General features: G+C 38.0%; 1 protein-coding gene across 2 annotated transcripts; it reads right to left on the reverse strand.

The window, feature by feature from the left end:
• Window positions 1-17,402: 17,402 nt before the first annotated feature.
• MYL1 (myosin light chain 1) lies at window positions 17,403-41,710 on the reverse strand. Of its 2 annotated transcripts, none has more exons than XM_066346705.1 (7): window positions 41,446-41,710; window positions 28,581-28,608; window positions 24,252-24,395; window positions 21,503-21,676; window positions 20,958-21,035; window positions 18,298-18,339; window positions 17,403-17,710 (listed from the first exon to the last, which is right to left on the reverse strand). In XM_066346705.1, the coding sequence occupies exons 1-6, from the start codon at window positions 41,557-41,559 to the stop codon at window positions 18,311-18,313; spliced, it is 567 nt and encodes a 188-aa protein (XP_066202802.1). In that variant the 5' UTR covers window positions 41,560-41,710; the 3' UTR covers window positions 17,403-17,710; window positions 18,298-18,310. The 2 variants fall into 2 exon arrangements, with proteins under 2 accessions (XP_066202802.1, XP_066202803.1); XM_066346706.1 differs by lacking the exons at window positions 28,581-28,608; window positions 41,446-41,710 and adding exons at window positions 28,862-28,886; window positions 29,647-29,780.
• Between the last annotated feature and the right edge of the window lie 30,379 nt (window positions 41,711-72,089).

The raw sequence follows: 72,089 nt of genomic DNA on the forward strand, positions 1-72,089 counted from the left end.
ATGCACAAATGACCGAGATGGCCATAGCCAGCTTTTCTAGAGTAATTGGAGGGAAGGCGGAGTGTGTGGGTACAGATGCATGTAGGCTCGTAGAGAGACCAGGGGAGCTTATGGAAGCTCTCTTCTGTTTTTTTCTACTGTCTAAGTGAAATAGGAAGCAAGGTCATTCTCTGAGAGTGAGGTGAGGCAGGAAGTGTTAAAGATTGGAGTGGAGAGGAGAAAATGTGAAATAATTATCCAGGAGCATGAGAAAGAACATGTCTGAAGGAAATCTGATAACAGTATGACTAGACTAAGGGTATGTAAGGTCATGACTTGAGACTGGTCACCAAGATTTTTTTTTCCCCCAGACACTGTCAACTGTGAAGGTGTCACGAAGTAGGCTGAAAGATGGATTTCATCAAAGTTGAGGTTTGGCCACGTTAGTGCTACACATGACAAAAGGGGCAAGGATAGATTGGAGAGGCATGCAGAGGTGTGGCTACACTTATGGACCACTGAAGCTAGATAAAGTGTGAGCTGAGGACATGAAATGGTGAGAGACAGTGGAGAATCAAATGGAAATAGGATTGGTGCTTTACAAAGTTGATGGATGAAGCTACTAAAGAGGGTGAGGTAGAAAGTTAGGAATGCTATGGTGTTGAATTTGAGATTTTAGAGACTGAGCAGCTAATGGAGATGGAATGTCTAAGGGCGTCACCATGAGATTAGGTGGCTGAGGTCAGGTTAGAGGACAAGATCATTGGAATGGAAAGGGCCGTGGTACTGTGAGGTCAGAATGTTGGAAGGATGATTTGCATAGATATAGGACTTCTCAATACTTTTGTGGGTGAGTGACTTGGGGGTCTGTAGATGACTACAACAAGGTGAGGCAGCAGTTGACATGATTTGACAACAGGAAGTTCAAAGCTGGAGAGTTCTAGGGTGGAGGAAGAAGAATATTCTGGAAAAGACTCACCTAATCTCTCGGCTTTGTATATATGAGGTGTGGAGAGCCAATAGATACCAATTGCCCAGAAAAAGAGTTCTTAGAAAAGGCCCTTTCAGTTAGAATAAGAAGATGAAAGGAACTTTAAGAGATTGAGGATACATATTTTTTCTCTCTCTTTTTCAAACTGTTCAATGCATTTTCTTTTAAGAGATTAATAATTGTTTTACCACAAACTGTATTAAGAATATTGCTGCCTATCATTGCTTCATTAACTGGAGATGAAATGTTTAAGAAGTAATCTCTATTTTCCTTATGAAGAATAGATTTTTTTGGTAATGGAAAATTTAGTTGAATGCTCTAATGAAGTGTAATGTAAGGCATATTGAACCAATTAATCTAGAAGGCTGATGTAAGAACAAGAATTTTTTGTACTAGTTAGATGTTCTGAGCATAATTATCTCAGAGCATAATGAATAATAATAGTATTACTTAAGATAAAACAGGAATAGTAGGTTCACTTTTGATAAATAGTTGCCCTACCTAAAAGTAAATTTTTTCCCCCCCACAAATGAGGATAAACATTTATAATTATATAGATTGACTTTCAAATGACACTTCTAAAGAACGATGACTTCATTTGAATTTTAAAAACCAATTTGAGGCCCTGGCCAGTTGGCTCAGTGGTAGAGCGTCGGCCTGGCGTGCAGGAGTCCCAGGTTCGATTCCCGTCAGGGCACGCAGGAGAGGCACCCATCTCCTTCCTCTCTGTCTCTCTCTTCCCCTCCTGCAGCCAAGGCTCCATTGGAGCAAAGTTGGCCCGGGCACTGAGGATGGCTCTATGGCCTCTGCCTCAGGTGCTAGAATAGCTCTGGTTGCAACAAAGCAATGCCCCAGATGGGCGGAGCATCACCTCCTGGTGGGCATGCCAGGTGGATCCTGGTTGGGCGCATGCGGGAGTCTGTCTGACTGACTCCCCGTTTCCAACTTCAGAAAAATACAAAAAAAAATCAATTTGATACACACAACAACTTAATAGAGTGCAAAGGAATTATTTTGAGTGAAAAACAGTCAATCCTATAAGATTACATTTCTGTGGCATTCTTGAAATAATAGTTATAGAGATGGAGGATAATTTAAAGGTTGGGGATGGGGGAAGGGTGAGTGTGGCTATAAAGGGGTAGCAAGAGAGAAATTTGTGGTTATGAAATAGTTCTATATTTTGATTCATGTGGTAATTACATGAAGTTACACAGATGATAAGTTGTATAGAACCACAGACACACAACTGAGTGCTTGTAAAACTGGTGCTATTTGAATGAACTCTGGATTTTTCTAATGTCAACTTGTTGGTTTTGTAATTGTACGATAGTTATGCAAGATGTCGTACTGAGGGTGGAAGAATGGAAGGTTCATGGTACTTCCCTGTATGTTTATGTGCAACTTCATGTAAAATCCAAATATAAAAAGTTTACAGAAGTCCTCTTAGATCTCCCAAGAAACACACACACACACACACACACATCAAGCAAAAATATCAAAGGAATCAATGGGTGCATAATTAGAAATGAAATATAAAAGGTAGGGGAAGGATAGAATAAAATTTAAAAGTACCATATAAAGAAGTCTTTTTAAAAAATATTTTCATGCCTTGTATAACAAACAATTGACTAGTATTTCTATTGACTTTCTGACATTTAACAGACCAGAAACTACTTATACTTTTTACGCATTTGCCTTATCAGCCCGTTATTATCTAGCCTTTTTTTTTACTAGACATAATTTTCCTTGGAAATGTGTTGCAGAAAGTCTACCTATCCATGCAGAATTGTGAATGCTTCCTCGTAGAAAATAATAATAGTGAGGTTGTTCAGTGTTTCCATTTTTACCTTGACTCTGGATTTCAGATACAAAAGGTATACAAAATATTTATACAAAAAAGATTTACATATAAGAGAAAAAAGAATTATTTTCATACATAAGTTTATAAAGATATTTATGTCTTAGAAGTAAATGAGTTCTTTGTCAATGACTCTGACTTGGTTCTTTTGTAGCACTCTCTGTTTCATAGTTTCTTTGTGATTAAATCAACTTTGTCACTGCTCCTAATGCACATTTGACTTCAGCCAGCTTATTTCTTGTTTCACAGTGCAGCCTGCTTCTGCTCAGCTCTCTTCCAACTATCAGGGTAGTTGGAACTCTCTTACAGAATAATTTCCCTCTTGAGTTTCACTAACCACGTACAGGAGAAATGTGAAAAGATATCTACAGCAGGCCCTAGGCAAGAACCGAAGTTTTCTTAAAGTGTTGCTCTCCCTGTGGGCAAGACTATATTCCAGAGTTGACTGATTATGTTTATTTAAATCCTCACAATCGTAGGATTGAGAAGGGAACATTTGAAGAGACAGACCCTGCTTAAATTTATACAGCCGGGGAGAAATGAAGTCAGCTCTCGACACACACTCTTCAAGTCTCTCTTCATACGTATCATGACTTTGGGAGATGAATTGTTTCTCTACGTGCACCTTGCTGACGTTAGCAAGTTGTGTCATAATTTTTAAATTGAAGGAATTATTATACTTGGAAATCTAATTGCAGTGAAAGTACTCCTTGAAAACATGCTTCAGTAATAGATATATATGTATATTCTATTTGTATGTTTAAACAATATTCCATTTCAGTAAGATCACTATATGAAGAGTCATTCATTATAAATGTTTTCTAGGTCCTTGTGGATACCAGATCATAACAATGATTTATATTTATCCAGTACTTTTCTATTTTCTGAAATATTCTTGTTGGATATTTGTAATAATCAAGTGAAATAAGCAGAATTGGTTTTGCCATCATTTTGTGGCTTTGAAAATTAGCCATGGCCAAAACCAGAGTGGCATGCCAGATATTAGAACCCAAGTTTTCTGATGTTGAATTTTGTGTTCTTCTGAGTTTCTCAAGTCAGCAGATGCTGCTTAACGACCCTTAGAGGAACACACTGTATCTCCATGCTCGCTGCTACCCCGGCGCCAAGGCCTGGAACGTCTTAAGGGCAAGGTAATGCAACCCAAGGTGATGGTGGACCCTGTAAATATAGTTAATATCTGAAATATTTATTACTCGCTCTTCAATTTATGGAAGAAGGTGCTATTCAAAACATAAAATAAAGTTTTAGAAAGGATTTTGTGAAAAATTACATCAAGCATTCAGGCACTGTACAGGGCTACTTAATGATAGTAGGATTCTAGCTCCCATCTAAGGGGTCCTACCTAGTCTATGTGTAATCATATCTGGTAGATTAGTTAAGAGAGCTTGTCAGAAGCTTCTTTGCGTGAAGACAACGGAACCTTCTCATTGAAAAAATGGGATTATGCACAATGCATTTGATTTAGTAAGAAAGTTTTGGTGCTTGATTCTGGGGGTGGGGTGGGAGGAACAGCAGGGTGGCTCTGAACACTGCCCGGTGCCCTCAATTGGTTTGACTCCTCTCCTCAGTCCCAGTAACCAAATGTGTGTGTCCAAGGTTGCTGCCTCCCTTGTAGGTCAGTTTTGCAAACTAGGAAAAGGCACCTCCTTTGGGCAGTACTTCATTTGGACACAAATTGTACACTCTTCCACAGTAACCCATGCATGTCCTCTTCTGCAGTAACCCATGCATGTCCTCTTCTGCAGTAACCCATGATGTCCTCTTCTGCAGTAACCCATGCATGTTCTCTTCTGCAGTAACCCATGATGTCCTCTTCTGCAGTAACCTATGCATGTCTTCTGCAGTAACCCATGATGTCCAACATCGTAACAAAAATTAATTTTATTTAAACTATAAAATATTGACCCTGTCAGCAGCAGAGTGAGGGCCCTTGAATGGAATTGAGCATAAGGGGAGAGTGGCATTGTTGCCTCCTTTTAAACAGAAAGCTGTGTTGCTTTCAAAACTTAAGAAGCTGCAATGACTCAATAGGGGTAGAGACAGTGGTGCCCAGTAGATAAGGCCAAATGCAACAGACGCACAGTGGAAAATTGTGGGTGACCAGCAGACACACTGGTGCCAATGGGCCTGTGGAAAATGGCAAGAACACAGAAGAACTGGTAATGTCCCATAGCTGCCACCATGCTAAGGTGCACGGTGGTTGTACTGGTTGCTGAGTAAGGCAGCGGTGCTGGAGGTCTTGTCTTAACAAGGTGGTGAGGGTGGGGAGGACACATTAGTGAAATCTGGCATTTTACTATTATTGTCTTCCCATCTTTCCCCCCAATCTGTTAGGAAGCCTGAAGTAACTCAGTTTACACAAATAAAATATGAGATACACTACTTAATGCAGCTCCTATTTAATATTTTGTTTGAGGTGATACATTAAGATTTTAGGGGTAAAATGTGACGTGGTGTGATTCCTGGAAGGAATATAATGTATTTTTATTTTCTGGAAAAGAAAATGATAGGCTTTTATACTTTTGTACAGCCACACCCACAGAGTCCTACATTTAATTGACAAGGTAAGAAAGAATGATCTTCCACAAACCCAGGAATAACGTCAATAACAGTGAGCCGCCTGAAGAGGTGCAAATAGACAAGGAGGTGACTGGGGAGAGTCATTGCATAAGTGATGTACTAATAATGGATTTTAATATTTAACTGGATGATCAAATTCAATAAATAGGAAAATGACTTTTTTGGGAGATGAGAAAATCACTTGGAAAAGTCCTTTTGTTATTTGATTGAGTAATTAATTTTGAGAGAGTAGAATGCCTCAGTACAAAGGCATCATCGGCTTTTTGTGTGGAAGAGTCAGGATAACAAGAAATTATAGTCCAGATGCAGCTGTGTTTGCGCGTGGGCTGGCTTGGTGAGGTACACGCAGGAAACAGCTGTATTCAGCCTCACCACTCATTGAGTATCTTCCCTCCCAGCTCAAATCCTCCATCATTTTTTTCAGTACTCTTATACAATAAAAATATTTCTGTTGCTTTCCGTCAGCAAATTCAAGCATTTCTTACCTTTCATTAAGTTTATATATTGATTGTTTATTTGATTGATTGATTTTAAGAGAGACATAGAGGAAGGGGAAGAAAGAGAGAGGGAGGAGGGAGAGAGAGAACAACATTCATTAGTTGTGCACTCATTGGTCACTTCCTGCATGTGCCCTGACCAGGGATGGAACCCACAACCTTGGTGTTTCAGGACAAAGCTCCAACCAACTGAGCTAACCGGCCAGGGCCTAAAGCATTTCTTAAAAGCATATACAACACTCTTCTCAAGAAAAGCTTTGCTATGTTTATTACATAAAACACGAGTGGTACGTTAAATGGGCAGGATTGGAAGTTGTGAGAAATGATCCCTTCATTTGCTGACTTTGACCCCCGTCTGAAGGCATATGCATCGAATTAGGGGAGGCTTTCTGATGATGACCGTCTCCGGTTCTTAATTATTAATGGCCATCCTGTTCCAAAATTTGCACTATTAATAGAGAAAGCCACCAATACATTTGCTTTACATAATTAGAGCTTGCAAAGCGAGATAATAAGGGTCAGTAATTAAGAAAATTGGGACTTGTTCCTTGGAGAAGAGCTTTTATCCTACTTTTTGAAACATGTTAATCCCACTCCCACTCTCCTCCACTTCAAAGGCTTGAGTCATTGCAATGATATTCTCAGATTTGCCTGCTGCTCTCTCTGTAAGCTCAGCCCTGCTCTACTGCTGTACCACAGGGAGTCACTAGAGACCAGCTCGAATTCCTCCCGCCTTGAGGCAGGTCATATTAAAGGCTTTCTAGGTATTTGTTAAGAGGCCAGTTCTTAGCTTCCTTTCCAAAATTATTTTATCCCTGTCAGTATAGTAACATGCATCTTCAGGATGGCAGACAATCAGGTGACTCCCTAAGGGTGGGTAACTAATTAGGGTAAAAGCCACACTCCTTCACTTCCTAACACTTTATATGTTCAATTCAGGAGGGACCTTTTAGAGATAATTCTCCACAAACATCTAAAGAAATCAGAGATGTTTGTGGTGATGTATATATGATATATATATGACGCAGAATGTGTTTATCAGAATAGAAGCTTACACTTAAAGACTGACTACTATATATGCCAAGTGTACAAAAAGTCACCTAACATGTGTGGCTGTCCAGCCTTCATCGTTCCTGAGAAAGTGCTTCTTTTTGTTTTTTAATCTCTGATTTTGTAGAAAAGAAAACAGAAATTTAGCAAGATTAAGTGGATTGCCTATAATCTCATTTCTAAAACCTTCTGGCTTTTTAATAACCCATAACTTTCTATTACAATAGCTACCCAAAGAGCACAATACATGCAAATTACTTTCCTCAGTACTTGACAGAATGGTAAGCAAGTCATCATTTATTTAACAAATATTTAATTTATAATCGAATATTCCACTTCATTTCAAAAAGGATGAAGAAGCTAGAAAGCAGATAGAGTCAACTCAATGGACTATTAAAGAGAAGAGAAAACTAAGCACAAGGAAAGTGAAAGCGAACGAGGTGAATCAGCAGAGAAAGTTACTATAGACTAGAGTGTGTACGAAAGCGATATTGCAAGCGTGGACCCAAAGGCTTACATAATAAGGGGAAGTCCTCCTTGCTGTAGTCAAGAGCACAGAAATGCACATTTGCTGCATTTCACCCATGTTCTTTAATTTGTTCTTTTACTTCATCATCAGCTAGCTGGTAAACAACACACGTGTATAAAATTGAGGCTGATACTTAATTGGGTGTACTTAATAATCTCCATCTTTGTTAGTTAGTTTTAAATTCATGGAACCTATCTTCTTATCAATATCATAAACACTTTCAAATTTCAACATTGAACTCATTTTTTTATAGACTATGTAGAAATATCCAAATAATTCCAGAAAGACAGAGGTACACAAATTCACCCAGTTAGTGTTGCTGGCCGAAGGCAAATTGTTGGTTGATAGGAAATGACATAAAAAGACAGGTGGGAGCAGCCACTTGACTGAAGGCCAAAATAAAAGAAAGGATTAATTTAGCATATGAGAAGTACTTAAAGAATGTCACTGACTAGTGCTAAATAGTGTTCAAAAGAATAAGTTGCATAAAAGTTGAATCAAAGATTCCTACACAGAGATTCATGTCATAGAATCCTCCCCGCACAGATACTGGAGGTGGGTTACAGATATTTCGAACAGATCAGAGCAAAGAGAGAAAAAAAGTATTTATAGGTTTTATGATGTTATGAAATTGGGGAAAAAATACATTTTCCAGGACATTTCCTGATTCTGAGGGTGATTCTTTTCTTAGTTTTATTGTGAAATAATGAACATACACCGCTATATAAATTTAAGGTATAGAGCAGGAATGTTTGATTTGCAGATATTGTGAACTGATTGCTACAGTAGATTTGGTTAACAGCTATCAACTCATATAGATGCAATGCAAAGAAAAAAGAAACATTTCTCCTTGTGATGAGAACTCTTAGGATCTACTCTCTTAACAACTTCCTATATATCATACAGCAGTGTTCTATATCATCATGTTGTAGACTACATCTCTAGTACTTATTATTCATTATTCTGGTACATCATATCCTCATACCTTTTTTATTTTGTCACTGGGATTTTGTACCTTTCAACCCCATTCTCCCATTTCAATTATCATCTACCTTCCTCTCCTCTGGCAGCCACCAATCTGAGATTTTTTTTTTTTCTAAGAGAAAATTCTATGTGATATCAATAGTTAAATTCTCTCCCTTTAAGGATCAAGAAGTTGTCATTTGGGAAAAAAAAAAATCTTCAATGGGTGTAATTACTTCTTGGTTCTCCACAATCTCTTGTATGAAGCACAGAAATTCATCAGATGACAAGATTGACCTCTAAGTCCATCCAGGATTCTGGAAACAAGTTTGTATTAGATACAGATTCTTTGTAGTCAAGCATGGTTCAAGAGAAAAATCACACACAAGAGGACGGGATGGTGCCAGTCAAGGAAAGAAGGGAATGGGACTTTAGTTTCAATTATGGTTACATCCAGGTTACTGTGAAGGGACTTTCAATGTCACTTTGTTTCTGAAGTAAGGAAACCCACAATAAGAGAGTCCATTTTATCATTATTACTCCCTTGAGGGCCTTCATATTTTCTATTATAGTATAATGACACGTTTCAATTTTTTTTTTTTTTGGAACAGAAAAAAGAAGAATTTTGGTTGTTTAGAAAACTTTAATTCTCTTTTTATCCAGGTTTAGCAAACTCAGCAAATAATTTATGCTAAGTCTTAGTCTAAAGCCATGTGAACTTCAAGGGATATTAAATCTGTTTCTGATTTAGTTGTACATTACTCATTGAAATATTATTTGCTAGATAAATGCTGGATGTCCAGAAACCTTATGAACCATTTTATAATCTTTTTTTATTTGATCCAGGAAGTTGATTTTCATGGGTAGTAAATAGTTTATATCTAGAATGATGAAACCATGAAGTCTATCAATATGGTTATTATAGTTTATACCACCAATCTTTCCAAACAGCTTTGGTGTGGCTAACAGTAAAAGCATTTAAATAAAGGTAGAAATTGAGGTAAAAAAAAGATGTAAAGGAAAGAACAAAATAATTATATGGGGAGAATTGTGAAAGACATTAAATTTGTTCTGAGCTTCCTGACCACCATTGCAGGAGACAAATCCCATGGTTTTGCCTGGAAGCTAGTCTGACACTTCGCTCTACCTTCATCTGGACACTGCACTTAATTGCCAAAATAAATAAAAGCTTGAGCTTTCTTGCAAAGTACTACCTAACAAAAATAGCTTTATCCTTGTCTTTTAAAATCATGGGATACAATACAATTATTGGTTGTTTTCTTTCTTTCTTTCTTTTTTAAAGATTTTATTTATTTATTTATTTATTTATTTATTTATTTATTTATCTTTTACAGAGTCAGAGAGAGGGATAGATAGGGACAGACAGGAACACAGAGAGATGAGAAGCATCAATCATCAGTTTTTCGTTCTGACATCTTAGTTGTTCATTGATTGCTTTCTCATATGTGCCTTGACCGTGGGCTTTCAGCAGACCGAGTAACCCCTTGCTCAAGCCAGCGACTTGGGTCCAAGCTGGTGAGCTTTTGCTCAAACCAGATGAGCCCACACTCAAGCTGGCAAGCTCGGGGTCTCGAACCTGGGTCCTCCACATCTCAGTCCAACGCTCTATTCACTGAGCCACCACCTGGTCAGGCATTGGTTGTTTTCTTTCTACCATAAACAATAAAATGTGAACTAAGTAATTTTTTAATTGTATGGACATTTCATTGAATATCTACTTTATTTTATTTGGATACCTATTTCTTTTAAAATGTGCTATAATGTAATTTAAAAATTAAAAGAAATTTTTATGTTTTTTTTTTTTTTTTTAGATTTTATTTATTCAATTTTCAGAGAGGAGAGGGGGGAGAAAGGGGAGGAGCAAGAAGCATCAACTCCCATATGTGCCTTGATCAGGCAAGCCCAGGGTATCGAATAGGTGACCTCAATGTTCCAGGTCGATGCTTTATCTCACTGTGCCACCACAGGTCAGGCGAAACTTTTATGTTTTAATGTTGCTAATTACAACTTTTAAGTTACTAATTAAAATGGAATAAACCCCTATTATTAAAAGTCAAAAATAGTCACCCCAATTAATTCAATTAATAAATAACAGTCCTTTGTCTATTGGCCATCTGTATGTCCTTTTTGGAGAAGCATCTATTCAGTTCCTTTGCGGGGTTTATTTTGTTGTTGTTTGTTTGTTTTTTGTGACAGAGACAGAGAGAGGGACAGACGAACTGGAAAGGAGAGAAATGAAAAGCATCAATTCTTTGTTGCAGCATCTTAGTTTCCCATTGATTGCTTTCTCATATGTGCCTTGATGTGGGGAGGAGGGGCTACAGCAGACCGAGTGACCCCTTGCTCAAGCCGGTGACCTTGGGCTCAAGCTGGAGAGCCTTGCTCAAACTAGATCAGCCTGTGCTCAAGTTGGCAACCTCGGGGTTTCAAACCTGGGTCCTTTGCATCCCAGTCCAATGTTCTATCCATTGTAACACCACCTGGTCAGGCTCTTTGCTCATTTTTTAATTGGATTGTTTGTCTTACTGGTGTTGAGTTTTATAAGTTCTTTATAAAGTTTGGTTATTAAGCCCTTTTTGGATTTATGAGCAAATATGTTCTCCCATTCAGTGAGTTGTCTTTTCATTTTGTTGATGGTGTCTTTTGCTATGCAAATGCTTTTTTGTTTGATGTAGTCTATTTTTTGCTTTGCTTGCCTGAGGAACTATAGTGGCAAAAATATTGAAACAAAAGATAGACATATGAACAAATGCTCATCACTAATCATCAGAGAGATGAAAATTAAAAACCACAATGAGATATCATCTCACACCTGCCAGAATGGCTATGATCAACAAATCAGCAAACAACAGATGCTGGCAAAGGTGTGGAGAAAAAGAAATATTTGTGCACCGCTGGTGGAAATGTAGACTTGTATACCCACTGTAGAAAACAATATAGAGTTTCTTCAGAAGATTAAAAATAGGTCTACTGTTTGACCCAGATATCCCACTCCTGAGAATATATCCCTAGAACATCTAAACACTAATTCAAAGGAATATATGCACCTCCATGTTCGCTGCAATGTTATTTACAATAGCCAAGATCTGGAAACAGCCCAGGTGTCCATCAGTGGATGAGTGAATAAAAAAAAAAGCTATGGTACATTAACACAATGAAATACTATGTGGCCATAAAAAAAGAAGGAAATCTTACCATTTGCAGCAACATGGAAAGACCTGGAGATTATTATGCTATAAATTCATGAGGACTGCCTATTTTTATTTTTAATGTTTTGTTCACTGATACGTCAGAAGGGCCCAAATGAATAATTTAAAAATGTTATCAGTTCAATATTGTCCTCATAGTATACATATTTGACATTATTGAAATAGACGATTTGATGAATAAAAATCCCTAGACTTTCAGGAGCAGTGAATTTCTGGCACATATGACACTACTTCCCCTTCCACATGGCAGACTTCACAAAAAGTCTTTCAGTGCTAATCAGTCACAACTTTCTTTCCTGTTGACCTTAGGCACAGCTACATAGTCTTGGTTAAAACAGTGTTCCAGACAAACACTACCAATTACCAATTAAAAAGAGTTTGTACTCATTTGTCATTTGGTTCTAGAAGGTAGATACACACTACAGGGTCATCTTACCACTAATTGTGGAACTTTACACTTATCAACATATTCTTGTGATCCTTAATTCATAAATACATTCACTAAATTTTTATTGAGTACATATTTGATTTTATTACTCACCTAATCATTCAGGATACAAATGTCAATAGGACATGTGTATTACTTTCAAAGTTAAGGGGATAGAAGACATAGAAATATTTTTATTTATACATTTATTTATGCTTTGAAAAATATTAATTTAGTACCAACCCTAAGTCAAGTACTGTTCTATGTTCAGGGATACTGCCATGTTGTAATGCAAATTAATAATTATACTATTTTATAAATACAGTAGTAGGTACAAGGTATCATAGGCACACATGGTCTTGGGTACTCTCGTCTGTGCCTTGAACAGAGGGCTCAAGCCAAGCCAGTGACCCCTTGCTCAAGCCAGCAACCTTGGGCTTCAAGGCTGCGACCATGTGCTCAAGCCGACGAGCCTATGCTCAAGCCGATGACCCTGAACTTTCAACATGGGGACCTCAGAGTTCTGGGTTGATGCTCTATAAACTGCATCATCACTAGTTATTACTTACTTATTATTTTCAATTTTACATTTTTATTTCACCACCAGGCATTATTACCTATTACTATGCTAATAGCTGTACTTATTTTCACCCTATGCAGTGAATATTATGAGATGAGTTGATTTTCTTCTTTGCAGGCTGGAGGAAGACAATAAGAAAGGATAATCTTATTTGTCTTTTCAAGGATAGAGAGAAGAGCCTATTTGCTACTATAATTATTCTCTGCCACCTGCATGATTGCTGCCAAAGAAATTTTCGGTAACTGACACTATTTTGTTTTAAAGTTCAAGCAAACCAGGAGCATTTCTAGTATTTCTTGGAATATTTCTGGGCAAATGGAATATCTGTTCCTGAAAAGTCTGAACTTTATCCCTTCTCAGCTAGTCCACCCCTATGTTTGCAGGCCTGGGGCAAAGCTTCAAATAGACGTTCACTTACCATAAATTTAAATATTTAAAAGTTATTATGTATATACTCCAGTACTTCTTTGACAAATAGAGCTTCATAACTTGAAAGACCAGGTTAGAATTCTTGGATTCCTTGGTGTTGTGGTGGCCAGCTCTCCGGTCCCAACCCCCAGCTCTAACTGGTGCTGCAGGGCCTTGTGATACAATCTATCCTTACTTTATTTTATTTATTTATTTATTTTTACAGAGACAGAGAGTCAGAGAGAGGGATAGATAGGGACAGACAGACAGGAATGAAGAGAGATGAGAAGCATCAATCATTAGTTTTTCTTTGCGACACCTTAGTTGTTCATTGATTGCCCCCTGCCTTGACAGGGGGGCTACAGCTGACCAAGTAACCCCTTGCTCAAGCCAGCGACCTTGGGTGCAAGCTGGTGAGCTTTTGCTCAAACCAGATGAGTCTGCGCTCAAGCTGGCCACCTCGGGGTCTCAAACCTGAGTCCTCGGCATCCCAGTCCTACACTCTATCCACTACACCACCACTTGGTTAGGCTATTCTTACTTTAAACTAAACAGGACATAAACTGGTTTTGGCCACCCCTTGGTCTTTGGTTATAACATCTGTGACAGTCTTCCTTTAGGAGGATGACCTAGGAAGAATCCCACCCAGGTCCTAGAAGAGAGTTGGGTTCATTTGGCTAGGGAATTCTGGGTTTCTGGGTAACTAGGATGTGGCCAAGGAATAAGAACAAGGGCTCTGAAAGTGGTATGCTCTATTTCTGGGTAGAATCCTTGGCTTGGGGGGCGAGGGTGGCTGGAGAAGAATGAGTGGAGCCCTTTCAGGTGTGGGGTCCAGGGCATGGGCCAAATTATCACTGGCCAATATTAATTCTGCTTCTCAGTTTTGCACGGCCATGATGGAAGCAAGGTAGCTCCAGCCAATCTCACTGTAGGAACTGGCAGGTGAAGGCCAAGGAAAGTATAGCTCAGGGGTCCCCAAACTTTTTATACAGGGGGCCAGTTCTCTGTCCCTCAGACCGTTGGAGGGCCAGAATATAAAAAAACAACAACTATGAACAAATCCCTATGCACACTGCACATATCTATTTTACTTTATTATTATTATTATTATTATTATTATTATTATTTTTGTGTGTGTGTATTTTTCTGAAGCTGGAAACGGGGAGAGACAGTCAGACAGACTCCCGCATGCGCCCGACCGGGATCCACCCGGCACGCCCACCAGGGGCGACGCTCTGCCCACCAGGGGGCGATGCTCTGCCCCTCCGGGGCGTCGCTCTGCCACGATCAGAGCCACTCTAGCGCCTGGGGCAGAGGCCAAGGAGCCATCCCCAGCTCCCGGGCCATCTTTGCTCCAATGGAGCCTTGGCTGCGGGAGGGGAAGAGAGAGACAGAGAGGAAGGAAGGGGAGGTGGAGAAGCAAATGGGCGCTTCTCCTATGTGCCCTTGCCGGGAATCAAACCCGGGTCCCCCGCACGCCAGGGCGATGCTCTACCGCTGAGCCAACCGGCCAGGGCCGTTTTCTTTTTTTTTTAAGACTTTATTTATTCATTTTAGAGGGGAGAGAAGGAGGAGAGAGAGAGAGAGAGAGAGAGAGAGAGAGAAGAGGGGAGGAGCAGGAAGCATCAACTCCCATATGTGCCTTGACCAGGTAATCCCAGGGTTTTGAACCAGCAACCTCAGCATTCTAGGTTGACGCTTTATCCACTGCGCTACCACAGGTCAGGCACCACATAGCTTATTTTAAAGTAATAAAACAAAACAGGAACAAATACAATATTTAAAATAAAGAACAAGTAAATTTAAATCAACAAACTGACCAGTATTTCAATGGGAACTATGAGCCTGCTTTAGGCTAATGAGATGGTCACTGCTAGCCGTACCGAAGTGATACCGGAAGTGATAGTGATATGACGCACTTCCGGAGCCGTGACGCATGCGTCCTGTGTCACCGGAGGTAGTACTGTACATAAGCGACGCTGCGCTTTGCTGACCACCAATGAAAGAGGTGCCCCTTCTGGAAGTGCGGTGGGGACCGGATAAATGGACTCAGGGGGCTGTATGCAGCCCACAGGCCATAGTTTGGAGATCCCTGGTATAGCTAATAATTTTCTTACAAATATTAATGATTAACAAAATTTATCTTGCTATAAGATTATCACTCATCAAACTGTAAAATTGAGATTATTGCTTGAATTATTCTGTCATTTGCTCTTTCTTAGCTTCCCAATAATTGTTGTTTAATATTCTCTATTCTTTTGGAATATAAACTTGTTTTGCTGAATAAGTCTATAGATTTCATGATATACAAGAAGACAATCTTTTTCCATTTTATTAAGTTTCAAGTTATATTTTTCACTATGGAAAAAGACATGTAAGTATAATTAGAGAAAGATATATTAGGGGTTCTTTTTGATATAGTGTTTCTTGAGAATTATTACCATGATGTCTAAAAATAAAAGTTTATTTCCCCAATTTAATAATCATTTATCTTATTACTAGAGGAGAATAAAATTAAGTTCCTGTGAGCTAAATTTCAAATATACTTTGAGGCAAAAATAACATTATTATTATTATTATTATTATTTTTGGTCAAGAAGTGACTTGAAGATAGTTTAAAAAAACAAATTTAAAAATATTTGCTTATGCAGTGAAGGCTTTTTGAGAGTTATTTTTAAAGACTGGAGAATTAAGCACCTGTCATTTTCGCCAGCTGGTGTAGATGTTAAAAATTACTGTCACTCTTTTCCCTGCTCCTCTATTTTGCACCTGCTGCTACTTGAGTTATGGGCATTTCACACATGGTAATTTAATAAGGTTAGGTCCCATGACAGTGCACTAGGTGTTTTCCCACTGGGAGTTTAAGCAGTTTTATAAGGTCTTGAGGGAAAAGTGTTAAATATGAAGCTTGTTAAAAATTTAGTACCTTGCAGATATCACATTTTCCTAAATGAAAATGTTAAAGGAGTGAAAAAAAAAAGTAAAATTTAACCATATATCCCCCCCTCCCCAATGAGACTTCTGTGATGGGACTATTTATATCAGTCAACTTCTCTACATGGTGACATTTGTACTTAAAAATATTTTATTGCTTTATGTAACAGCCAAATATAAATATGTATTGAACCTGCCCTGGTTAGCATGGCTGTCATGAACTGCATGTGGCTATTTAAATTAATTAAAATGAGATACAATTAAAAATCCAGTTGCACAGTCACACTAGCCACATTTCAGGTGCTCAGTGGCCACATGTGGATACTGGTTCCCAAATAGGACAATGTAGATGCAGATTTACATTTTTACTGCAAGCTCTGTTGGACAGAGCTGTGTGAAATTTCCAGTTCCTGGTCTTAGGCAGACTTCGTCTTAAAGACCTGGAGGCATGGTGAAGTTTCCTTCCGAGAGATTGCAGTGTCCCAACATCATCTTGGCTATAAAAGCATAAGTCAAAGTTCAAGCTATTGGCTACTGGAATCTGAGTGATGTTTGCTAAAGATAGAAGGAGCATGTTGACACGAAGTGCCTAACATCAAGAAAAAGTTGTTTAAGTTTCCAAAAATGTCTAGGCAGGCAGGTGCTTTTCAGAGATTTTAGAATCCCATATAATACAGATATATTTTTAGAGAGTGGGAGAATTATTCATCTCTTGTAATACCTAACTATTAACTTGCAAATTCTGCCTTTGTTCTAAAGAAAAGCTGTGAATGATAGCAGTAGGATATGATAAAGTAAGTGTACATTATGGACCTTTCTGTCAATTAGTCTTACCATTTAGGACATGTATTAAAACACTGAACTAAGATTTCTGAGACATGAACATGCATCATAGCAGGAAAGAGGATATTAATAGACACGTTCTTGAATAGCAGTCTCCTTCCAGAGAGTTTTTCTTAAGTAACAACTGAAAGGTCACTTTAAATTTTATCCTTGAAGACATTCAGTGAGAAGGATCAGAGCTTATTAGAATTTCCTCATAAGCCAGATTATCACTGGAAGTAAAACAGATCAAACCATGAATACAATTAGTTACATAAAACTGAAGAAAGCTGCTTTCATCTTAAATTGCCTGGATAGTTTAATGTTATAACATCTCTGATCCTCTGAATTCCCTCAGTTCTCCACTTCACTTTTCCAATAATATATGATTACCATCACTATTCATTTTGCTATTGCTTTGTAGACTATAATGATTCATTCTAATTTATCAATATTCTATAGAGTAGAAAAGAATTGAGGTTTATAAAGTTATTTTCTCTAAGCAAGAAGATAAAAACTCAGAGCAACTTGAATATTCCCGACTGACCAAAATTATTTATTGATTTATTAATTTGAGGATGTTAATCGACCCATGGTGGAAAATAAAGAATTGTGCTTGGGTTTGAGATTGTCAGTATTTTATCCTTGTCTAGAGTAGAAGATGCTTGGTTTGTGTGGTATGAATACAATTCAGAGAGAAACATAAGGTATAAAAAATTCAGGGAGTTCTTCAGTCTAGAGCAATCCTCATTATTTTGTTTTTTCTGAATGATGGTAAATAGATCTGGACATGGGTGTTATAAAATAAGTTTCCAGCCAGTCTTCCTGAAGAATGCTTGATCTGCAAAAAAAAAAAAAAAGAAAAAAAAAAGAAAAGAAAACAAGTTAGATTTGGATTGCATGTTTGCAGACAGAGTACTGGATAGGAAAAAATGTGGAATATAAAAGAAGAAAAAGCACAAATGAACTGGTACTTCCAAAGTAAACCATTTCCTTATTGGAAGAATCTGGTTGCAAGTACTTAATTTTGACTGTGAGAACATGGTTTTCCAGGGCAGCAATTGTAAAAAATTACATGTGTTATATAAAAAAAAATTAGGGCCATGCTTTTATTAGTATTATTATGTTTCAACTAATTCAGCTAGTCTCCAGCTTTTTGAATCTCCACTGTGTACTTATATATTATAGGACCGTCAAAGTTGGGGTTTGTAGATGGGAGCAAAAACCTCAGAAGTTATTGCTTATAATCTTATACGAAATGTTCTATTTCTAAATAACTTACTTCAAGGAGTTGAAGTTTTCTGGTTAATATAAAAACCTTTTAAGAAATAATACTAATTATGTCACAGAATATAAAGTGACGCTGTTAAATTAAAACACACACACAATATAAAGAAAATCTTACTAGCAGAGGAAACGGACACATACCTGAGAGCTCCATTTAGACAGACATGATATGCTTGACAAACGCTGTGGGCACAAGACAGATAATTCAGCGTTAGAAACAGTCAAGTGTAAGACAACAGAGGTTTTGCAAGTTACTTAAATCCTAATTATTCTCAGCTATAACACTGGGGTTTAATTTTTATGCTCTGTACAGTCCACTATACTTATTACTGGATTTATGACTTTTCCCCTGATTTTGTAAATTTAAATTTTGAATAAGTGATACATTCACATGGTTAAATTTTTCTTCTTTAAAGTGTGAAAGAGTTTATGATAAAAAGAGTTCCTCACCACTGTCTGCCAGCTATCTCATTTTTCTCTTTATAGCTAAGCTGGTGGAGCTATTATGTATATATAAGAGAATACAAATATATGTTCCTAAATTTTTTTTTGCACAAATAGTGACATACTCTACAGACTCTTTTGCACTCATTTTTCTCAGTTAATAATATATACTGGAGATATGACCGTTACCGTAAACAGAAGTGCTGGGGTTTTTTAGGGCTGCCGGGTATTTCATCGTGTAAATGTATTGGGTCTGTGATGCATCCTTCACTGATGGACATTAAGTTGTTCAGATACTGGCCATCACTAACAACTCAACTAATGAATAACGATGGAGTACTTGTTTCACTTGAGTGCAAGTATATCTAAAGACTACATCCCTTTAAGTCGATTTGTTAGGATTAATAGTGCCACATTATCACACAGGGAATTAGATGATTTACATTTCCAACAGGAATGCATGAAACCAGCTTTTTCGCACACTCTCCTTAACCAAGAGTGTGGTCAAACTTTTAAACTTTGGCAATCAGCTTATTTAAAAATGATATCTTAGTATAGTATTAATCTGTATTTCTTTTATTACTAATAAAGTTTAACATATTACATACTATGCTCAGATATATTTTTATTTTATTTTCTATGAATTGTCTGTTCATGTATTTAATTATTTATCATTTATTTATTTATTTTTATTTTATTTTATTTATTTTTTTGCGACAGAGGCAGAGTCAGATAGGGACAGACAAACAGGAAGAGAGAGAGAGATGAGAAGTATCAATTTTTCTTTACGGCTCCTTAGTCTCCTTAGTTGTTCATTGATTGCTTTCTCATACGTGCCTTGACCAGGGGGCTACAGCAGACTGAGTGACCCCTCGTTTGAGCCAGTGACCATAGGCTCAAGCTGGTGAGCCTTGCTCAAACCAGATGAGCCCGTGCTCAAGCTGGCAACCTCGGGGGTCTCGAACCTGGGTCCTCCACATCCCAGTCTGACGCTCTATCCACTGCTCCACCGCCTGGTCAGGCTGTTCATGTATTTATTAATATTTATATTGTGTTGCAGTCTTTTTATTAATTTGTAACTGTTTTCCTATTATTAAAATGAGCTCTACTATTAATTGCAAACCACATTTTTTCGGTCTGGGGGTTATCTATTGACTTTGCTTCCGGTGACTTTTGCCATAGAGAATTTAAAACATTATGCAGCTGAATTTATCAAAATTTGAAATGCCTTGTGGGTTTTATATAATTCTTAGAAAGGCCTTCTCACTCCAGAAGTTATAAAATAATTCTTCCATGGCTTTAATGCTTTTTGCTTTTACAATTAATTTTTGACCCATTTGGAATTTATGATATAAGGTCCAGATCTGTTTTAATTTTCTATCTACTTGTCCAAACAGTATTTATTTAATGAGTCCTCTTTTCTGTAATGTATTTATGGCAATAATCATATGTAAAACATTGTTTATGGGGAAAAAAGTGAAGGTTAACCAAGATTGACAGCGAAGGCGTGCTTGGCTCAGTCCTTTCCTTTTCTCCTGTCCTCTGCGCTCTTTCTTCCCCCTTTCCTTTCTTCCCTTCCTCTCTGCTTGGCTTTTCTTACCTTTCCCCAGTCATTAGACTTCATGAGTCTACAATTACATTGAGTCTGCCAACATCCCCTTATTGAAATGTGGCTAGATTAGTCTTTTAGGGGAATAAATAGGTTTCTCAATTTTATTGGAAATCTTTTAATTTATAAATTATGTCGCACAACTTTATTTTGCATCTTTATTATGTGTAGTGGGCTGCGTTTCACATCCTCTGAGCGAAGCTGCTGTAAATTGAAAGCAGAAAATAGATGATTGGTCGCTATGAGATGACTATCATTTAAGCAAGGACACTCGCCAAGGAGAACTAAATTTTAACACCATCCTTGTCATTAATGATGTGACCTTCACGAATAACTAAACCTCTGTGGTCCTCAACTTCCTCATTTTCATAATTGCTTGATGTAAAGAATTTTGAGATCTCTCCAACTTTAATATTCTAATAAATTTATTCTAACACAACTCTGTCCACATTACAGAGATTTTATGAAGGTTTAACAGGAAAAAGTACATACAAAAAACACATTTGAAGCTCTATAAACATACACAGGAGTGCTAAAGCCCACTGGACTAAATCTTATATATAATCAAGTCTTCACAAGGTATCTTTTTAGTATTCGAGTTATTGTATAATTGATTGATAAATAAGTAGCATGTGTATGTTCAATAAGGGAGGCAAAGAAAAAGAAATTATTTTAAATTTAAAAGGAGCCCAAAATCAATCCAATCATTTAAGAGTTGCTCTAACTAGCAGAACACATGAGATTGTACCTTCATAGTTGATGCAGCCATTGGAGTCTTCTTGACCTGCCAACAGCGTTTCCACTTCTTCCTCTCTCATCTTTTCACCTGATGAAGCAAAAGTCTTTGTTCAAAAGAAAGGCCAGAGAATATTTTCACAATTTTACCTTAAGCGATCAGTTTGGGGCTCCTAAAGACTGTGACCAAGCTTTTGGAGGATAGGAAGCAAGCCTTTCCTATTCCACCGGCACTTAGTAGGTTGTCAACAAAGGTTTTTGAATGAATGAATTAAATGTGCATTATATAAATACCTAAATATCCAAACTATATCCTATGAGGACTACAATGCTTTACTTGACTTATTCATTACCAGTAATTTAGGTTATCATTTTCCCCAAACAAACTCATAGACACTGAAGACAATTGAAATGGTCATTAACTTTTTACTATTTTTTTTCCATTTATTCTTTGTAGTCTTTCTCCTCACCTATCTTGGTTATAACATGATTCCCATAAGTCATGCTCCTTCTTATATATTCTGCCCTATTAATTGCACCAAAATAAGTTTTCTTTACCCAGTGTGGCTAGAACATGACGGAGTTCAGCACCCATGACTGTGCCATTGCCTTCCTTGTCAAAGACACGCAGACCCTCCACGAAGTCTTCATAACCGCCCTGGTCCTTGTTGTTGGAAATAGCTTGCATCATGGGAAGAAATTGTTCAAACTCGATTTTCTTGGCATTCATCTCTGGAAGAAATTACAATTTGGAGTGTTATTAGCTATCATCAAATGTCATCTCTGAGTCTCAAATTAAACTTGAGGACCTGGAAAATCTTCATACAGCTGAAATTTCAGTTGATAAATTGCTGATGAAAAAACTTTGGTAATAGATAATAGCATGAACTCTGGAGTCTTACTGCCTGAACTTTTATCCCCGATCTACCATTTACAACTATATGATTATGGACAAGTTTCTTAACCAACCTGAGCCGCAATTTCTCTAAAATAGAGACATTTCCTAGTATTAGTGTGAGAATTAAACAAGATGATACAAGCCAAGTTTATTACAATACCTGAGGCAACTGAGTAATTAATAAGAGTTGGCTATTATTTTAGTAGTATTGTCAATTTAAAAATTATAAATATTAGAAAAGTAATATAAAATTATATTGATACAATAAACCTGTTAGTATATAAAAATAATAAAACTTAAGAGAACTTTAATATATATTTCATCTTTGTCCTGAGCGTTTAGGGGGTCTTCAATTTCTTTAAATTTTTTTTTTTTTTTTTGCAGAGACAGAGAGAATCAGAGAGAGGGACAGATAGGGACAGATAGACAGGAACGAAGAAAGATGAGAAGCATCAATTATCAGTTTCTCGTTGCGACACCTTAGTTGTTCATTGATTGCTTTCTCATATGTGCCTTGACCACAGGCCTTCAGCAGACTGAGTGACCCCTTGCTCGAGCCAGCAACCTTGGGTCCAAGCTGGTGAGCTTTTGCTCAAATCCGATGAGCCCACGCTCAAGCTTGCGACCTCGGGGTCTCGAACCTGGGTCCTCCATGTCCCAGTCTGACGCTCTATCCACTGCGCCACTGCCTGGTCAGGCTTCTTTAAACTTTAAGTAATTTAAAAAAGAAACCCATGAGGAGAAAGTGTGTGTCAAACGCATTGTGATCTCTTGACTTCTTTGAATTGTAGAGGCCTGCAGATGACTGGATTCCCTTTAGTATCTTTTGACAAGGCAAATCATATTCACAGTGAAAGTATACAATAGATTATCTGGATGTATACAAGCGGATAAAGTTATGTACTCCTAAAATCAAAATTCCCCTTTACTAGTCTTTCCTCATAGAATAGAAATCTACTACATTGCGTAATAGTAGAAAGATTGGATGGAAATGCTGAATGGGTGAACATTTAGGTAGTAATTCCATTGGAGATGCATAAGTTAGAAACGGCGCTTGAGAAAGAAGATGCGGCCTACCGCTCTCTCGCTTCAGTTCCTGCCCTCACCTATTTTTTGTGTGATGTATCTGGAAATTTTTCTCTAGAGGAAAGGAAATATGTGGAATGTTCTAGCAAAATGATTTATAGTTAGGTTTTCTTGAAATAAGTTTTTTTTTCTTTTGTAACAAAGGAAATAGTCATTTTAATTATCAAAGAAAAAAGAGATTTGCTCTCTCTCTCTTTTTTTTTCCTTATGGCTAAGATTAAACAGCCCACATACCTACTTGAAAAAACTTCAATTTTGTCTTGTCTTTTTGTTTAGGATGTTACTTTTTTCTTTTTTTAAATTCTATTTTATTCAAATGAAATTCTATTTTTATCTTATTTTATTTTGTTTTATTGATTTCAGAGAGAGAGAAAGAGGGGGGGGAGAAAGACAGAGACAGAGACAGAAACATAAACATCATGCTGTTTCTGTATGTGTCCCGACTGGGGATCGAACTGGCAACCTCTGAGCTTCAGATGGTATTTCCAATAGACTATTATACTTTGTCATGAGCCTTTGGGATTAAAATTTTTTTTCTTGTTCCAGATTAAAGACTAGATTTCTGTACTGAGCAAATAGTTTCTGCAATTTTGCTTCTCATGCATGACATTACTTCTGGTCCCCTGATTTAACTTGCGTGACTAAATGTGGGTATTGGCTTAGATTTTTAAGATATTTATTGTAATTCATTGTACATAATAAGTACTCCTACTAGGATGTTATCCTGTCTTTCTTAATTAAGATACTTGAATTTCCTTTAAGGTAGTCATAGAAACAAGGTGTCAAAAGCCAGACCATTGGGCAAAGCCAGCAGGTGTTTTCAGTCTCCTGGAAACACTGTAATTTTATTTCCGCAGCTTTTGTCCGAGTGGCTCCCAGAAGTGCGCCATTGTAATGTTCCCAGACTTGTTTGCAAAGTGTACCATGTTTTAGTCGTACTTAACGTTTTTATTAAAATGCATTTTTTGGCCTTTGAAGGTTTGAAAAATGTGTAGATTTGGATATTATTTCATTTCATTAACCTTTAAATTAAGAGCGTTAGGTAAGATGATGATAATGATGCTAGCATTAGATATTATTTCCTTTCATTAGCATGAAATTTTATCATGCTTGCAAATTCTCAAAGGAAGGTTAACTTACTTTATGAAGGAAAAAACTGAGACTCTGCCCAAGTGACACACTTACCATCAACAGTAAATTAAGTCCTATTCTGTGGAAATTATTCTCAATAAACCTCTCTCTTACACACACACACACACACACACACACACACACACACACACACGTACATTTCCTAACTTACTGGAAAAACCATGCGGTTACCTTCATTGGAGGGGTTTCCCAGAACCTTCTTGACCTCCGCATTGGTGGGATTTGTACCCAGGGCCCGAAGGACATCGCCAACCTGGCTCAAGGTGATCTTTTCATCACCCGTTCTATCAAACAGGAGAAATGCCTCCTTGAAATCTGCAAGAAGTGAAAAGCATTAGGGTGGTTTTTTTTTTCTACCCCAGACCTATAAATTAATCCTAATTTCATCAAAGATCCATTGCAAATTCTTCTCTATTTCACAACTTCTCCAACCACGTTAGTTGTGATGTTTGAACTCTCCTTTTTCCTAGTCCAAACATTGATAAGCCCTTTTGACATTTCATCTGGGGGCTTTTTAAAGCAACATTTCCAATTTTAAGTCATATATAACTATTAATCAGATATGGAAATTGAAGCTCCTACTCATATTTATTCATATTTCCTTCTTCTTCTTGGGAAACAAGACTGAGTTAAGAAATTCTGAGGCCTTAACAGTTCTTTATATAATCTCTCATAAAATTAACAAAGTTAACAAATTTCAAAAACCAAATTTTCAAATTGGGTTGTGTTTTGTGAGGTTAACTGAAACTTCTCAAATTATATGAAAAAAACACCTCCTGAGGTACAAATTTCCCAGCTACTCCCTTTAATTAGTTTTCTTCAGGAGTAACTTCATTTATAAGGAAAAAGATGAGAAAGATGAATCAAATCTCTATGTTCTATAGTATTATTTAACCACTGCAATAGGCTCTTAGTATAATTGATTCAGAAGGAGGAATATTTGTTTGGGCCTGTTGCTGTGGTAACTTCTTTAAACATTTTTTTTTTCCCCAGAAAAACATATGACAACATGTTGCTGTGCTAGCTTTAGACTTTTTTTTTTAAATTTTTTTTCTCTTTTTATTTATTCACTTTAGAGGGGGGGGGAGAGAGAGAGAGAGGGGGGGGGGGAGGAGCAGGAAGCATCAATTCCCATATGTGCCTTGACCAGGTAAGTGCAGGGTTTCGAACCGGCGACCTCAGCGTTCCAGGTCGACGCTTTATCCACTGCGCCACCACAAGTCAGGCCAGCTTTAGACTTTAAGTATGTATTTTCTAATGAAAATTTTATGGCAGTAATTGCAGACTCATCTGCAATTTTAAAAAAGAAATAAAAAGCAACATCTTAAATACTCTGCATAGTTTCCCCATAGTAACGTTGCAAAATTATTGTATTATCGAAACCAGAATATTCACATTGATAGACTCCACCAATGTCACTCAAACTTCCATTTTACTTGTACTCATGTGTGTGTGTTTGTGCATAAGTACATATTCTTAAAGTGTCTTTTTTTTATCACAATCACTCTATTCCTTACTTTTCCTAAAATTTTTTATTCTTTTTTGATTGAACTGGTTGTGTCTTTCAGAATTACATTAAGAAAGAATTAAGACATGTGCACCAAAAAGACAGAAAGGGGCACTACTATGGATTAGGGGCCAGTGAAGACATTTTAGCTGAACCTTATAAAATTAAATAAGTTTTATTTAACTTATTTAATTAGTTAAACAACATTTATTTTTAAATAAGTTTTTGAAAACTTATTTTTTAAATAACTGGGACACCCAAAAGTACTGATGGCAACTTGTTGGAGTTAATACTAACAACACTCAAAAAATCACTTGTAAAAAAAAAATCACTTGTGAATGAACTGATAATGGTGAAAATGTTCTTTTTTAGACCATTTGTGATCTCAAAACAAAAGCTGCCTTCTAGATAGATTACTCAGCAAAATAGCCTCTTTTACTGTCTTTCTATCCCCTAATCTAAGATTGTACCAGACATTCACTGTCAACTATTGTGATCATGTTACTATTCTTTGCTAAAATTTTCCCCTCAAATTCTATGCAATTTAACTATAAAAGATATTTTTTCTAATCTAAAAACATGCCACAGGCACTTTGGGGTCATTAGTCAAATATTATTTTTCATCTTTCTAAGGGACATATGAAACTGAACTATTCTTGTTACTGGCTCCAGGCTTTCATGCACAAATTGCTCAGAAGGCTATTACCCTGGTCAGATGCTTGATATAGAAATAGGATTTTATAGGCTGTAATAGAACCTCTCTGGGATTAACCCTTTTGTTGACTTAAAGTCTAAGACCAGAAAGATATTGCTCCTCCTACCTCACTCAGAATTTTAAGGGTTAAGTCTTTCTCTGGAAGAGTCTAGAACATAGTTTAGCAAACTCCTGCCTAGGGGCTGGCCACTTGATTTTGTAAATAAAGTTTGATTGGAATACAGCCTTTTGTTTATGTGTTGAATATGGCTGCTTTCATGCTTTAACGATAGAGTTGAGTTCTTTTTACAGAGGCTGCATTTGCCAATGAAACCTAACATTCTTACTCTTTGGCCCTTTAAGAAAAAAATTGCCAGCCCCTGGTCTAGAACAGCACTGTTCTAGAACTTTTTGTAATGATTGAAATGTTCTATGCCTGGGCTGCCCCAAAATGTAGTTCTTGAGCACCAAAAGGTAACTCGTATAGCTACAGAAATGGATTTTTAAATGTATTTAGTTTTAACTAATGAAAGTTTAAATTTAAATAGCCACCTGTAGCCAGAGTCTACTGGACTGGACAGCATAAGAGGACTTAGACCTTTAGCATATTATAGTGTTCTAATTGTTTTTTCTTCTTTCTTCCTAACCCAGGATACCTTCAAACAGAGCAGCCTTGAACAAAGTGCTAAAATAAGGAAATAAGCAAAGGAAGTATTCATTCTCTTCTGAAAGTGTAGGATTTTCATTTAATTGAAAATGCTAATTAAAAAAAAAAAAAAAAACAGTTGTTTTCCTGGCACAAGAGAAAACCAGTCCAACTTAGCAATGTTTACCAAAACTATATATCTAAAACTTATTTCATATTAATAGGTTTAATATTTTCCTTCTGTCTCTGTAAGGGTTCTTGAGTGTCATTTTCCTTGGTCCTACCATAATTTGGCTGTCAAAATGTCACTGTACCTTAGATATTTAAGAAGACTGGGGTGTAGTAGCTAAAAATGAAGCAGCATCACTAGTTAAAAATGCATTAAAAATCAAACAAAGTAGTGGAATTACCAACTGTTTTCATAAGAAAAAATAGTTCTTTGTAGTATAATTTTAGATGCTATTGAGTTCTGAGTCATCAAATCATCAAATCTGTCTTTATGAGACCATCAACCATGATGTGGATACATGTGAGTCTTTATGATAGCTAATATCCTTTTATTTCTTAATTGATGTTTGAACATGAGGTAGTCCAGACACTAAAATACCAAAAATTGTGGACTTATTTAGGTAGATAACTGAGTATTTGAATAAGCCCTTATTAATCACCCATATTTATAATTATATATTATATACCATAAGATGTATAATATGAATACATTTATGATGAATAATATTCTAATTTATATATCATATAACTAATTTTTTCTCCCCTTCTCTTGTATAGATGTATTTATAGCTCACTTTTATTTGAATATGTAACATTCTCACTACATAAAACATGTCTTAGTACACTTTCAGTGAAAAAATACAATTTTGTGGGACAAAGGATTCTTGAATCCTAAGACTGAAAGGAAAAAAAAAATGGAAGTGTTAGGAAAAGTATCCAGATTCTCTTGGATCTTAAGAGTTTTAAATCTTCTAGTTAGTATCTGTTTTTATGAAATAAATTTCTAATTAATTAAAAGTAATACCAGATTTTGATTCTTCTATTAATGTTTTGGGTCCTTGAGCAAGTCCCACCTCCTCCCTGGGGGCCTGTCATTCATCACTAAAATAGACCAGAAGACATCTACTGTTTTTTCCGCAGTTTTATGATAAATTCTCCTCCTTTGTCTCTGAATTTACTTTTATTCTATATCCACTTCACCTGTAATTTACCTCAGTGCATTATGATGCCCATTGAATTTTTACAAGTTGAATAATTCAGACCTGCCAAATCTCTAAGGATTTGATTAACAAATCAGCCATCCAAAATCTACATCTTTTTTTTTGAAGATATATATATGTATGTATCTAAATACTATATATATAGTATTGCTTACTATATCACATTGGGTTTATTTAGAAATCAGTAAATATAAGGACCTATTTTGTAGTGTTTATCTACTGTTTGCTTAAACTCTGATTACTAATTATAATCGAGGGGTTCAGGTTGTTGAAAGGAGTTAGTGATTGAGAGCATTTATATTTAGAGTGGCAACACCAGTGAGGGATAATTAGGAAGAGCTAATCTCATCCCAAGGGAGCTGGTTTTCTCACATGCCATCTCTATGAGTGTGACCATATTGACAACAATATCTTTCAAACTTACCCTCCTGCTGTTCCTTAGAGAACTCGATCTGTTAGAAAGAAATTAACCATAGAGAATATTTTAACCAAACAAAATGTCCTGAACTTTTAAGTGTAACCAAGCTCATTCCCTGAGGAATCTTTAAAGTAAGCTCCCAAAATAAGCCTACTTTTCAGAGTTCAGGCATAGCTTGGACACTGACAGGTTGAGCCACATAGTAACATGCCTTGGAAATAAGTGATGTTTCCAAAACTAGGCAGTGTTCTGCCTAAATCTGGAGTAGAGAAGCTCAATTCACTTACCAGCAATCTGGTCAGCACTGAAGGACTGCAGTGGCGAGAGAGTGAGAGAAAGAAAGAAACAACTAGTACTCTTTCAAATGCATTGACAGAAGAATTGAGTGCCCTCTGCTCTGAAATTTTTAGGAGGCCATGTAGGTGTCATAGAATAAGAAGGTTGCCTTAGGATACTTTTGAATCTAGGAAAAATAAAAAGCTATTGCAAAAGATAGTTAGGGAATATCTCTCTTATCTTAATGAATCAATGATTTAACAAATGACAGGTCAAATACTTCCTGGAATGATATAATAATCTACAGTGTATTTAATGTATGTCTAATACAGATACACTGTATTAAGAATTACAGATGCACTGCATTGAAAAGATCCTCTTAAGTCTTTCTTCTCTTTAACAACCACATTTTTACCTAATGCATTGGAAGTAGTTCACTTAATTTTAGAACTTGGCATCATTGGATTGTTTTTTAAGGTATAATGCTTTCCAATAGCTGCAAGCTTTTTTCTAAATTTAGATATAGTAAGCCTTATGTGATGCAGCAAAAATTGATGAAGCATAAAGTACTACTTTGAGGAGCAAGTGATATTTTTTTTCAGCTGGCATAATAGCTCCCATGACCCTCTTCTATCCTCAGCCCACCTCAACAAAAACCCAAAGTAGACTCCAAAGACTCATATTGAATATGTTCTCTCCCCAATTCTACTTTTTGGCTGCCTTTTTCTCTCAATGAGATTATATCTACTATCTATTTCCTCCTATAAATGACAAATACTTTCCTCATCGGACCCACCATGGTGGAGCTGCTGGACTGCAGAACAACGGCGAGGCTGAAGGCAGAGTTGAGGGCGTTTCCAGTCCCTGAGTGGGGGCCACCCTTGCTGGGGTTGCCTCTTATTTCTGGGGAAGCTATGACCTCACAGCTAGCATCAGGTTGCAGAGAGAAGTGGCCACACCCTTTGAAGAGTTCTTTACCTTTCTTAGGGCAAAGGGAAGGAGGGATCTGTACGCTTAGGGCTATTTTTAGGAAACCAGAATCTAGGAGTAGACAGCCATCGTGAGACTGAAGCCCATCAGTACTTTTATGGTCTTCCCCCCCCCCTTCCCCCCGAGACACTCTCTTGGAGTGTCTTCCTTTAAGAAGCTTCTTCTTTGTTAAGGGGCAGAAGAGCTTAGAATTTCTAGAGGGTTGGGCTGTTGGCCTCTTGGTGAATTTTGGACTTCACAAACTTCAAATGAGCAAGTTTTGGTATTAATGAAGCTCGTTGGATAGGACTGGTATGGGGTTTCAAATGGCAACTGCTATAGAAAGAACATCTTCTGAAATGCTGTCCCTTGTGGAAAAGTTCAGAGGACTTGAAAGGCATCCCACATTCTGTGTGTCCCTTAGGGTTCACCCAATTGCTACTCTGGACAATTCTTGAACTCTGCAATTCAAGACCACTCTTTTGCTGCTGTATTTTCAGAAGTATAATGGCTTTGACTTCTGTTTTTTCACCATTCTCTCTTAATTATGTTAGGGATGGGTATTTTCCTCTGTCACTGTTACCTTTATGGTGCCTGCCAATCAGATTTTTATTATTTCTAAAGTTCTTCTAAGTAACAAAGTTAATACACCTTTGTGTGTATATGTAAGCTTCATTTCTGGTCCTTTTTTTTTTTAACATTAACTTTATCGTGGTGACATTGGAAAATAATATTATGTGAGTTGAAGTGTACAAATTTACAACACATTATTTGTATGTTGCACTGTGTGCTTACCACCCAAAGTCTATTCTCCTTCCGTTACCATAGAATTGACCTCCTTACCCTCTTCACTCTCCCCCTCCAAAGCGCTTTCCCTCTGTTATCTGTTGATAGGCTGGCCATTTTTGCATTCTTTTTCTCTCCTTCTATTTGAGATGTAAGGATTTTGTGTTGTTTCTGTGTCTGTCATGTCAAACATTTGATGACTCAGCTCCCAGACAGAGAAACAAAGTAACCCAGAAGGGTCCTGGAATGCGAAGTTGTACTTTAGAATTTTAAAGATAGCTCAGGGATTGGCTGGTAATGGGTTCTCATGGTAATTTATTTGAATCTATAGGGCACTCCCTTTTTAGAATTCTACTGTGCAAAATAATACTGGGAAAAGATTGGTTTTAGTATACTCACTAAAGTTCACACAACATGCTGATTGGTTTTCTACATATTTAAAGCAGTTTACTGGCATAAAGAATATTGGAAATAAATTCTAACAAGTACTATTTCAGCAACTATTTTTAAGAAAATGTACTAAAAAAGCATGAAATCTCCCCTGCTAGACAGATGTATATTTTGTGACTTTTCTTTAACCATTTAGAAAGAAATCAACATTTAAGTGTATATCACTTTTTGTCCAAAGACTACAAGTAGTGAAAAAAACTCATAGGGTTTTGAGTTCCAAAATGAACATTGAAAATATAATTTTAAGATATTACTACCCAGGTAAACATATCTTCATAAATAGATTGACATTTTGAGAGAGTTAAATGAAAAATTTAAATGCTTTGAATCATTAGAGAGAAATGGAAGGGAGGTACAAAAGTAGAAATTTGCAACCTTTGACAGTAGTATAACTTGGAGTCTCATGATTTTGATGCAAAAATTAAAGCCTTTAAAGCAGACTATATTTCTTTGTGTTTTTAGTCTTGTAATTAAATGTATTGTGTCAGTAAATTTAAATGGCCTATAAATAATATTGAAACAAACATATATCTCTAGTAGAGCTGAAAACTATAAATAACACAAAATAAACTCATCAAAGTTGTCTTACATAATGCTCATTTTCATGTTTTTCTCCCAGTTGAAGAAGTATATCCTTGAATACATATAAACTATAGTAACTTCGCATAAAATCTGTTGAGTAAATTGGAAAGTCATTTTAAAAGTTATAATTATGTTATGAACAAGCTGGATATTATGTAAAGATTTAATATTATTGGCCCTGGCCAGTTGGCTCAATGGTAGAGCATTGGCCTGGTATGTGAATGTCCTGAGTTTGATTCCTGGTCAGGGTACATAGGAGAAACGTCCATCTGTTTCTCCATCCCTGCCCCCTCACTTCTCTCTCTCTCTCTCTCTTTCTCTCTCACACACACTCTCTCTCTCTTCTCTTCCTATAGCCATGGCTCTATTGGAGCAACTTGGCTTTGGGCATTGAGGATGGCTCCGTGGCCTCTACCTCAGGCACTAAGAAGAGCTCAGTTGCTAAGCAACAGATCAATGCCCCAAATGGGTAGAACATTGCCCCCTAGTAAGCTTGTTGAGTGGATCCTGGTCAGGGTGCATGCAAGAGTCTGTCTCTGCCTTCCCTCCTCTCAGTGAATAAAAAAAAGAGAAAGGTTTAATATTATTAAAATAGAAGTGGTAGGCAATTGCCAAATTATTTAACCCCATTTTTTTTTATATATCACATAGATAATGAGAGTTTAGATTTTTTTTTTGTATCTATTGGGAATCAAAGTAAACATTTAAGCAAGTTATTGACAAGAGTGGAGAAGACTGTGGTATAGTCTAGTGCAAAGAATAAACTATAGTTTACAAGTTAGAAAACTTAGGTGCCATGCTCATGGAATAAATGCGAAATGCTATTTATTCTCTGGTACACTTTTACAAAGGACCCAAACTTTCTCTGGCATCTCTTCTAGTGTTAGGATGGTGAAGTAACCAGTCCTTTGAGCAAAGGCATAATACACACACAAAATGGAAGCTGATTTTGAACTCACTTTGCTATATCACCATTTGGTTTGTTTTAAAAATTAGCTATAAGTCTTTCTTATCTGGAATGCTCTTCTCTCATCCCTGCTTCTTAGAAATGAACTGTTCTTCAAAGTTCTGGTAAAATTGCCTCCCCTTGGAAAGAACCTTTTCTCTCTACTTACCTAGCTCCCTCCTTCCATTGAAAAGGGCTGCTTAACCTTCCTGATTGTAAACTCGGGGCAGCACAGGTCACTGAGGAAGCTATTTACCTTTGTCCATGATGTGAACACAGGTGCAGGTGTACCCCAACCTAATCTCTCTTGGGGAGCTGCCCCTACATTATTCTTTGATTTTTATCCCCCATCATTATAAAATACCTGCCTATATTAGCTGCTCAACAGATTTTTCATTAAGTTAAAATCATTAGGACATGTATAGTAAGTTTCTCCTTCAAACATAAGCTCCTCCTCTAAAACATTCTACTCCCTGAGGGAAGAGACTTCGTCAGTCCATTCAAAGAGCTCACCTTCTGGAGGAAGTGCGTGTATTCTCCTTCAATACTGCACCTCCTGCACTCAGAACTGCCAGGCACATAGTAGGCATGCACATCTTGCATTATTAATGCATATGCCTTTAGGTTTCCAGAGCCTTTCATTAGAATTTGTATAAATGTTTATGATCAGGACTTCTAATTCGCCAACCCTCAATTTGTTTTTTAAGTTTTTTTCCACTTCTGCCTATATACTTATATATATGAGAATGACAATAAAATAACTACATTCCACATTTTTATGACTCATGTACTCTTTGTACTGAATTTAGGTAAGTAGTAATATATGAGATCCTGGTACTGAAAATATTTTTGTTGCAATGTTTACAGATCTTTTATTAAATATAAGATAAAGTCTCTGGTATATAGAAGGAATTTATTTATAGAAAAAAATATTAAAATGCATTTAATCAAACAGGCTCTGGAATTTAAAACAATAATTAAGTGAGAGGCAGGGAGGCAGAGAGACAGACTCCCTCATGCGACCTGACTGAGATCCAACTGACAAGCCACAAACTGGGCAATGCTCTGCCCATCTGGGGCCGTTGCTCCATTGTTTGGCAACCGAGTTATTTTAGCCCCTGAGGCAAGGCCATGGTGCCATCCTCAGCACCCAGGGCCAACTTGCTTGAATGAGCCATGGTTGTGTGAGAGGAGGAAAACAGAAAGATAAAGAGAGAGAGAGAGAAAAGGGGGAGAGGTGAAGAAGCAGATGGTCACTTCTGTATGCCTTGACCAGGAATTGAATCTGGGACTTCCACACGCCAGCTGATGCTCTACCTCTGAGCCAACCAGCCAGGGCCCAGGCTTTGGAACTGATGTATGTTAAGATTTAGTAAACCAAGAAGGGCTATAATTAAAGATGATTTGGGATATACGTGTTGTTAAATATTGAGGGAAAGTATATGTTGCCTGAGGGGGCAACATATACTCTAGTCTTTAAATTCATCATCACTACAAGATAGAAGGGGGCTAATGAGGCTGAGTAAAGCAGTTACTCTAACCAGGGCCAGTTTTCAATCAAGAAAACATTGCTGCTTACCTGACTGGTGGTGGATCAGTGGATAGAGCTTTGACCTGGGACGTTGAGGTCCCAGGTTTGAAGCTCTGAGGTCACTGGCTTGAGCATGGGCTCATCCGACTTGAGTATGGGCTCACCAACTTGAGCGTGGAATTGCTGGTTTGAGCGTAGGATCACTGACATGGTTTCATGGTCTCTGACTTTAGCCCAATGGTTACTGGCTTGAAGCCCAAGGTCTCTGGCTTGAGGAAAGAATGAGTGGCTCAGCTGGAGGCTCCCTGGTCAAGGCACATATGCGAAGCAATCAATGAACAACTAACATGCCACAACTTGGAGTTGATGCTTCTCATCTCTCTCCCTTGGAAAAAAAAAGAATTGCTACAGGTTCTCTGATTTAATGCCTGGCAGAGAGACAAAGACCTGTATGTCTGAAAATCTTAAGGAAAACTCAATTTGTTAATTTTCAGTCCAAACTCTCAAAGTTACTGGGAATCACTGTAAAAGACCAGCAGAAGAATTGTTTTGAAACTCTGAGTTTTGTATTTCAGAGGAACTCAATTTAAAGGAAATAAATATTTTTTGTTACATTATTTTTACCTCAACAAAGAATATACTAGGCTGGTGACTATAATATGGTATAAAAAGGGGAAATTAAGAACAATGAGAATACAGTACTGGCCCAGACTGTCTAACATAAGAGAGAATTGATGGCAATATTGGTTAATTGATCTGCACAGAAGAAGAATTGAGTAATTCTCTGTAAAGATGCTTAGACTAGTCAACTAAGTTTAGGCACATTAAAACAAGGAGTAAAATATTAAAGTAACACAACTCAGATCTACAGGAATTAACAGAGAGGTCTAAGTGCATTTTAATAAAAATTTTTAAGTGTGACCTAAGTCCACACTTTAGATGTCTCATCAGCTTGTCCATGGTTAATAGTTGATAAATAAATCCAAAATTCCTTGAGAGTAGCACTTTTTCTACTTTGTGTATTTATTTGCATATAATTTATTAAAAATCTTAGCTGTGTTATTCTTCTTTCTCTCCTCCTTTTATTTCTGACATGTGAGCTTTAGAAAAATTTGTTGTGTTTGTTGTAAGAAATTACAAGTATCTGGGAGAAAATGGTCCTTTTGTGGCAACAAGGGTATATGGTTATCGGCATCGCCATTTTGGAGATTTCAGGTCTTTTGATATGATGGAAAGAAAACTAGACAGGGGTTAAACCATTAGAATTTCATTCTGGCTCTCTTATAACAAATAATGTGTCTTTGGATTAAATAACTTATTTGCACCATAGCTTCCTCAAATATAATCTGTTATGCTGAACGATTCTAGGGTTGCTCATGGTTCCCCAATATTGTGAATTTTCAAATTATTTTTTTGTCAGAAAAATCTACCTCAACTTACTCTTTCTAATGGAAAAGGGAAGGATGCATAAAACTTATTAATTTATGATTACACTAGCAGAGATTTATCATCCATATAGTTTAAATTTTAACTAGTATAATTGAAGCCATTACTACTTGTATATTAAAATTATGCCCTCCAAATTCTTATGTGGGTGAGTAGCGAACTGTAGAAACTTGATGTAGAAACAAACTGTCAAAGATTCTATTTTCATACAAAAAGTATTTCAGTATGAAGAGAAGCAGAAGAAAGTTGTAGTATCAGCAGACTAAATATAATCCTTTCCACAATTTCCATGAGTCAGTTGGTGCTGAATGCTGGGTAATTATGGGCCAACTTCTGAAGTCAACTTGCCAGGGGGTTGGTTCATTTGCTGCACTAAAATGTCGAGAGGCTGAATTTGGTACTTTTACTTTGTGATCTCCTTCTCTTGCAAAGATTTCATTATCCTTAAAATAAAATGAAAAGTGCTACTCACTATTATTGGTGAACCTAGCTATTTTTCTTCAAACTGCATTTTACTTCACAAAGACATTATCCAGTTACATAGAATTCAAAGTATAACATTAGAGTTACTGATGCCCTTTAATATTTTTCCACTCCATTCCACCTGTTCTCTTCTTTTACAACCTACATGTTTGAAGGTGGAAACTTGATGCTGATACTTAAAGATAGTATCAAATAGGTTTTTTATTTGCTCCTGAAGTTATATTTGCATTGCGAGTGGATTAATATTGCGGTTGGTTGGCATTATAGAGATAGTTGTGTTAATAATTGATTTGTATTATTGAAAGGCCAGAGTAAAAGAAGACAAACTTTTACAATCACATAATAAAAATAACAACTTATAAATGTTTTCACCCATTTTTTTTCTAATATGTTTTCACCCATTTTTTTTCTAACTAGAAATTAACCTTATGTGTTCTTTTCCTCAAACTAATTAAGGTCAAGATTTTATCAATATACATTTGGCATTATATTTCTACAAACCACCCCAGAGAATATGTGCTTGGAATTCCAGTTTAGATCATGCTATTTATTAATAAATAGAAATATATTTCTATACCTTTTCTCAGAATATTAGCCTGATGGCAAAATTGGAGGCCAGGTTTAATATATGTGTACATTTAATTGAAAACATAATTATTTTAAAAATCCAGTTTTACTACATTTAACAACATTAAAAATACTTTGGTATAGTTTAAATTTTTCCAGCTTTATTGGTATATAATATAACATAAAACATTGTGTATGTTTAAGGTGTATACATGATCATTTTGATATTGTTAAATAATTACTACAATGAGTTGAATTAAGGTTATAACACATCCATCACCTTACATCTTTTATTTTTTCTGTAATGAGAACTTTTAAGATTTACTCTCTTAGCAGTTTTCAAGTATACAATACAGTACTGTTGACTACAGTCACCATGTTGTATATGGAGCCCCAGAAATTACTCATTTTACAACTGAAAGTTTGTATCCTCTGACCCCCTTCACTCTTTCCTTCCATTCCCACCCCAGCCCCTGGCAACAACCCATCTACTCTCATAACAGTATTTTTAAAATATACATAGTCTGTTTACAACTTTTTATGGGAAGCTGGAGCAAAGTGGCTAGGAATCTTTCTTAGTTCCTAACTTTCCACCTTCCATCTATAAAAAAGAACAATCATCCTGTCAGCAACAGGTGCTAAGACAAAAGTAAACTACCAAGGTTGTCTTGACGAACTCGCTCTGGTGTGTGCTTGTCACCCCCTCTTGTGGCTACATGGGGCTGTGCAGGCTAATAGAAGAACCACTCTACCTTACTTTCTTGGGAGTGGAGAAGTTTCCCTTACACATAAACAGGAGGTAGGTTATAATGCAGTTAACACAGTTGACGCAGGATTTGGCCGCTAGGTTAATCTTAGTTTCATCTTTACAAGTTATTTGTTCATGGACATAACACTGAACCTCTTTTAGATTCAGTTTCTTTTCTTGCAGAATGAGGCTAAAACAACCTCAGTATAATGTTTTGAGGATTAAATAAGATAATAGGGAACAGAGTAAATTCACAATGAATATGGTTGTTATATTGTAAAGAACGTTATAATTTTCAAAGCATTTTACGCTCATGACCTTATTTGATTTTCACAATTCTTCTAAGTGGAACTGGGTTTGTATTAGCCTTGTTAGATATGAGAAAAAGTATTTATAAATTAGCACAAACAATCCTGTACCCTGACCAGAACTAGTCAGGTGTTACAATGTATTCATATTTTTGACTCCACTGAATATCAATCAGTAAATAGATGTATTTATTGGAAATGATGTTTCTACCTTACCCAGTAAATTAAAAGTTTAAATCTCCCCAAGCATGTTGTTGCAGTGAGATTTGTTATTTGATGAGTTTCTGTCAATGCATTCTGTACTTTTACCACTTTTTTTGTAATATCGCCTGCAATCTAGTCAGGGATGACCTGACTGAGTGGTGAATACAATGAGAATTAAAATTTAAGCAACACGATGAGAGACATGATTCAACATTCCATCACTTCACAGCAATGAACTAAGGCATGCATCATGCAAAAAATCCAATTAAACATTGAAGAGCTTTTAAAATCTAGGTACACAGTCATCTCATTACATATTCCCTTCCATTATTTCACTTGGTTGTGATTTCGGACAACAGGTGTTAATTCTTGTGTGTGCATCTACAACTGTACTACTCGTCGTAGGTTTTAATTCCTGCTCTTGAAATTCCACCAGGCATTCTTTGGTCTGGGCATTGTTGCTGGAAGCATCAGCTCTGTGCAAGCAAAGAGCTCTCTGAACCACCCAGGACAGTAACTTTAATGTCCCTATATCAGCATAAAATGTGTTTTTGAAAAAGAATGCTCATAGAAAAATCCATGAGGATAAGGCATCAAGTAAGCAATTCCTCAGATATCAAAGGATTTATGTCAAAACAATTGAAGAAATATTCTAAATAAATAACCAACAAATCAAAGAAAGTCAAAATTTAAAAACATTTAAGAAATTGATAAAACTAATTAATATACAGGATTGTTCAGAGTTTATGGTGACTCAAATATGTGGCTATTAAACATGGCATATTATAAAATGAAACATAGATAATAGCTGGAAATAATATTAGGAATTAAATATTACCATGATTTAATACCAACCAAAGATGGTTAAACTTTAGCATTACTGAAAGTCTAAAGGACAGTTAGAGTGCTAAATCATATGATTTATGAAAGTTTAAAATCCAATTAAGTTTTATTCTTTATTGAGTTTCCAGAAAGTTAATGAACACAGTACTATTAATTTTTTTTAAGTTCACTTCCTCTGCTTGAAGAAAGTTTATTCCTATATGAGGTAATATAGCTAGAGCATCATTAAATGATTAAAAGCATCAAAATATGAAATATTTCAATGCACATTTTAATTAGCCTTGTTACCTGCTGGGATGAAATTAAATTCTATAAAGTCCTCATTTTGCACCACATTCTTTGACTATGTTATAATACCTATAAATAGGCACTGGTTTCATATTGATGAATAAAAGGCATTGACATGTCTTTATAAATGTATATTAGTTTCAGTTCTGATGATGATGATGATGATGATTATTATTATCTCTTTCTATCAGGATTGGGCTCTCTGGATGAAAGATAAAGGTTAATTTATTTCTGTTTCTTCGAGGTTCACCTAAATTATTTTTGGTTTGTGTCCCTTATCGGGATCTATCCCATCTGTCATTCTGCAGTGAAATAGTGAAGCTGGAACAGACCCATCCTTACAGACTGAAGAGTATGTCTTTTTTTTTCTGAGGAGTATGTCAGGATTCTTTTCTCCCCAAATCTACCAGTTCACTTAGTCATATCATTTCTCTCATTGAAAAATATACCTCTTTGCAACTCTTTAAGTTATACTAGCTCATACCAGCTTTATTTCAACATATAGAGGAAAGGTGAAAGCAACTTTCAAGATTCGTAAAAGTCTAGCTTTTCTGCTATGAACAAGTAATCAGTTTAATTTCTGGATTAGAAAAGTGATGTTTCATCTTTTCTTGGAGTCTTCTTGCCAAACTAAATTTTTTATTTATTTACTTATTCGTACACAATTCCTCAGGGAAGAATATTAATGCCTATTTTCATTAGTGAGATACTTCTTTCTCTTCTTAAGATAAAGGTACTTTTCCCGCTTTCCAAATTCTTGGGAGTCCAAGATACAAAGAGATGGTGTTATGTTATAAATCACAGCAAATATAAAGAGGACCAGCTTTAACAGTGATTTTTATCTTCAATGTTAGTATAGAGTGGAGAATCAAAGAATAGAGACAATTGTTGGAGTGGCTATAATCATGCTTATTGTACAATGTAGTCAGTGTACATTTATAAAGACACATTAGCTAGGGTTGCTGGAGATGAAAAATTTGGTTTCCTTTTAATGAACTGTATGCATGGAGTAGAAAAATATTAGACAATCTGACATACATTTTTTTCCTAAGTGGATATTCATTAAAAAGAATAGTTCCTACCTCCCCTAAAGTTCCTAACCAATATTAGATTCTATTAAAATATGAATTCACTTACCTACAAACTCAAGATAAAATATTTGTGATAATCTACTCAAACTTTGAAACATAAAATTTCATGTCTTACTGGAATGCTATAAAATGATGAATATATTTATTTAATTTTCACATATATCTAAGGATGATCTAATTAAATATTTATGTTAAGAATATTTTTAGAATAGATGATTAGGGTAAAATAGTTAATGAAATATTTTTCTATAGGTCAGCATCGTCCTTGCAAGTAAAGTGTTAAGTTAGCAAAATTCAGGTTTATTAGGTACAGAATTTTTATTAGTTTCTGATGAAAGTGAAAAGAGCTCTCCTAGGCACTTTCACCCAGTAGTTTTCCATATAAGGCAGGGTTCCCAAATAAAGATTTCAAAATGTCCTTTAGACCAAGCTCAGCCCAGTGAATGAGGAGAAGGTGCACATTTGACGGGTCACAGGCACATGCCTTGCATGGTTTTTCTAAAAGCAGGTAACCTTTTGGTATTCAAGAGCTTTGATCACAGCAAAGTGTTGATACAAAAATTAATCACATTCTCCTTAGTTCAAGACCAGTATGCAAGTGCTCAAAGACATAAGCTAAAAGCCATATAAGCAACAAGTTTTATAGTAATTTTTGGGTTAGTTTCATTTGGAAACAACTCACACATTCTGAATTAAATACTGTGTATAAATAAACAAGATGACCGTTATAGTCACTGAAACACTTGAGCGCATAATTGTCTGCACTGAGATCTCATTTAGTGGCGTATCATATTTTATTAAGCAAAGCTGAAGGGGAAATTAACTTAAACTGCAAAAATCTCTTTTTCCAATGAAATAAAGCAGCTGTCAGATAAGTACATCCAGGACACGTGAGTCACCAACTGCTTTTACACTTTTGGAAATCAGTGGATGCACTAAAGCTTCCCTTTTGGTGTCACTTTAAAGGAAAGGATCCAGCTGCCCTTGCCACAGAGGCTTTATAAATAACTAAAAGAAATATTTGTTTTAAGTATTTGTGAAACATCTTTACACTTGTATACTTTCCCCATAAATTGCTACTTTGACAACTTGGGGGGGGGAGAAAGGAACTAGAAAACAGAAAGCTCGAGGAAATACAAGTTCCACATGGAATACCATACTCATGGTAATTTTATTGACATTATATATCAGAGTTTATTTGTCTTTTAAATCAGGATTCTTTTCTCCCCAAATCTACCGGCTCACTCAGTCATACCATTTCCCTCATTGAAAAATACACCTCTTTGCAAGTTCCTAGAGTTCGCTGCTGCTGAAAGACGTTTCAGTGACCAAACAATGCACCCGTTCAATTACCTTAATGGCAGAGAGGTCAATTTTTTCTTCTTTGGGTGGGGCAGGTGCGGGCGCTGGGGCAGGCGCTGGGGCAGGAGCAGCAGCCGGTTTCTTCACGTCCTTCTTTGGTGCCATTTTGTTTAAAAGGATGGGTTAAAAAAAAAAAAAAAAAAGGGAGAAGCAGCACCTCCAAATGAGCCCGTTAAAATGATTTTTGGAAGAGGAGTGGTGGTTCGGTTGACCCGCAGCCCAGTGTCTTGAAGGTGGACCCAGAGTATTAAATGGTTTAAGGGCATGCATATATATTTCACTTAGTACCTAATAGAATCTTGACACATGAGGCTGGATTGGACAGTCCACTAGGCAAGGGGGATGGCATTCCTTCTCAGTCTATAAATGGAGTCTGAGGGGTCATGGCTTCATCAATTTTTTTAAACTCCTCTTGCTTTTTTGTTTTTTTTATTTTTTGCCCCTCTGTATATAAACGAGAAAGAAGTAAAATCAGTTTCAGATCCTTTGATCACAGTAAAGTAAATTGACTGATACGTTTACTTCATGGAATTACAATTCTGCTGAAGTTGTAAATCCCCCCCCCCCCCCATGCCTAAGAAACTTGACTGAGGATTTGATTTCAACTTGGAATTTTGGCAGGGAGTATCACTGACTTCCACCGGGCTCCTTGCTCACGCTCCTTCCTCCTTGCCACAACCTGCAAGAAAATGTTGGTCAGCAAAGAGGTAGTGATGTTTAAAAATAAAAAGCAGACGTATAAGGAAAGCCCATCACGTCTTAAAGTGCTTTCCCTTCTGGAGAGCACAACTTCTGCCTCCCTCTCTTTCTTTTTCAAATTGTAGCAACTTTTTAAATAGTAACTTTCGAAGTAGACACTCATTTCATTTCCTAAAGGGCATAAAGTCTATTTCTTTATCATCTAAATTATTTGTCTATATAGTAAGGAGATAAGATAAATTCTGAAATTATCCCAAGTGGCAGAGAGAGAAGGAGAGGAAAAGACTTTAAATATCAATAAGGTGTAAGTTTTTGTGAGTAACTTTGTTTCTTTTCTGTCCTTGATGCGCTCAGTTTGTAAGGCGCATATCAAGAAACATAAGAATAATCAGTGTACTAGCCTCATTTCTGTTCCTTTCACTTGTGAGATATTTTATTAATTAGTAAGAAAACAGTAGCTAATTTGGAATTTTATTTTATTTTTTTTTCTGTATTTTTCTGAAGCCAGAAACAGGGAGAGACAGTCAGACAGACTCCCTCATGCGCCCGACCGGGATCCACCCAGCACGCCCACCAGGGGGTGATGCTCTGCCCCTCTGTTGCGACCAGAGCCACTCTAGCGCCTGGGGCAGAGGCCGAGGAGCCATCCCCAGCGCCCGGGCCATCTTTGCTCCAGTGGAGCCTCAGCTGCGGGAGGGGAAGAGAGAGACAGAGAGGAAGGAGAGGGGGAGGGGTGGAGAAGCAGATGGGCGCTTCTCCTGTGTGCCCTGGCCGGGAATTGAACCTGGGACTTCTGCACGCCAGGCCAACGCTCTACCACTGAGCCAAACGGCCAGGGCCTAATTTGGAATTTTAAAAGTCATAGTTATACATTACATATATAAGAGCATATGGACACATAGACATATATGAGTATATATGCATAAATAAACACACTTGTAGTCTGTTTAATATAGGTATGTTTAAAGATATAGATTCATTAGCCATTTTATCTTGGTCTGATATAAAAGCATTTTTCAATTTGGAAAAGGTTAACTCCCCTCAATTTTATAGCAGAGAGATTAAGACCATCATATTAGCTATAATTGACTTGGGCCACAGTCAGTCAGTCTCCTTATCACACGTGGTGGCCTTGTCTGCTGTGTTGTTTTATCCATGTATGTGCAGGGGACATTCTGGCAGAAGGAGGAAGACCTTTGGCTGGGGCCTGGAGGAGTAAGGAACCAGTAGGTTCTGAGTGTTCAAGTTTGATGTATGGTTTGATCCTATTTGTTTCCTCAAATAATATATCTTTAAGTATGAAGCAGAGGGGTTATCCAAAGCAGGGCTTGTGTGTGATGGAATAACTTTTATAGTGTGCCTTCATACAGTGGTCTACTTTTTTTAGAATGTGGGAGAAAAATGAATGAACTTCATTCATCTCATGCTGTTCTCCTCCTCATTAGACCTTTGCCATTCTGGCCTTCTTTAGTTCATTCATTCTGTCTCTGTATGTCAAGATCTTTGGATATGCTATTCTTTCTCTCCAGGTTGCCCTTCCTACCTTTCTTTTCCTATCCTTCAAATCTAATTTTAGATGTCATCTCAGAGAGACCTTACCTACCATACAACCTAAAGTAGATTCTATTTCCCCCATTTTATGTTGTTACACATCATGTTGGACCCAGGGCATTTCTAACCATTTGAATTATTTATTTATGTGATTGTTGTGCATTGCACTTAGGATGTAAATTCCATGAGGCAGCGTTATGACTATCTTGTTTACTGTTGCAATCATCTAACTTAGCACAGTATCTAACATATAGTATGCTCAATAAACATTTGTTGCATAGTGAATGAATAAACCCATTTGGGGTGATTTTTTTTTTTTTTTTTTTACTTTACCAGGTTTTTCTTGAGGCTAGTATCTTACATGTTTTTCTCTCTGGGACACTTATAATTCTTTTAAGAAAAAATTAAAAAGAAGCATTTACTAGAGTTTTAGAGAAAGGAAGAATGAGAGTTGCTCTTATTTTCTCTTTCTAACCCTATGTTAGTTATCTATTGCTTTATAACAGTGGTTCTCAACCTTTCTAATTCCATGACCCCGCAATACAGTTCCTCATGTTGCAGTGACCCCAAACCAAAAAATAATTTTGGTGGCTACTTCATAACTGTAATTTTGCTACAGTTATGATTTGGAATGTAAATACCTGATATGCATTATGTATTTTCCGATAGCTTTAGGTAATCCCGCCGGGGTCGCGACCCACAGGTTGAGAACCACTGCTTTATAACAAATTACCTCAAAATTTAACAGCCTAAAACAATAAAAAACATCTCTTAGCTTATACTTTCTATGAGTCAGGAACTCCGGACCAGTTTAATGGGTGGTTCTGGCTCAGAGACTCTCATGAGGTCATAATCAAGATGTTGGCCACAGTCATCTGCAGAGTTGACTGGGGCTGGAGAATCTACTTGCAAGGTGGTCCAGTCACATACCTACCTTGTAGATATTGACAGGAAGGCTCAGTTCCTTACCATATAGGTCTCTCTGAATAGCTGCTTGAGTGTCCAGAAAGTGGCAACTAGCTTCCCTAAGAATAAGTGGTCTAAGAGAACAAACTGAAGTTTCAGTGTCTTTTAGGAGCTAGCTTCAGGAGTCACACACCTTTATTCTCAATGCATTATTTGTTGCTTATTAGTGCTATTCAACGTGGGAGGGGACATAAGGCATCGATATCAGAAGGCAGGAATCATTGGAGGTCATGCTGGAGGCTAGCTTCCAGATTTCCTACATGGATGTATCTTTTGGTTTCTAAGGTTTTTCATTTTGTTTCTCTTTCTCATTTGGCCAACAGCAATATCAACCCTATTATAAAGAGGTTTCTCAGGACACAGACACCCATAGTAGAGAACTGCATGCAAGAAAACAGTATGTGCTCATTAGTATCTATTTTTGCATGCACCGACATATCCTTAAACCTATCACTGTGCCTGCTTAAATAACAAATACAGAGAAGATTCTCAACAAATAGGTTTTTGAATGAGAGAATGAAAATAAATAAAGGGATTGATCTTTTTTCTCTCATGAACCTGAAGGCTGGTTCTGTGCTGCAGCTTACACACACAATTTCCAGCCTTCAGAAATACACATCAATTTTAATGAAAAAGAATTAAACAGGCCATTAACTTTTAATTTTCATAGTCTGGGTAGATGCCTATCAGACTTGAAAACCATTCAACACAAACCAGCCAATTCTTTCACTTTCAACATGGACAGTTTTATCCCTTTCTTCTTCTCTGATCTTTTAAAAAAGTATTTGCATTTGGTGGCATTTCGTCCAACCATTAAATTTAATATCTAAAGCCAGAATGGGTATTTTAAATCCTATACCTACTTGCCTTAGCCATAATCCATCTCTAAAAGTATACTATAAATGTTATCCCTATAGATCCAACTACTATCATTAAATTTTATTGTACTTATTTATAAAATGCTTTTGGAATTTAAAAATTATCTGTGCTCCAATAACGTACTCAACCTATCTTTCTTGAAAGGTTCAGAGAGAGCATTCATTCCTCCAAGTATTAAGTTTAAACTAGTTAGAGGGAAACCAAGATGGTGGCAGAGTAGGTGGAAGCAACACTTACCAGGACCACAATGGTCTTTCCTACGTGCATTCAGGCCAAGCAGAGAAAGCCACAAATTGTGGATTGCTTGTAGCTCCAAAAAGGTTGCTCTGGGTAGTCATGGGCAGCATCTGACATTGGCCTGCACCAGAGTTCATCCCAAGAGGCTCAAAATCAACACAACCATTTGTCAACTTTAGACAACACCAGAGCAGGATTAATAAGCTTCACAAGTGGCATATTCGAAGGGAGATCTTGGTAGGCACAAGATCCTTCTGAGGTTAATTTTGCTTTGTGTGGCCAGCACCTACACACCAGCTTGCATGCTGTGGTTGGAGTCAAGCAGCCAGCCAACCTGAGGGTCAGTCCTACTCATGAATGGGCCAATAGCGATCAAGACTCAATTACAACAAGAGGCCCACATAACCCACACAAAAGACATTCCTGGAGTACCCAGCTCAGATGATCAAGGAGTCTGCACCACTAGACTCCCACACGATACTTCCTACATAAGGCCACCCCACCAAGACTGGGAGTCTTAGAAAATCTATCTAATATATAGAAATAGGCACAGCCAAATGAGAGACAAAGAAACATGCCCTAGATGGAAGAAAAGGAAAAAACCTCCAGAAAAAGTGCTAAATGAAATGGAAGCAAGCAATTTACTAGACATAGAGTTCAAAGTATGCTCAACAGCATGAAAAAGGAGATAGAAATTATAAAAACAAAAGACCACTCAGAAATAAATAATACAATATCTGAAATGAAAGATATACTGGAAAGAAGAAATAGTAGCCTGGATGAAACAGAGTACTGAATCAGCGATTTAGAAGACAAGGTAGAGAAAAACAGTCAATCAGAGAAGCAAAGAATAAAGAATTTTTTAAAAATGAAGAGTTTAAGGGATCTTTGCAACAACTTGAAGTGTAACAATATCCACCTCTAGGGATATCAGAAGGAAAAGAGAGAAAGCAAGGGATTGAGAACGTATTTGAAGGAATAATAGCTAAAAACTTCCCTAACCTGGTGAAAGACAAAGACACACAAGTCCAAGAAGTGCAGAGAGTCCCAAACAAGATGAACCCAAAGAGGCCCACATTAAGACACATTGTAATTAAAATGGCAAAGCTTAAAGACAAAGAGAGATTCTTAAAAGTGGCAAGAGAAAGTTAGTTACCTTCAAGGGAGCTCCTATAAGTTTGTCAGCTGATTTCTCAACAGAAATATTTCAAGCCAGAAGAGATTGGTATGAAATATTCAAAGTGATGAAAAGCAAGACCCAGAACCAAGACTTCTTTACCCAGCAAAGCTATCATTTAGACCTGAAGGAGAAATAAACAACTTTCCAGACAAGAAAAAGCTAAAAGAGTTTGTTACCAATGAACTAATACTACAAGAAATGTTATAGAGTCTTCTTTAAGAAAAAGAAGAGGAAGAAGGAGAAAGAGAAGGAGAATGAGAAAGGAGAAGAAGAAGAAAACGCAGAAAAATACATCCCAAAGGAACATAGTTAAAAGGATAAAATGGCAATAAATAGGTACCTATCAATGTCACTAATCACCAGAGAAATGCAAATTAAAACAACAATGAGCTATCTTTGCACACCTGTCAGAATGACTATCATCAATAAATAAACAATAAGTATGAGGATGTGAAAAAAAAGGGCACTCTCATGCACTGTTGGTGGGAATGCAGACTAGTGCAGCCACTATGGAAAACAGTATGGAGTTACCTCAAAAAATTAACAATGGAACTTCCTTATTACCCAACAATTCCACTTCTGGGAATATATTTGAAGAAACCTGAAACACTAATTTGAAAGAATATATGCACCATTACATTCATTGCAACATGACTTACAATAGCCAAAACTTGAAAGTAGCCCAAGTGTCCATCGGTAGATGAGTGGATAAAAAAGTTGTGATACATTGCATAATGAAATACTATTGGGCCATGAAAAATACTATTGGGCCATGAATCTTACCCTTTGTGACAGCATAAATGGATTTGAAGAGCATTATGCTAAGTGAAGTAAGCCAATCAGAGAAAGGCAAGTACCATATGATTTCTTTTATATGTGGAATCTAATGAATAAAATAAACTAACAAAATAGAAACAGACTAATAGGTAGAGAATAGACTGACAGCTGTTAGAGGGGAGGGTGGTGGTGGGGCTGGGTGTAAAAGGTTGGTGGGGTTAAGCAAAGAAAAAGAAAAAAACCTCAATGACGCAGACAACAGTATGGTGATTACCACATGGAAAGAGGGATGGGCAGAAGTAGAAGAGGGTAAAAGGAGGAATACATGGTGATAGATGGGGATTTGGAGTAGTGAATACAATACAATATACAAATGATGTGTTATAGAATTGTATACCTAAAATCTATATAATTTTATTAAGCAATGTCACCCCAACAAACTCAATAAAAAAGTTTTTAGAAAAGTTTCAGAAAACTGTAAAGTCTAACTTAAGCAATGGAGCATCAAGTGACATTTTATATCATAAGAATACCATTCATTATGATTCTCATTAAATGATTTGGTAGCTAGGCTTTGCTAAAGAGGTTTTCTAGAGCACTGTCACAGAATTACAATTAGAAACCCTCATCCAGTGCATGTGGGACTATGCAGTTATGAGAGCTATGTTGTAGATCAATTTAACAGTATCTAGTGCAATTGAAATTGTATATATCCTATGGCCCAGAAATTCCAGTTTTGGATATATTTATATATATATTCAATCACATGGGCCTGAAAATGTGCACTGTAACATTGTTATATAAAAATTTGAAAAGTGTGAAAGGTAAAGACAAAAATGGAGGACAACACCAAGCATTATAAATATAAAATATATATATAAAAATATAACTCATACAGTGAAACATTCTACCAAAGCAAAAGTGAATACAATAGCACACAAATTAACATAGGTGAGTCTCACAAGTATTACATTATAAAGCAAGTTGTTCAAACATTCATAGTGCATGATTCCATTTGTAGAGCCTAAAACATGCAAACCCATGTTGCATATTGTTTATGGCCTAAACAGACAGAATAAAAATACAATATTAATAAAAATAACAAACCTCAAATTTAAGATAGAAATTTTCTTTCTAAGAGGGATGGAGGGTAAATGGGATCTGGGGTTGGTAGATAAAGGAGTCTAATTGTAGTTTTAATGTTTTATTTCTTGTGCTAGGTGGTAGGTGTATGGGTTTTATTTTATTATTTATATCTTGCAGAGTATTTCATAAAATAAAAAATCCAAATAAAGTGCTGAAATAGTCTGAGAACTATAAGTTGGCAGCTTGATGGTGAGAATTGGAATAGGGTTATAACAAGAACATATGTGCAAACATTTATGTGATTGTTTTTACTGAAGTTTTCATATATATTTATATAGACCTCTGCTGCTTCTAACATTGACTTTACCTTTTATCCAGGTAATTGTTTTGTGTAAAATAAAGTGTACCCTTCGGTTATTTTCATCTGTAAAAGTGAGTTGGTTGCATTAGATCATTTTTGGCTTAATGTATTATTTGGCTATAATATTTGATTAATTGAATGACAAAATAACCTGGACATGTTTTCTTTGAATATATGTACCCTGATTTATTGATGTCACCCCATTAACATTAATAAAAATTTATTTATAGAAAAAAGGTATAAATATTTAGGTATTAAAAATAAGGACCCAAGAAAATAATCCAGGTTTATGAAAGGGAGAAATAGCCCTCAAGAACTTCTCAGCCCTGGCTGGTTAGCTCAGCGGTAGAGCGTCAGCTTGGAATGTGGAAGTCCCAGGTTTGATTCCCGGCCAGGCACACAGGAGAGGCACCCATCGGCTCCTCCACCCTTTACCTTCTCCTTTCTCTCTGTCTCTCTTCCCCTCCTGCAGCCAAGGCTCCCTTGGAGCAAAGTTAACCCAGGCCTGAGGATGGCCCCATGATCTCTGCCTCAGGCACTAGAATGGCTCTGGTCGCAACGGAGCAATGGCCCAGATGGGCAGAGCATCGCCCCCTGGTGGGCGTGTAAGGTGGGTCTCAGTCAGGCGCATGCAGGAGACAATCTCTCTGCCTCCCCACTTCTCACTTAAGAAAAAAACAAAAACACAAAAACCAAAAGAAAAACAACAAACAAACAAACAAAAAAGAATTTCTCAACTGCTTCCCCCACATCTTTTAAATAATCTTTAAAATATAAACATTCAGTAACTATTTGCTCTTCTGCTCTTCCTGACTGCCTTCCCAGTGTTCCAAAACAGTTCAGGAAGAGGGAAGGAGGAAGGGATGAAGGAAGGGATGCTCTGCAGGTGGCTAGCTTTTTTCTTTTCTGTATATGATGTAGTTTATACTTTTATCACTGGGCAAGTGCTTAGAGATTTGCAGATTAAATTTTTGTAAGTGCTTTGGCGATTTCTTCATATAGTTTCTGAGCATTCTACCCCTAGTTGGAGAAATACAGGTTTTAAAAAAAAATTTGTATTCATTGATTTTAACGAGAGAGAGAGATGAGAGGGAAAAAGCAATATTGATTTGCTCTTGCATGTGCCTGGACTAGGGATCAAACCAGCAACCTCTATACCTCAGGTTGATGCTCCAACCAAGTGAACTATCCGGCCAGGGCAGAGAAATACAGGCTGACTGCTTGACACTGGCTGTCTTGAATGTCTGTACTACTCTAAGTTCCAATGATTATATCTATATATCTATGGTCTTTAGCAAATGACATCCCAGAGTGAAATTTCAAGCACCTTGTCAGAAATATAGAAGAAATACCCCTAAGGTATAAGGAAAATAAATCACAGATACAAGGACATAGTTGTCCCAACTTTCATTAAAGCATTGGTTTACAACCTTGGCTGGCATTGAAATCTATGGAAGTTGCAAAAACAAAACAAAACAAAACAAGACAAAACCCCAACACACTGATGTCTAGTCTCGTTCCCAGAGATTCTGATTTGTGTAGTATGGATGTACAGTAAAGTTTATGAACTACTACATTAAATTATTTTTAAAATTTTTATATGAGAGGGCCAGAAAATGTGATTCAAAACTTATTGACTCCTGTTGAATCAGTTCATGCAAATTGAAGGTAAATAGTTAAAGGTTAGTGCTATCCAGAGCTAGGCCCAGTGCAGACAAAAATGAAAGCTGTAGGCAGCATGCAAGGGAGGAGAAGTTATGTCCATTCTTTCCTTTTGTGTGGGTAGAAGCAGAAACCTATTGCCAGCATCCCTGGGTGTTAAGCGTCTGTGAAAGGATGTCATGTGTACTTAGCAGTGCTTTCGACATAGTGGGCATTTAATACATATTCATTGAATAAATGAATGAGTAAATGCGTAAAAGGAGGAAATGTTGAATAAGAGAAATACTCCAGAGAACTAAAAATTGCCTAGCAATTCTATACCACTTCTGCAGTAAAGAAGTGGAAAGTCCCATATCTCTATTCTGTGTATTCCCCTGGCATTTGTACAAAGGCACTGTATCGTTGTAATGTTGATTCCCCCTAATCCACCAGAAATGGAGAGTGCCACTCATCTCAGTTCTGGTTTGACTTCTCTATCATTTAGTACCTTCCCAGGAAGGAGGAAAGGGAAGTTCTTTCTTCATAGCCCTCCCAAGATCAAAAGATTCCCTAAGTAAAATTAAATACTGAACATTCAAGGATATTTCAAGATGAGATATGCTGCTGCTCTTTCTTTCTTTCTTTCTTTCTTTCTTTCTTTCTTTCTTTCTTTCTTTCTTTCTTTCTTTCTTTCTTTCTTTCTTTCTCTTTCTTTCTTTCTTTCTTTCTTTCTTTCTTTCTTTCTTTCTTTCTTTCTTTCTTTCTTTCTTTCTTTCTTTCTTTCTTTCTTTCTTTCTTTCTTTCTTTCTTTCTTTCTTTCTTTCTTTTTTTTTTAACTTTCTCAGCAGTATCTTTAGTACTGAAAAGAACATTTTATGAATGATAACCTAGGACCATTCTCTAATTTCCTCACGTACTCAGGAAGCAGGTTCCGCTTCCCACTCCGCCATGCTTGAGTCTCTCTCTGCCTAGACTCTGCCTCTGCCCTGAACCGCTGTAAACTGGTTCACAGATGCACTTTCCTTTTGAATCAGCGGTTCGCTCTCTTATGTCAACTCGGTTATAGGGGCTTCATCTAGGGATGATATTTACACCACTTCAGGTTGAATTAAGTTCGCCTTCATCTTCCCAAGGGAAGCAGGGAAATATTTAAGTGCCTGTTCCCCTTATCCCTTGGCTAAATCAATACAGCACTTGACTGGCTTTCACTTGATTCATATGTGCAGTATTAGAAAAAAAATTTTTTTTCAATTAACAGAAGAGGATCGGACCAAAATTGAAGTACCTAAGTATGTCAGACTAATGAGTACAGGGGAGAAAACTAGGACTTGACTATTTTTACTTTTTATATGAGTCCTGTTGTCATTATAACGAGGTGTCTGGTTCCTTTGAGTCCACAATACAGAAGAAAAAGAAGGCATAAGAAGTGTTTGTTTTCTTTTTCTTTAAAAAATAAAATTACTACCACTCATTTACTCATTTAAGAAAAGTCTTATTTTTTTTATTTTGAACAAATGTAAAATTTTTAATATGAAAATAGGCAAAAGACTCAATAGTATAACTTCTTAGGTTAATTCATTTCTCTTCTTTTTTTTATTTAGTGAGAGGAGGAGAGGAGGCAGAGAGACAGACTACACATGCTCCCAGATCGGAATGCACTAAGCAAGCCCAGTAGGGGGTGACGCTCTGCCTATCTGGGGCCATTACTCCCATTGCTCAACTACCCAACAGAACCATTTTTTTTAGTTCCTGAGGCAGAGGCCACGGAACCATCTTCAGCCTCTGAAATCAACTCCCTTGAACCCATTGAGCCATGGTTGCGGGAAAGGGAGAGAGAGAGAGAGAGAGAAGGGGGAGAGGTGGAGAAGCAGATGGTCGTTTCTCCTGTGTCCTGTGTGCCTTGACCAGGAATCAAACCCGAACATCCATATACTGGGCGGACACTCTACCACTGAGCCAATAGGCCAGGGCCTCCTTTTTCTTCTCAAAACCTAATTCTTTTCTGTTTCTAAAACTATACCTGCTCATTATAAAATGGTTAAATAATGAATAATTCTATAATGTAGAAATGGTACGTTTTCCCTGATTCCACTCCTAGCAATAATAGTTTTCAAATTTTTTTCTACGCATAACTAACCTAACACAATAATAATGTCATAATAATAGTAAATTCTTTTTTTATAAAAAAAGATTGTATTTTACATATTTCTCTGCAACTTTGTCTTATTTCACAATATATACTCATTATCTTTTCATCTACACTGGAGTATGTTCTATTGCCAACTTTGGGTTACTTCAAAGAAATACGTGTCAAGTTTTCATGTCTCAGTTGAATTTAAAATCTTACCCGCAGGCACTTGCCCGGGAAAAGATTTTGTTATTTTAATTGCTTATTTGCATTTATAAAAATAATAGCCTAGTTCCATTTGGAAAGGCAGCACAAGCGTTTACTGAACATGCATCACATGCTACATGTAAGGGAGACACAAAAATAAATAGAGCTGTTCCTACCCATAAGCTAGTGCAGGTGACAGGCAGGAGTAATGATAGGCTAAATCCATTGAGTTTAGGTTCCACAGCAGTGGTCCGAGTGAACTTGCTCGGTAGAATAGAGGAGGGAAGGACTGATTCTGATTGAAGGGAATGGATGAAATATTGAGGAGAAAGTGCGTTTTGCGTTAGACCTCAAAGGTAGGGTTGGATTTTGACAAGCGGATAAGGGTAAATTGTGGCAAGAAGCAGTATGAGCTTAAAACATGTAACCCTAAAAAACAAGACATATTTAAGGAAATGTGAGAGTAAAATATGTGTGTAAAGGAAGAGGTAGATCATAAAGCTGCAAAGATATCTCTGGGCTAGATCACAGAGGTCCTTAAATGAAAGGCTAAGATGTCCAGTGTTGGTTGTAAGAATCAAATTGATGGTTTCTGATTGAGTGCTTGTCTACATCTTTTGCACCTATTATAGAACATTCCTGGTTTTTAAATATCTTCCACAAAAAAACACAAGCTCCTTTGAAATAAGAAATCATTTCTTATTCAACTTTATAGCCCCAATACCAGGTAAGGAAGGAGACTATCATGCTAAGCATTTAATAATTTTTTAGTTGAGTTTTAATTAAAAAAATATTTTTTTGTATTTTTCCGAAGTGAGAAGCAGAGGGGGTGGGGGGAGACAGACAGACAGACTCCTGCATGCTCCCGACCAGGATCCACCTGGCATGCCCACCAGGGGGTGATGTTCTGTCCACCTGGGGCATTGCTCTGCTACAGCTGGAGCCATTCTAGAACCTGAGGCAGAGGCCATGGAGCCATCCTCAGCGTCCGGGCCAACTTTGCTCCAATGGAGCCTTGGCTGAGGGAGGGGAAGAGAGAGACAGAGAGGAAGGAGAGGGGGAGGGGTGGAGAAGCAGATGGGCGCTTCTTCTGTGTGCCCTGGCCAGAAATGGAACCCAGGACTTCCACACGCTGGGCCGATCGATGCTCTACCACCTGGGCCTATCAGTTGATTTTCAAAAATTATTTACTGAGTAACTGCTATGAGCCAAGTTCTCACACATGCTATTTCAGAAACTCTTGTAAAATAGATATTATTATTCTCCTCTATTCCCTGGTTAGGGCACATACAAGAATCAACCAATGGATGCATAGGTAAGTGGAACAAGTCCATGTTTCTCTCTCTCTTTCTTTCTCTCTCCCTCCCTCTCTCTCTCTCAAATCATTTTTTTAAAAATGAGAAAATGTTGCTTAAAGAAGTTAACAGTTTGTTTGGAGTCATGCAACCAGAGAGCTCTAGTTCAAACTGAGGTCTGTCAGACAACCAAGGTCTGTTTTTTTGTTGTTGTTGTTATTCCACATTATTTTCTAACAGAAATTCCTATGATTAGAGTGAATTTCTCAGTTATGGGAATACACTTATGTTAGGATATACTTATGCTAGAGAATTATCTGAAATTCCAAACTTAGCATCCAGTATTTTTATTTGCTAAGTCTTGCAACCCTACTTATGTATAGTTAGCCTTCTCTGTTAGTTCAGCTGATATCTTCCTTTTCTTTCTTTCACTTCTTCCTTAATGCTTCCTAATGCTGCCTTATCCAGCCTCGCTGTGCCAGGAAGTGCTGGCACTCACTGTGTGGGGATATTTTGCATATTTAAAGGAATGTTGATGGAGGCCCCTTCATTATTTGCTTGCTTTTAATACTAGCAGATCCCAGTGTCTTTGAGAAAAGAGATTGTGATTCTGTGGTTCATTTATTTATTTTTTGTAATGCATAATCACATATAATATAAATTTCCTCTCAGGTAATTTTGGTTAATATAAGACCCATCATAGACTTTGAGTCAAACCTATGCTTAAAATATGGTGTGGAGTACACTAAAAAGAGATGCCAGTTATCTGCTTCCTGTTATTCATAATAAAAAATTTTATTCTATTTTTTTTCTGAGCTATAAAAATTATAAAGTGTTTTATGCACATAAAAATATGGGGACTCATAATAGCCCATACATATACTGATGCATTTTACTTTATACATTTAGCATCATTTTTTGAGATTGATCCATATTGATAACATTACTCTAATACATTCATTTTTATCACGACTGTGTAATATTTCACGATGCCAACACGCCATAATTTATTTATCTCTTTTCTTGTTGATGCAGAAATGAACATTACTGCATATATGTTTCTCTATGCCTGTGTGAATTTCTTAAGGTATAGCTAATGGACTTGCTAGTCATAGGGTACAGGCATCTTCAACTTTGCTAGATATCGTTAGATTGACTCCAAAGATGAATCTCAGTTGCTTATTCCTGTCATGTATGAGCTCCCAATGCTACAAGATCCTATCAAATCATGAAAGAGTCAGGCTTTAAAAGTACCTGCCAATTTGAATGGTATAAATTAATATCCTTTTATTTTATATTTCAGTTATTAGTGAAGTTGAGTTTTGCTAGTACTATGCTTATTAGTCAATTTTACATTTTGTAAATACCTTTGCCCATTTTATGACTAGTTTCTTTTCCTTATTCATTTGTGGGAACTCTATATATATTACAAACAATTTTTATATGGTTTGTTAATATCTTCTCTCAGTCTGTGGTGTATCTTTATATTCATGCATTGTTGTATATAGCTTTTTAATTTTAAAGCTGTCAAATTTATTAATCTTTTATAGTTCTTGCTTTTTAAAATTTTATTTATTCATTTTTAGAGATAAGAGAGAGAGAGAGAGAAGGGGGGAGGAGCAGGAAGCATCAACTCCCATATGTGCCTTGACCAGGCAAGCCCAGGGTTTTGAACCAGTGACCTCAGTGTTCCAGGCTGACGCTTTATCCACTGTGCCAGCACAGGTCAGGCTATATAGTTCATGTTTTTTTTTGTGTTTTTTTTTGTATTTTTCTGAAGCTGGAAACGGGGATAGACAGTCAGACAGACTCCCGCATGCGCCCAACCGGGATCCACCCAGCACGCCCACCAGGGGGCAATGCTCTGCCCACCAGGGGGCGATGCTCTGCCCCTCCGGGGCGTCACTCTGACACAACCAGAGCCACTCTAGCGCCTGGGGCAGAGGCCAAGAAGCCATCCCCAGCGCCCGGGCCATCTTTGCTCCAATGGAGCCTCGCTGCGGGAGGGGAAGAGAGAGACAGAGAGGAAGGAGAGGGGGAGGGGTGGAGAAGCAGATGGGCACCTCTCCTGTGTGCCCGGGCCGGGAATCGAACCCGGGACTTCTGCACGCCAGGCCGACGCTCTACCACTGAGCCAACGGGCCAGGGCCCTAGTTCATGCTTTTTATTTAAGAAATCATTTTAAGAAATCTTTTACAACTCTAGTATTTTACCTATATTTGCTTCTATATTTCTGTATCTTTGAGTATGATGTAAAATAGGGATAATTTGTTATATAAAAAACAAAATGTCTCAAGACTAGGTATTGAACAGCTCCCCCCCCCCTCCCAATTTATAACAATACTTCTGAGAAACCACAAGTGTCCATATGTCTGAGAATCAGTTTTTGGAATCTCTGTTATGTTCCTTTGTTCTATTTGTCTATGTGTTAAAATCTCAAAGGGCAATCCCTATAGCTGTATATGTATAATAACTGTGTTATACAGAACGATGATTTCCCAATGATTTTATCTTAGAGAAATATCATACTCAAGTGTGTCAATGGTTATGGTTAAAGTAAAATATATTTAGTACTAAATGTATGATTCATAAAAGAGGCCAAACACATTCTTATTCCCTCCTGCTCTCTAATTTTATATTGTAGAAGAAAATTAGACTCTTGGCTAAAATATCTCTTTCTTTAAATTCAAGCTTTGCAAAAAGTACTTAGCATGCTTGAAGGTCACCACTGATGAACAAGTTGGAATCAGACTATTAGTATTCACAGAACATACCTATGTTAAGTGACATGATTGTAAAATATTTTAGAAGCCAACCTTGTAGTGCTTTCTGGTGCATTAAGTGTTTCCAATAAAATTCTACTAAGAAGGGGGATCAGTGTCACTAATAACAATTTTGTATATTTTATCTCACTATAATTTTTATTAAAAATGAATCTAATGTACAAAAAGTCTTTGAGAGTTGGTTACATTGTCTTTATTTTTTTCTGTTTTTGCTAGTTTCTTTGAAGTTTTAAAGAGGGTGTGAGGCGGTAGAAGAGTAAAAAAGGGGTGAAGATGAGTTGAGGTGTTGAACATATAATACAATATTCAGATGATGTATTACAGAATTGTATTCCTGAAACTTATATAATTTTATTAACCAATGACACCCCAAGAAAACAAAAAGACAAGTTTACACTATTTTGGATAACTTTATATTAAGGACACTTACAAATATATTTTACTATGAACTTGAAAAGCAAGCAGTTTCTACCGACTTTTCCTTGAGAAAGCTGAACACTTAAGTACACATTTACCTTCTACTCACTTTCTAGGAGTTATTGGTGCTACCTGTAAATTTAGGTCCAAAGCATTATTTTTTTTTCATTATGCATCTTTTTCTAAAAAAAAATTTTTTTAACATCAATAATAATTATTTATATAATTCTCAAATTTATTTTAAATTTTATATATTCCTCTTTCTCAGGTTCTTTATTCTGATTCGGCTGACTAGCATCTTTTAATGGCAATTGCAAAACAAACTTTTTATCGATGTTACTGACTATACAGCCTTTCCATGTGGGTTGTAGGAAGGTCAGGGTCCCCATTCAGCAGGGACTCCTTATCAATATGGAGATCCAGACAAGACTGGAATTCTTCCCACAGTCACTGCGCCATCCCTTCTTCTGGCTGAGGGGATTTTAGTCAATGGAGGGACAAGAAAGAATTCATTTTTCTTCTGTTTTAGCCTCCTCTGTGCCTGTGATGAACAGTAATGGGTGTTGCTTCATTTTTTAAAAGGTTTTTTAAATCGTATTGATTTTAGAGAGAAAAGAGAAAGAGGGGGAGGGGAGGAGCAAGAAACATCAACTCCCATGTGCGCCTTGACCAGGCAAGCCCAGGGTTTCCTGCTGGAGACCTCAGTGTTCCAGGTCAATGCTCGATGCTCTATCCACTGCACCACCACAGGTCAGGCGCTTCATTTTTTTTTAAAGTCGCTATATTTCTTGCAGAATGTACTCAAAATGTAATGTTTTTGATGGGACTCAGACTTATCTGAGAGGTAGTAAGGGTCATTCCTAAACAAGAAATAGCTCAAGTGCTTCTGGGATATGGGCAGAACTGCTGTCACACTGGATTGGGGGTGTCAGAACTTGGATAGACCCGGTAGTAATGCTTCCTAAATACTTGTTGAATAAACGATGCCTGTGTTGCAATTAGAGTTAAGGCAGAGGACTAACCGGTCCTAGGGTTTCCTACATCAACTGAGCAAATACTAGCTCATGAGAAATGCCTCAGTTTATCTTTGCTACTCCCTTTGTTGACAGGTTTTTGGTTATGAATTCTTATTGTTTTCTTAATTTCAGAGTGATACCACGCAGTTTTTACTTTTAACACTGCTGGATTTTTAAAAACTGAAATGCAAATATCAGTTTATTTAGTAAGATGTTGCTAATCAATATAGATAACTTGTAATATAAATTAATGTGCACCTAGAAAGTGGTTTTAATAACTAAATTTAATGATAAATATCTGTAAAAATGTGAAGGTCTCCTTGAAAGCATTAATATTCAACTTGCAGCATGGACCTCTTCCCGGAGGGAGCTGTGAGGCAGTGCAAAGCTCTCTTCCAAATACGGTCCTGTTGCATTTCACTGAATACTGCAGGAGGCTAAAATGGGCTTATACTGGTATTAGTGTAATTAGTTCTGAAGCGCATTTTGTTGATTGTGTGAGACATTTCAAAGCAAAAGGGATGAAGCTTCAGCTACGGTATTACAATGTACAGCAGCAGAATATTTCTGAACTCTTTTTTCTGAGTCTATTCTCTATGTTCAGAGATTATGTGAACAATATTCTTTCCTTTTAAGCAGCTCAGAATAGAATGAATGAAGGGAACAGTCCAAGAAATGATGCTGGGAGAGGCTCAGAGCAATAAGACATCTGAAATTGGGGAGACTTTTCTACTAGAAATCTAGATGCCTCAAAAATAGAGTGCTTTATTTCTTTAGTGGTCTTCAGTGTGGAGGCTGTTAACTGTGTGACTTCAATGTAATCTTTTGGAGGCTGTCATCCATTTACTAATCACTTCAACAGATGCGATGGCGATTAATTGTAGAATCTGTAGTATTTGTCCTTGCCCTGGCAAGTTGGAGTATGAGTTCTAGCAGCATATATACCAGTTTATGTTTCTCTCTTTGTCATAACTACTGCGCAGAGAGATTTCCAATGGGAAGAACTATTCATCACTGACAGGAATGAGTGTCTAAGGTGTACCTGGCACAACAGTAGAATATAGCTTCAAACATGGCTCTTGACAAACCCTGCAAGACCCCCTGCTGGAATCCTGAGGGATGCTCCAGGCATCTGCATAACTTATTATTCTCTCAGCAGGCGTCCCCAAACTACTGCCCAAGGCTGCATGCGGCCCCCTGAGGCAATTTATCCCCCCCCCCCTGCACTTCTGGAAGGGGCATCTCTTTCATTGGTGGTCAGTGAGAGGAGCACTGTATGTGGCGGCCCTCCAACGGTCTGAGGGACAGTGAACTGGCTCCCTGTGTAAAAAGTTTGGGGACCCCTGCCTAGGGTTTGGCTCTGAATCCCCACCTCCTGGTTTTTTACCTTACTTTGTCAGGTCAATGTGACTTCTGATGACTCTTTTATCTTAAGGTCTAACTAGATCTGATGCAGGTGAAGAGGACTTGCTTCTATTTTACTTTAAAAAGATTTTTGTGACAGAGACAGAGAGAGGGACAGACAAGAAAGGAGGGAGATGAGAAGCATCAATTCTTTTTTTTTTTTTTTTTTTTTTTTACAGAGACAGAGACAGAGTCAGAAAGAGGGATAGATAGGGACAGACAGACAGGAACGGAGAGATGAGAAGCATCAATCATTAGGTTGTTTTTTTTGTGTGTTTTTTTTTTCACTTTTCTGAAGCCGGAAACGGGGAGAGACAGTCAGACAGACTCCCGCATGCACCCGACCGGGATCCACCCGGCACACCCACCAAGGGCGATGCTCTGCCCACCAGGGGGCGATGCTCTGCCCCTCCGGGGCGTCGCTCTTCCCCGACCAGAGCCACTCTAGCGCCTGGGGCAGAGGCCAAGGAGCCATCCCCAGCGCCCGGGCCATCTTTGCTCCAATGGAGCCTTGGCTGCGGGAGGGGAAGAGAGAGACAGAGAGGAAGGAAGGGGGGCGGGGGTGGAGAAGCAAATGGACGCTTCTCCTATGTGCCCTGGCCGGGAATCGAACCCAGGTCCCCCGCACGCCAGGCCGACGCTCTACCGCTGAGCCAACTGGCCAAGGCCCAATCATTAGTTTTTTGTTGAGCATTGCGACACTTTAGTTGTTCATTGATTACTTTCTCATATGTGCCTTGACCGCAGGCCTTCAGCAGACCGAGCAACCCCTTGCTAGAGCCAGCGACCTTGGGTCCAAGCTGGTGAGCTTTTGCTCAAACCAGATGAGCCCGCACTCAAACTGGCAACCTCGGGGTCTTGAACCTGGGTCCTCGGCATCCCAGTCCCATGCTCTATCCACTGCGCCACCACCTGGTCAGGTCCGAGAGAAGCATCAATTCTTTGTTGTGGCTCCTTAGTCTCCTTAGTTGTTCATTGGTTGCTCTCTCATATGTGCCTGGACTGAAGGGCTGCAGCAGAGCAAGTGACCCCTTGCTCAAGCCTGTGACCTTGGGTTCGAACCAGCGACCATGGGGTCATGTCTAGGATCCCACGCTCAAGCCAGCAACCCCACACTCAAGTTGGTGAGCTCGCTCTCAAGCCGGAGGAGCCTGCGCTCAAGCTGGTGACCTCGGGGTTTCAAACCTGAGTCTTCTGCGTCCCAGTCCAGCATTCTATCCCCTGAGCCACTGCCTGGTCAGGCAACTTTTATTTTCCTTTTGCCAAGATCTTTATGAGACTTTGGAGCTTACCTTTAATTGCTAGAGAAAGATAAGAAAAAATACAAAACAAAAACAAACAAACAGTGAAACATCTTTAATTTCCCAAACAAAACTGACCTGAATCTCAGTTTCCCTTTATTTGATTTTATCCAGGTCATCTCTGATATCCCATTGGGGATGGGAGACCCTCTGGGTTCCATTTACCATACAAGCCCAGCCAGCTGCAAGGGAGAGAGGAGAGGGATAGAATGAACACCATATAAGTGAGAATTCTGAGTGGAACAGAGTTCTACAAGAAATTATTTGCCCTAGTGTCTTTCCAATACATCTTTATGACTTAGTACAGGGTTCATGCATATGTCTCTTAAAACTCAATTTGGCTCAAGGCATGTTGTACCTGAACTTTCGCTTCTGGGGGAAGGGTGGAGGGAGGGAAAGTGAGAGGTCAGTGTTGACCTTTGGAGGGGCACTTTTATGGCTTTTTTCAACAGCCCAAGCTGAGTATATAAATATGTCATGCAGCACATGAATCAAGTATATTGCCCTTGATTTAATTTTAAAAACCTACAACCTTGGCCCTGGCCGGTTGGCTCAGTGGTAGAGCGTTGGCCTGGCATGCGGGGGACCCGGGTTCGATTCCCGGCCAGGGCACATAGGAGAAGCGCCCATTTGCTTCTCCATCCCCCCCCCTTCCTCTCTGTCTCTCTCTTCCCCTCCCGCAGCCAAGGCTCCATTGGAGCAAAGATGGCCCGGGCGCTGGGGATGGCTCCTTGGCCTCTGCCCCAGGCGCTAGAGTGGCTCTGGTCACGGCAGAGCGATGCCCCAGAGGGGAGCGTCGCCCCTGGTGGGCGAGCCGGGTGGATCCCGGTCGGGTGCAAGCGGGAGTCTGTCTGACTGTCTCTCTCTGTTTCCAGCTTCAGAAAACAAAAACAAACAAACAAAAAAACCCTACAACCTTAAAGCATGGAGAGTCTGATCTATATGCAGATAGTTTAATATAAATATAAATATATATCTGAGGAACAGGACTGCTCATTGCATCAACGTTCTTCCACGTTTGAAAAATCCTCTTCTGGAGTACACGCTCCGGAGACAAGAAGAACTCTAAATGTTGCTCTCTGAACCCTCTGTAGAGAGCTTGTGAGCTTTCATGAAGAAAATTCAAGATGCTTTTTCAGTAGTGAACTGAGTGGTGTTAAAGATATCGTATTTCCCCATGTATAAGACACACCCTTTTTTGAAAAATTTGGGGTCTAAAAACTGGATGCATCTTATACCGTGGTTGTGGCATTTCAAATGCCATAGATGGAACTGAGAGTGAGGCAATATATGAAGACAGTGATTCGTTATCAGACACAGATGAGGGCAAGCTAATGGGTGGGAGTTTTGACAGTGATGAAGAGTTGTATGGATTTTATGATGCATAAAACCTGAATTCAATAACTTTATGTAATACTTTTTGTTTTCAAATTTCAGGTCCCAAAATTAAGGTTCATCTTATACATGGGAGTGTCTTACACATGAGGAAATATGGTATGTGGGGGCAGGCACCTCTAGAAAGGGATTTGCAAATATGGAAAAATCAACAACTCAACACCCTTCAGAAGGTGTTCTATTTCTAAGACCCATTTGTTCCTAGTCCCCACAACTTAATTAGTGTAAAGCCAGTAGCCACTGCTACTATCACAGCTGCCTGGCCCATGCAGGTTCGCATTTGATTCGGACAGATGGTAATGAAACAATGGAGCCTAGAACTGGTGGGTCATTAGCTTTAATCCCAGCTTGCACCTGGCGGGCAAGAAATACACACAGTGGGAAAACACTTCCTTTTCCATTCAGGGCTCCCAAAGCCACTGATTTATCTGAGTTTCCTAGAATCAAAGGTTCTACCTCACCAGCCTATTCACTTCTGTTTCCCATCTCCTTCTCTCTGCACAAACTCTACACAAACTGTCTTCTCCTTCAGCACTCCACCCTCTTGGCTGCTTCTCCTCTCCTCCACGTGGCCTTTCTCTGCTCTCCTCTTCCTGCTCTCCTAGAAGTAATAACTCTTCCTTCGGAATAACGTGATCTCTCTTCCTTTTAAAACTTTTTGGCCCAAAAGCCCTCCTTCAACACATATTAACATAATCACACCCATCCCAAGCAAGAAGGGCAACTAATATTATCACCTGGGCAATGGGCTTCCACGTGGGCAGCACCATCTTTAACAAAGTGAGCATAATATATTTTATCTGCCCAACAATTAGGAATTCAGTTGACTGCACCAACAACAAAGTAGATGATCCTGCCATTAGAGCACCATTATATCTGCACGGGGACATTACTTCATGCAAGGTGCTTATTCCGGTGTCTAAAGGACAGTGAGCTTGGCCTTCACAGCTTCCCAGAATAGACTATACTGTATGTCAGTATGGATGCTTCTGTGACTGCTAATCAATTGATGTTTGTGTGAATGACGGAATGCTGCCTGAGATGAGCTTTTCTAGATAAATTGCCAACCTGGTAGCCAGATTACAAGAAGATATAGCTCTCATCAATCTCTCTCTCTCCTATTGTTAGAGGATACTTATATCTACCAAAAGAACTAACTGATTGTGATGCTCAAATTGGTTTAGACCACTTGGCAATACCAAGAAGAGTAGTGACAAAATAAAGCTCAGAAAACACTAACACTTCTTACTTAATAAGATGGCCATATAATTTATTTTCTAAACTGAGAAACTTTTGACACTGAAAAGGGGCAGGGTTAATAATTAAGCCAGAACATTAGGCATAAATCAGTACCCTCCTTTGGATGTGTGGTCATACAACTTTTTGACATCCTATGTGCTACCACTGTGCTAAGTCCTAAGGATAAAATGTAAATATGTTTGAATTTATAGCTAGCAGAGTTGGTGGGGTAAAATTGATCAGCTGAATGTAATCCTTATTTTCACTCTACTTAAAAAATCCCATTTTTTCTACCAGATGTTTTCAGTCTAATTAGGAGGATTGAGAAGTATTGTTTTTCTGGGTCCTACTCTATTTCTATCCTGATGATGTCTTTATTAACCTTTGAAATCTTTGCTTCAATTCATTTTACAACATGAGCTGTTAATAAATGGCAGGAAGAATTAGAAACTGGAGTTTCTAATACAAATTCATTTCTTCAGTAATTTAAAAAATGAGAAGATAAGTTTCTAAGACAAATACAAAGAAAAAAGTCATTTTTTCTAATTTTCTTTGCCATTGAGGTGTAACTTACAAAGACTGAACAATAAATTTTTACTGCAGCGTAGAAAAGATATAGAACATTCTTGACATCTCAGAAGGCTTTCTTATGCCTCCTTGGGAAGCCATTTTGAATGATTTCCAAGTACAGCCGATATTCAAGATTCCTTGTCAAGATTTATATTTAGTCTCAAGCCCTTTGAATTTAAAGGCTTGGGAAAGTGCTCTAACAGCAGGGATTGGTAAATTCTCACCATGACTCCAAGGAAGAAAGGAAAAAACAATTGAATGGAAAAGGAGTAAATGGAGAGATAGAATAAGCTCTGTTCAGTTCTTCCTCCTCCCTCCTTTCAGAATAGAAACATCTAGCTGTCTGCATCTTTAATACCATACTTTCAGAAAATAAGAAAGGAAGAATTACAATTTATTGAGTGCTCACTATGAGCCTGAGATCCAAACACGCTTTCAGTACATTTTCTCGCTGGACCTTCACAACCACTCTACAAAGTGCAGAGCAGTACCTTTGTACACTTGAGGAATCTCAAGTTCCAGAAATGTTAAGTGACTTGTCCTAAATCACACAGCTTGTAAGTATTGGAACCAAGATTCAGATATTTTCTGCCATCACAACAGTCGTCCGTTTGAACATGAACATGCTGTTCCAGTGTAAACTTCTCATCTATAAAAGATGGGGTTCACACTGGGTAAATAACTGAGGGATTGGCAAAGATTGTTCTCCAGGCAACACCACTTATTTGCAGTGTACAGCTAGTCAGGCAGATGGGAAAAGAGGGAGGGCACAGCTCACAGCAGGCAGCCTTGCCCTTGTTTATTCCTTTATTTTGTTGAGGGCAATATACTAACATGCAAAGAGGAGCTGCTTTGTGTCAGCACTGAATTGGCCGGAACTATGGGAGATTTCTAAGAATCCCAGGACAATGTCATTTGCAGTCACTACAATTTGAAGTTTTCTCCTGCTCTTAGAAGTTCCAAGAGGTGTCTACACAGGAAAGTTAAAAGAGAGAGACAAACCAATTATCTGGAGGTAGAGAAACATATTTATGTGAACCATCTAAAATTGTACTTTTGTAGGTCAAAAACAGTAAAATGTCTGCAGGACAAGATGATTCAACCCAATATTCCTGCAGTGGGAGAACATCTGTGATTGAGGCACATCTCTTCAGAGATACTATTCTTTCATTCTAAATCTTACGCTGTCTTTATAAACAGAGCCGGAGTCCATTTGCCTGGTCTTTACAACATGATCTTGAAAAATACCCTTTTCACTCTAAAATATCACCTTGTGTTCTCTCTCTCTCTCGGGAAGGCTTCATGAATTCATTTCTAAAGAGAGATGATTTCAAGGATGTCAAGACAAAGAGGTGGCCTCGGTGAGGTGAGGCCACAGCTGCGCTACAGGCTGGCTGGGCACTGCGTGTCCCTCAGGATGAACACGGCATGTGGCGCTGCTACTTGAGGAAGCTGCTCCCGGGGGTGGCTTTGCCAGTGAGCAAGTGCCAGGCCTTAAAATGAGAGCAAAGGGACTTGGGGACTAAAATAAAACTAAACCAAATGGTGGAAACATGCTTAACTCCTTAATTTATCGAATTAGAGCCAACAGGCGCCACCGAGTAGAACATTTGCTCCCGTCCCAAATGCCAGGAAAGCAGCCGCGGAACTATTTCTAGGCTTGGCTCGGGACTGGTGGGGGATGAACCAACAGAGGATTAGGTTTCAGCCCGGAGTCTCTGTGACCTGGTGACAGACTGCAGTCACTGCAAGTCTCTGGGCATCAAGTGTTCTTGGAGCACATACCTGCCCGGAGGAGATGCTTCAAGCCCCTAAGAGACATTCTTCTCTGCACTCCTACCCTATATTACTCCGCTTTATTGGTTTAACACCGGCGCATGGTTGCTTACATTTAAGTTTTCAATAGTTTGGTTAATGTGCATTAGGCTGGTTTAATGTTTAATCATAGCCTCTTAAGATTGCACTATGTCTCTGTAGAAAGCACAAAAGAGGGACAAAGCTACTTTTTGCTGTTCTGGGATCTAAAATAGTATGTAGTTTAGTAAGAGAAAGACATAGAAGACTTTATTCTAGGGCAGTGTATAGAATTCATGACAACCCTGCCCTCCCCCGATTCTAGGCCTATGCCCCCAGCCCGCCCCCCCCCCCCCCCACTGTCAATCTGCCACTAGCTGTGTGTCCTTGCATTACTTAACTTCTTCGGGACTATTTATTCATTTGCAGAAGGAAGCATTTGGAAATCTCTAAGGGTCTTGGAAGTGCTGACATACTATGTAGGGGCAAAACTGTAAAAGTACCTTTAAAGATAGGGTGCCGTATAGAGAATTGTTATATATAAATCTTTCCCAAATTAGCCCTTTCAAATGCTGCTGTTAGGTGACTGGTTAATATCATCAACTCCCTTTTACAAAAGTGGGGATTATTTTTCTAATAATTTAATTGGAATGTTTGCTGAGCAACTGTGCTAGGTATAGAAGCTTATCTGGGTTTGTTGGAAAGGAGTCTTACACGATTTAGGGAGCCCTCTTTACAAAAAGACAATTACAAATATGCAAAAGAGACTATTTAGAATGAGAAAAGAAATCATAATAAGTTAAAGGAGGCTTAGAGATTTACATTCCTTGCTTCTGAGTTCTCTTTAGGACATTTACTAGAATTGCTTACATGATGATGCTTCTAATTAAATCCCCCCCTCCCCCACCTAGATAGAACGTTCTACAGATCCCAGCAACTCCTAGTACCCAGTGGGGCCTGTGGGAGTGAGCAGCCCTAAAGCTTAAGCTTCATGGTGCTTTGAGATAAATCTGCCTCTGAATTCTTTAGAATACATAGGATACAATTCCTAGTCTCAAGAACATGACAGTGAATTGTAGCCATTAGACTTCCTAAGAAAACCACTATCTGGTGTTACTCATCTACTTGGAACAGTTCCATAGCCCAGCAAAAGCGTTCAAATGATGAAAATGATTTATTTTATTTAAATTCTTAATTTTGAAATTAATTTAGACTGACAGAAAGGTTGCAGAAATAGTTATGTAAGGTGACCATACATTCTTCACCTCCCTTAACGTTCACATCATACAGTGTGCAATTACTGACACTAGGAAATTCACATTCTCGCAATAGTATTAACTAAATTATGGACTTTATTTATATTGTATCAGTTTTTCTCCAAATTTTCACGACTACTCTATTTCTGTTTTAGGATCCCATTCAGGACCTGTATTGCATTCAGTTGTCACGTCTCCTTAGTCTCTTCTTCTTTGTGACACCCCTCAGTTTCCCTTTTAGTTTTATAATTTCAACACTTTTCAGGGTACTGTTCAGGCATTCTTTAGAATGTTTCTCAAGTTGTGTTGTTTGATGTTTTCTAATGATTAGACTGAAATTATGTGTTTTGGGGAAGAATACTATAGAAGTGCTATTGTTCTCCTGGGTTAATTCTATTACTTATTTTCTCGCTAAATTAGAAGCTGCTTTAGGCCAGACCCTTTGTCACTTCCATATCCCTTAACTTTTCTGTAATGTTTCTTTACTGTGTGGCACCAAAAGATTGATGTTCCAAGTTCATCTTGTATTCTTTCTTCCTCAGCCGTGAAACCAATCACTTCCCCAAGAAGCCCAGTATCTGGTCTTTTTGATTAGTGTGCTTGATTAATTTGTTCCTAAATTCCTGGGTCTTGGATAGGTTATTTCTTACAATAACTCAAATACACGTATCTTTTCTTTCTCTCTCTCTCTCTCTCTCTCTATCTCTCTCATTCTTGCTTGCTTTCCTTCTTTCTAGTGAAAGGAGGAGAGATAGACTCCTGCATGCATCTTGACTGTAGTTCACCCAGCAACACCTGTCTGGGCCAATGCTTGAATCAACCAAGCTATTCTTAGTGCCTGGGGCTGACGCTTGGACCAGCCCAGCCATTGGCTGCAAGAGGGGAAGAGCGAGAGAAGGGGAAGGGAGGGGAACAGAAACAGATGGTCACTTCTTATGTGTGCCTGATTGAACCTGGGACATCTGCACACCGGGCTGACCATCTATCCATTGAGCCAACTAGCCAGGGCCACATATTCCTTTCCTGAACTGCAATTGTAAAATAACCCAGAACGTGAGTTCTGATCACACTACCAAGGACTGGGTATGTGAAGGACTTCCAAGCAAGCCGTTCAAGGCAGTTGCTAAAGGAATAGGTCATCCTTGACATTTATCCTTCCCTCATCTCTTGGGTCCACCTGGCCCCGTCTGTCAGTTCCCTCAAGTCCATCCCTTATGCACATTCTCACTGCCGCTTCTTGGACTTTCCAGGGCTTTCCTGGGGCACTGTCCAGCCTCCTACTGGTGTTCCTGCCTCTAGACTTTCCTTTCTCCAGCCCATCCTCCAGGTGGAAGTGTAAGTAATCTTTCCATTCGCAAATCCAGCCTTATCATTTCACTCCACTGAAAACAGAGAAGAGGATGGTTTTTCTGCATTTTTGTGGTTTTGAGCATCAATGATATGGCTCCCTAATATGGAGAGAAGTGGTTCTCAAACTCAAGTGTAAGTCACAATTAGGTGAGGGCTTGTTGAAGCCCAGACTGATATGTGTATCCCTCAGATTTCAAAGTCACCAGGCCTGGGACGGGGTCTGAGAACACGCATCTCCAGCGAGTTCCCAGGGGGTGCTGATGATGTTGGTTCAGATAACCAGTGGCCAACAACAGAATATGCTAACTGCTGAACAAGATACCCAAGAGCCTTTCACAACTAGGTCTGTTCACTTCCCTCCCACCTCTCTACCTTTTCCTCCAACATGCTGACCCCTTCCTCATCTTTGCATGACTATGCATGTACTGGTCTGCCATTTCCTCCTTGTCTTTTACATTTTTCTACATTTAGAGGATGACTATACTGGGACCCCTCTCTGCAGTCTTCCTTAATTCCTGAGCCTCAGAAGGACTGTCTCTTCTGTGGTTCAACAGTCACTGGTACTTACTATGAGAATGACAGCTTGGTGTTGGCTTTAGTTGTTGACTCACGTGATTCTCCCAGTAGTCTATGAATTCCCTAAAGGCAGGACGGTGCCAAAGTCTTACTCAGCTTGGGCTGCTCAGCACCTAGTCCTCATGGAACCAGCACAGAACAGGAATGTTGTCAAATGAAACTCAACATTTTCAAGGAAGACATTATGCTTTTTATGTTAAAGCAGCTAATAAAAAGTTTACAGGAACACCTCAAGATTTATTACTGTTATATTACTGGTGGAAAGGCTATTTTAAGTAAGAGTATACTCTAAAATACAAAATTAGCCAAATGACTTAGGGACTCTGATCAGTTCTTTAAAGCAGGTTATTAGAATCTGCCCTCTCACAAGTCTGGCAACATGGCACAAAGTGAAACAGGTTTGGCAATTTTGTGATCAAGATGATTAATTCAGTCCTCATTTCTGCCCGGGCTGTTCATCAGCTAAGTAACTGCCAATTCCCTTTTGCATCCTATTTTTGCTGTCAACATGTGTCAGCTGCTGCAGTGACCACCCATAGTCTTAACCACACCACACCGTTCTACTTACCTGGAGAGCCAGAGTTCTTAACCAACTTTTGATGGTCATTAAGTAGACTGGATGCTTTGTGAATGTGAGTGGAAAACAATCACACATTAATTTTCACAAAATTCTAACTGAAATGAGCATTTCCCTCATCTACTAATGTAGGCAACAAACACGGTTGTAATTGTTCTAACTTTAGGCTTTATCACTGATAGAATCACCCATATTTTTATACCATGATAAGTTATTTCTTTTCATCATTACTTCAAAATTATGATCGTTATCAGATACACCACTAGATTTTGTCATTAGACATGCTAATAGAGAAGCATGGATCTTACACACATTTAAAACTACTCCTCAGCCATAAGAAATGGTGATATATTGCCATTTATGACAACATGGATGGACCACGAGAACATTATACTGAGTGAAATAAGTAAATCAAAACCGCTAAGAACTATATGATTTCACACATAGGTGGGTTATAACACTGAGAATCACAGACATAGGTAAAAGTAAAGTGGTTACGGGGGGGGGGGTAGTAAAGAAAAAAGAACTACTTTGGTATCTATATTTCAATATAGTTGATTTCCTTCGTAATCCTACATACGAAAGTTATTTAAATATTTAAACAAAACTCCTATGTACTTTAATGTATTAAAGCATTATTCTGATAAGGGATCCATAGCCTTCAACCGATTATTAAAAGGGTTCATGATACCAGAAAGCTTAAGCGTTCCCATTGTAGAAGGTAAGATTAAGATTGAATTCTGCTGACATCAACTTCACAGCCATACATTTGGTAAGATAATTTTTTAAAAGCAGTAGAAAAAAATTCAAGTTCACTCTGGATGCTTCAGCTTCCCTTTAAGGAGTTCATAAAATAATAGAATGGTTAATGAGTTGTAGCAGAACATTTTCCTCTATTATTGTATACAAACTGCAAGTGAAATAGTCTTTGACTTCTTGGGCTAAATGCTCACAGTGCAGTAATAGTTAAACTAATTTCTAATGTCTCATCTCATTATAGTGCTATGCAATAGTCTCTTTCAATTTTAAATCGAGCTTCAGGGAAGATTAAATACTTCGGTATTCCAGTTTGTATAAAATTTCCAGATCCACACAAATTAAACTTCCTTTGTCTAAATGACCCTAATCATTCTAATTTAACTAGATGGAGTTTATTTCCTTTTGACAGAGCTTGTCATGTTGAATCTTACCCATGGAGATGAATAGCATGCCAAATGGGTAATAAGTATTCCAGATGTTGCCTTGCCACTTTCCAGCAAAGTTGTTAATAAAAATCCGTTGCTTCTTGTTTCTTTTTTTTTTACCCTCTAATATTGCGGAGAATATAAACTTCCTTTCTCCTTATTAAGATATGGTGATTTAAAAGTCCAGTAAATGGTCTGCTGCAGAAGAAGGGGACTTTTATCAAAGCACCTGTCTGTCGTGAATGGTAGATGAGGGACTCTTAGGACAGTGTGAGGTCTGGTGGAGCTGTGGATGGGAGGGAGTAAAGAACATGAAGAAAACTGTGACAGGCCCTGGCCGGTTGGCTCAGCGGTAGAGCGTCGGCCTGGCGTGCGGGGGACCCGGGTTCGATTTCCGGCCAGGGCACATAGGAGAAGCGCCCATTTGCTTCTCCACTCCCCCTCCTTCCTCTCTGTCTCTCTCTTCCCCTCCCGCAGCCAAGGCTCCATTGGAGCAAGGATGGCCCGGGCGCGGGGGTTGGCTCCTTGGCCTCTGCCCCAGGCGCTAGAGTGGCTCTGGTCACGGCAGAGCGACGCCCGGGAGGGGCAGAGCATCGCCCCCTGGTGGGCAGAGCGTTGCCCCTGGTGGGCGTGCCAGGTGGATCCCGGTCGGGCGCATGCGGGAGTCTGTCTGACTGTCTCTCCCCATTTCCAGCTTCAGAAAAATACAACAAACAAACAAACAAACAAACAAACAAAACTGTGACAGAGCTTTGAGTGTAAAGAG

The sequence above is a fragment of the Saccopteryx leptura genome, chromosome 7, assembly GCF_036850995.1.
Source record: "Saccopteryx leptura isolate mSacLep1 chromosome 7, mSacLep1_pri_phased_curated, whole genome shotgun sequence".
Classification (NCBI taxonomy): domain Eukaryota; kingdom Metazoa; phylum Chordata; class Mammalia; order Chiroptera; family Emballonuridae; genus Saccopteryx; species Saccopteryx leptura.

Coding starts and splice junctions, on each gene's coding strand:
- MYL1 (XM_066346705.1), bottom strand. CDS start 41,559: ATGGCACCAAAGAAGGACGTGAAGAAACCGGCTGCTGCTCCTGCCCCA. Junction 21,677..24,251: donor GGGAAACCCCTCCAATGAAG/GTAACCGCATGG, acceptor AATTTCTTCCAG/AGATGAATGCCAAGAAAATC. Junction 18,340..20,957: donor TGGCTGCATCAACTATGAAG/GTACAATCTCAT, acceptor TTGTGCCCACAG/CGTTTGTCAAGCATATCATG.